A 71,720-nucleotide genomic window follows, 5' to 3' on the forward strand; every position below is an offset into this window, starting at 1 on the left:
TTCTGCAAACTGCTGGTAAATAAAGCTTTTTTAGTAGTAGCTGATGTTTATAATGATTTCGAGAGCAAATCACCCAAATGTTCTGCTTTATAAATAGTGCAGCTGTGAAAGTTATAGGGATACATGGAAAATGGAAAATACAGTGTTACTTCTGACCAGCAAAATGTTCAGCCTTCCAAAGGCAGGCAAAATATTAGTTTTTTCAGGCATGCAGGTTATTTAGGTCTGTTTGCATTTAGATTCAGAACCTGAAAAATTAGTTTCCTCCCCTCCTAAAACTAAAATACCAGCTCATAATAATAACAGATACATGCTCAGAGCATGACCATGCAATGAGGAAAAAAGCTTAAATATTCCATTTTTATTCTAGATTAAAATAATTTTACTTTTGGTCACTTAAAATAATTTTTCAAATCCACTGTGTTCTTCCTCTAACTTTTTTGATTACTTGGACACTGAAATCACTTTTTGAAATATGGTAAGAGGAAACATCTCTTTAGCATTAGAGTGGGAGGTGTAATCTGTTGCCTTATTGTTCTTATTTTAAAACTGAATTAACATTTTTTTATTATAGTGGAATAGAAAAGTGTAGAAATCAATAAATAGTGTTTCAGTATGAGCTAGCAGAATTGGGGAAGTGCAGTTGGGGATAGAAAATGGCTAGAGGCTGCTTTGTAGTTTTTTACTAACCTACAGTGTGAAATCTTCACCTATGTACTTTTCCTTTCTTCTTTTCTTCTTTCTTTCTTAGGAATAACTTCAGTCAGTTTATTGATTTGTTTTACCCCAGATTTTTAAATTGTAGAGTTGTTGTGACTCCTGGTTTCAGCAGATACCTGTCACCCTGGCAGCACCTGTGGGCTGGAATCACAGCTGCCTTGTGGGTCTGGAAAAATCCTCAGTTTATGGAGCCCTGCCAGGTCATGGGAACATCAGAAACCAAGGCTCTCACTGCAGCCCTTTGCAACACAAAATTGGTGTTTTATCTAAGATTTAATGAGAGCTTCTTCTTTAAGCACTTGTGTTTTTAAGCCAAAAACATAATAATATGACAAACAGGAGACAGGGCGTGCACTTGACTAATCAATGCATACTCATCCTCTGTTTGATCTGCATTACAGAATTTAATCCTGTGCTTTGGGGATGCAGATGGCCCCTTTGCACTGCAGCCAGCCTTGGCTTTTCCACATGGAGACAGGAAACAGTGGATGGCCACATGGGAGTACATGGCTGATGGACTGCACAAAGCTAAATTTCTTCACTTGCTCACATGGCAGTAAAACAATGGAAGTAAATAGATGAAAGAGTAATAATTCTAGACTAGAGAAAAATTTAATACTACACATAGAAAAAGCAGCCAGTAAATGTAAATGTGCTGACATATCATAGCAGGAAATGAGGTTTCTCTGCCTCAGCTTCCCCATATAAGTGGAGCTGGTCCACAAAGTTTCTTGACATCCATAAAATGTAAACCCAGTCATAGATTAGGCAATTTTTCCTACAGGAGACTACTCCTAGTTAAAAATGGTTTCTAGTCAAGACACTTTTCTTTATTCTCATCTGTTTGAGTAATTATTTCTAATTTCTGTATTGCATTATTGTCTCAGCCCACTCTCTGAAGCTCCTCTCCCAGCACAGTTCCAGTTACTTTGCCACCCTTGGTCAATGTTCAGCTACAGTACATGATTCTCAGAGATGTTCCCCATCAGTCAAATTGTTCTGTGTTTAACATTAGCATTGCTTCTTGAGCTTTTTTCCCTAAGCTCAATGTCTCCCCATCTATATTTGCCCTTCTTTTATAGCTTGTCAGCCAATTTGAAATCCATTGGCAGGGCTCATTTCTAACCCAACTGGGTTTAATTTTTCAAGTACCATTTCTGAGGCATTGCATCTGCTGTCTACTGATACTGGATACAAGATCCAAAATTGCTCAGGGTTGCAAATTTGTGACCCCCCACTGCAGTCAGCCTGTGCTCCAACACGTATGTGTGGGATCATAATTTCACTCATTGCTGTTTATTGCTCATGTTTCTGCTGTCAGCTGCTTATTTCCCTTTAAAAAAACCCCCAAAACCTCACTTCTGTTATTTTCCTAGGGAATGTAATGTGGTTTACCAGATGATCATTTCCACGATTACTCTTTATTAATCTTCTAAAGTTCAGTGCCATGCAGCCATCTGGTGTTTCATTAGTTCTGCAAAAGCCCTAACCTACAAAGAAAAAAAAAATACTCACATGGCTAATTTTAAGTGTGTGAATCCTAATGATGCAGAGAAGACTGCTCATATTTTTTGACAGAGGCATATATGCTCAAAAGATTTCTGTGGTTAATCATATAAAGTAATTAGCATGAACACTGCAATACAGTTACACAGAAGTGCTAATGGGCCTGTATTAAGATTTTCCATGCATTTCTTTAAAGCTCTTAATCAATCACCTGGGCATCAGACTTGTGCCAGTGTGAAGTATTCACCTGAAGCATGTTGATGGATGTATGTTTTCAGGACATTTGCAATCAGATGCAGACTGTTCATCATTTCTTAATTAGGCATTTTGCTTTCTCTCTTCCTCATTGGTGCTAGATATCCACATACAAGTACATTCACTTTAGAATCAGCATGATCTTTTTTTGGTCTTCTTCCTTAAATAGGATCTTTTATCTCTTAAACTACTCATCCTCACTAATATATGTGTAAAACCCCATCTTATTTCTTTTGTATTCTGCAATTCATTTCTTTCTGCCTAGAGAGGTGTTACTGCAAAGGAGCAGTTTTTTTCATACCCCTTTTCCTGACTGTATCTGAGAAACACCTTTCAATTTGTTAATGCATTGCTTAGTTAAAAAACATCTGCACCAGTTTTTAGAGTGCCATTATTTAGGTGTGAACCATTTTGTGAAAGGCAGCTTGTTACTGCTTTATATCATAAATATCCTTTAAGCACCTACTCTTTGAACTTCTGACTCATCAGTCTGGCATCTGAAATTCCCTTCTGTTAATTACAAAATACTGATCTTGCTCATTACCACCATAACAATAACACCTAGTTAGGCACAGAATGCTTCTCCTGGCAAACTGCAATGTCTCATGTTTCAGTGCTTCCTGTCACTTAGCTTATTAAATCAGTTTGCACATAGCCAGCTTTGCACATGCCTCTGCAAAATCCTGAATGTTCTTTTGTAGGCTTCTGAATTCAGATTGGGTGATGTGGAATATGCAGGATGAATGTCACTTGTTACCATTAACATATAGAGGCTCCCCCAGCTCAAAAATGCATTGTTGTGCATTTTGCTGAGCAGCAGAGGAGATTATCTTTTTGAGTATGGATCAGTAAAACAAGGAGAAATCAGGAATGTTCTCCCAGGACTTATAGTAACTCTGCAATTGAATTTGCAGAAAGCCAGTAAATGGCTTAACTGCAACACTGCTCCTTCTGAAAAGGTAAGGCCTCCAAGCCAGTCCTTATCTGCTGAAAAATATTAATCAGACAAGATAAAGGCAAATTCACCTACCTACCTCTAATTGATTTGTGTCAGCAGGGACTATTCAGTATTATGTTATCTGCTTTTATATCATTTATTTTTTATGTGCATTTTCACATAAAAACAGCCTGGGAGAAAGGAACCTACTGAAGATAACTGGGAGAAACAGATAGACTGGCCAAATTCTGAATTTGGACTATGCAGAGATGTAAATAATCAACAAATACATCTTCCCCTAAAACAAAACACAATATCCCAGTAGGATCTTTCAGATTAAAAAAATTAAATTCCCACTATATACTTATGTAATCAGAGTCCAGATGAGAAATTATTTATGCTAATGATAAGCATTTGGTTGGCATACCAGTATTAAACTCTCAGCTGGAAAGTTACATAGGTTGTTAGTAAGTTTGAAATAAACACTACCTGACCTGACCTTCACAGGTCAGGGAAAAACTGTATTTGTAAACTTCCTGATACTGAAAGAAAGTCACTTTTAGAAAACCTTTAGATTAAAAGCATTGTGAATTCATTTCAGGCTTAGCATTAGAGTCCTGATGGACCAGGATGTTCTCTGGGATAAGCAAACATGGCATCTCCAGAAAGAAGAAACTTCAGCAGAGCTGACTCAGTTCAGGATCATTTAATGCAAAATCTCCATGCAATTTCCTTTTATTTAAACCATTATTAAGAAATATCCTTCAGCTTATCACATGTGAAGCATAAGCTTCCTTTGGTATTAACTTTGACACATGGGGGATTATATTAATATAGGTGATGGTACCTGTTAGTGAGCATTTGATTGCCCTCAATGCAGAAGGATTTACTCTTGTTATTGATTTGTTGGCTAATATATTGGTTGGAAATCCCCTGGTATTGCTGGGAGCTGGGTATTCTAAATTTTATTGGATTTGTGGGCAATTTTCCTCTGTCTTTAAACTTATGATGACTTTATAAAAAGAAGAGCCCAGGAGTAAGCTGAAAAACAATCTGTGTTTTTATTTTGCTGAAAAGGAAAGCTGTCCTGTTTTGCTTTGTTTCTGGTTGTTGATTGCCTTTGTCTGGCTTTTGTCATGGTTGCTCTTGAGACAGGCAACAAACTGAGAATACATTGCTAGAGGAGCCAGCAAGGAGCCATTACCTCTGATGGGCAAAGGGCAAATTTTGTGTCATGCAGAGGAGAGAAATCAAACCCACACACCCTTCAGCTGCCACGAGTGTATGGGCTGTTATGTATAGCACTACCTTCCTCCTAATCATTTCCCTCAGTCCCCTAGGCAGGGGTTGGTGGATGCTGAGGATAAGCCAGCCTGACCCCTGAGTGCAGAGTCCTGGGCAAGCAGGCAGGTGTAAATCTGCATCCCAATGGCACAGCCCAGGTGGGACAGGGCCAGGGAGCAGCTCCTGCATCCCAAAGATGTGCAGGGCTCAGCAGCTCCTGCATCTCCAAGGTGTGCAGGGCTCTGTCCCTTCCCTGCAGGCAGGACACATCCAGGAGCAGCTCCTGCATCTCCAAGGTGTGCAGGGCTCTGTCCCTTCCCTGCAGACAGGACACATCCAGGAGCAGCTCCTGCATCCCAAAGGTGTGCAGGGCTCTGTTCCCTGGCCTCCATCCCAAAGATGTACAGGGCTCTGTTCCCTGGCTTCCATCCCCAGGAGTGCAGGGCTCTGTCCCCTCCCTGCAGACAGGACACATCCAGGAGCAGCTCCTGCATCCCAAGGTGTGCAGGGCTCTGTCCCCTCCCTGCAGGCAGGACACATCCAGGAGCAACTCCTGCATCCCAAAGATGTGCAGGGCTCAGCAGCTCCTCCATCCCAAGGTGTGCAGGGCTCTGTCCCCTCCCTGCAGGCAGGACACATCCAGGAGCAGCTCCTGTTCCTGGAAGCCTCTGGTGGTGACAGCAGTGTCTGCCTTCCCCATTCCCTGAGCCCTGCTCTGTGCTCCAGTAATCAATATATTCTCAGTCCTTGTTATTTGGTCCCCAGGAGAGGTAAATTGATTTGTCTTTATCTTTTCTTTGCCGAGTTGTAATTCCTCTGTCCTCACACACTAAAATTTCTGGTAGGACACCATAGAAGTGTCACAAATAATAAATGCAGAATTGGGCCTCTAGGACACAAAATGTCTCCTCTTTAGTTTCCTTCAAGATTGATTCCTAAAACTTGATCAGAATTAACAACAACAACAAAAAAGGGAGCTTAATTAAACCCATACTGGGAAATGTCTAAAAAGTGTTTCATTATGTTCTTTTAATATATCCTACAATATTCATCCAATTAAGGTTGGCACTCAAGTTGTTTTTAAGATGTGGCATGAGTAAGATAACCTAAGATATCATATGATTTCTCCAGCTGAGACATAATAGTTGAAAGCAATTTTTTCCAGTAAAAATAAGTGAACAGTGCTATTAATTCATTGTAATGATGCCACTGGGACAAGTGTATGACTTCCACTGCTGAATAATCAACAAAAGTAAATTAGATTTAAGCAACAAAATGTGAGTGCATGTGTGTGTCTGAGAGTGTAAATGACCTTGAGAATGAAGAATTGAGAAAAGCAAGTTAAATACAGTTTTAACCATCATAAGAGATTTTTAACTATGTATTTTGAAATATAGTCCATGTAAATTCAATACTCTGCAGGGTAAAATTCATTGTCAGTCTTTTCCTACCTATTATAACTAAAATTCACAGACATGTACTTGTACCTGAAACATTTCCAAATTTCAGATTTATCCTGTGAAAAAATATGGTCCCTAGTGCATTTCATTTTTGCTTCTAATCAAGAAATTCAGGAGCAAAACATTAAATTTAATAAATCTGCAGTTTCTTACCCTTAGTGTGTCAGTCCTCACTTTCTCTTTCAAGTGGGCTGTATTTAAAGAGAAAGCATTGTAGGTATTTTTGATCAGCCTTTTCAAGCTAGTTTAAAACATTCAGCTTCTTAACATAGGAAATTCATTTTTAGTTGTATTTATCTATTAATTTTTCCTTCCTTCCTTCTGAAGACTACATGTTTTTTAGTTTGGAGTGCTTCATAGCTGGAATATTAGAAATACTGGATTAGATGTTGATTATTCAGTTTAATAATATCCCCCCAACAGCTCTTTCTTATTTGTTTGTTTTGAGATGGTTGTTTTCCTATGAAAACGTAGAGATATAAAAAGCAGAGTCAAACACTTAATGAAATATTGATTTCTATCTTGTCTCAAAAGGAACCAGTACTTCCACAGTTTCTCTGCTGCAAGTGTTCTGTGCACAGATATATATAAACAGAGCATTTTTGAACATAACCTCAGAGTGGCCACTGTGAAATTATTATATTGGTTTGGTGTACAACTCCTACCAACAACTATTTTCAAGCAGAATTTAGCATAGCTTTTTAGCAGAAATGCACATCAAGGGACATGTGAATTCTGTAGTATTTTTACAGCCTAAAAGTGCACCTTGAATGATGATAAATGTATGAGATAGAAGCAAATTAGAGATGGATTAGCATGGTCATTCTAACCACAACAGATTTTAAGATATTTAAGTCTACCAGTACTAATGTACTCCAGCCCATCAAAATTTCAGGCAAATATTCATGTGCCCTTGTGCTGCTCTAGAGTCAAGAATCAAGTCTCAGTAATCAGTAAGAAGATTCAAACTCCTTTTGATGATAAATCACCTGAAATAAATACTGTGATGTTCACATGTATTTGTATTATTGACTAAAATATGTGAATGGTTTTTAATAGGTATGATATATATAATGAATATATTTGTGCTGAGTGACAATGGCTAAGCAGACAAATCATGCCTTTCATTGATTAGAATTGATTAGAATGTATGCCTTAGATTTTTGTGGTCTGGAATCATCTAAAACTACAAATCTGCTATTAAGCCTGTTCCAGTGCCTGACTAAACTCTCAGGAAAGAAATGGTTCCTGGAGCCCAGACTAAACTTTGCTGGATTCACATCTAGTTCACAGGCTTGGTCAGTGTCTCAAGACCTTTCCACTGACCTGCTAAGGCTCTGGTGAGAGGAAACATTCCCCCAGCTGCCTGTGCTAGGCAGAAACACAAATTCTGGATTCTCTGGCTGGGAGAGGCAGGAAAGACAATCATTATTCAGTGTGGTCTGTGTCTTCCAGAGCCTCTTGCTTCATGCAGAGTGTGTGTGCACAGAGGGACTGCTGGGGCTTTCCCATCTTTATGTGTAGGTGATGTTTCTATTCAGATATTTGAAGCCTCATCAATGTTTGGAATTTTTTTTAATGCACTGTCAGTCTGAGAGGAAGTGGTAATGCACTTGGGCTATGCTTTGCTTTTTATGGCACCTTGTGAAATAAAATGCTTGATTAAATTTTATAAAGGCTCTAAGGTTCCTGAAAGGTTGGTTGAAAAAACATCCTTTATGAGATTTTATCCCAAGTCTATTGGTGTTGCATAGTAACAATGAGGAATTGCACTGTGTTTTAGCTGTGTCCCAGGAAGACTCCTGGCTGAAAAAGTGACTCAGAGATTCTGCATGGACTACTGGTGTGATGAGAAAATGTGTCAAAGTGTAAGTCACACATCAGAGCCCTAAAGACCTACACAGCTGAAAATAAAATATTGTTGTCCCTGAATTCAAGCCACCATGAGCTTTTAACAGTGGTTTGCAGATTGCTAGATAATAGATGTAAAAACACAGATTTGGTGGATCAGTTTTGGCACCCAAACTGATACTGGGCATCCTAGATTTGCCTGAAGCCATAGGAACTAAGATGCAAGAAAAATTCTAAATGGGAAAGCAAAAGCTTTTTTTAAATTGCCTCTTTAACCTATGAAATAGCACATAGAGTAAAAAACTCATTCACAGAAATTTTTTTAATGTGAAAAGCTGTAGAACCTTTAAAACAAGTGACCCTTCCATCCTTATCTAACACGGGGAGTTTTAACATAAACTGACTTTAGTGATTTGCACTTTGGCCTTGCCTATTAAAATAAAAGTGTCCTAAAGAGAAAACGAGAAGAAACAGTAATAAATAATGGATGCTTTCATTATTATGAGCCATTTCAATTGCATTTTTGTTGGGAAAGGCCTTACAGAGGAATGAAAGAACATCTATAATTTGTTATGCCTGCTCATTTTGAGTTCTAACAAAGTTTTGAGGACCTGAGCAGAGAAAGTCTTCCTAAGCAAATAAACTATAATAGTGATCTAACATATGCCTTCAACCATCTGTGCTTTGCTGGCTTATAAAATTTCTATGAGAGTTTGTTTTGATGATGCAAGCAGCATTTTCTCATGCTTTCTATGCATGAGAAAACAAACAAATGCAGGGATGTTGCACTGCCATTCCATCAATTAAATATTGTCAGTATCCAGTTTTCTGTAGGAAACGTGCTACAATGGCATTCCATATCCTCTCCACAACTTATAAACCAATGGGCCCAAGCCTTAGGGAAAAAAAAATTAAAATAACCTTCTCTATAATCCTATAGACTGCCTTTTTCCACATGTTTTGTTTTCTGTTAAACAAATATTACTAATGAGCATTTTCTAAGATTGATTTTCTTTAGCAAAAGCTAGAAAAAACTTAAAGAGCTTATCTCTCACAGGACAGGAACAAATCAGTACTGTGATTAATGTGACATTTCAGAACTAAAACTTTCTCCTGAAGGGAGAGAACTTGTTTTTTTCACATGAAGACAACTAATTAATCTAATATTAAATCTCTTAGATGCTTTAAACATGCTAAGTATATATAAAGCTACTTGTCACAGAGTAAATATGAAGTGATGGAATTTTGATTCTATTAAACTGGGTAGTAAAACCATCCAAGCAGGTTCCTCTGATTCCATAAATTTTCCAGCTAAATCACTGAGATGGAGCTGAGAAGTGTCCATGCTCTGGAGAACCTTTCTGCTAAGTGTAAGCTTCTATTCTTCAGATTTAGAAATTCAGCTGAATACTTATAAACACAAAGGTAGCCCCAGAGAGCTCTGTCTGAATTGTCCTCTGGACTATGCATTTTGAAAATGTGCATTAAGCTCCTGGAGCTGGCATATCTTTTAGGGCTGCTCAGTGTAAGCACTGGGTGTTCAAAGAGCTGGGAAATCTGCTCACTCATTTGGCTTTTACTCTTCTGGTCAGTATTGCAGTAACATTTTGAGAAGCTAAATCTATAGTGGCATATTCCCTTCCATAAAATTAGAATATTTGCTTACTGGATCACTTTTCATGCAAAAATGTTGAAATTATAATATAACTGTCTTTGGACTTTGAAATAGATATGATGGAAATATGGCAATATCTGGTATCATCAAGTGTGCTGATGTTAATGTTTTAGCAGGACACCTGATTAACTATTTTGAAGTCTCTGGGTTTTGAAAATTCATCTCTCCTGTTGCTGGTTTCCTAGCTTTATGTGCTATCCAGAGATTGCTGAAAAATTTATCACAGCTTCCTGCTCATTATCAATTACTATTCCTCTTTCTAGCAGTTCTATATTAGTCTGATTCTGTGGGGGGAAAAACCCAAAACACTACTGTTACAAGTTTTTAAATACTCTGGAGTAGAAGGAGATAAGCTGGGGAGATATTCCAAATATATCAATGACACCAAATTTAAACCAAGAGTGATTTTAACAGGACATTGGAAGGAGATTGTTGAATTTGGAGCAGAATGCTGAATTTCCTGCTCATGTTGAATGTAGCCAGAAAAGTACATTTGACTTGTACACAGTGTTGTATTTCTTTTTCTAGGAAAACTTTCAAAAATTCAGTCACTTTTCAAAAACAAAAAACAGATTCAATTACCAGGGGAAAGGATTTAAAGGCTTGCAGAGCTTTTGCAGTCTCATAGAAAAGATGCAAAAAACATGTACAAAGAGATCTAGAGATGTAGATGAGATTTAGCCAGTTTTGCTAAAATGACTGGGGTAAACAAGAACACAGAAATATGTCCAGAAGTCTTCCTTTAGCAAACAGTATTTCAGTATATTGCCTCCTTCCATACCCTAATCTGTGTCACCTTTGGAACTCTAGATCTGTCTTGCAGCCATTATTCTAATTTTCTGCCAGAGTCTTCTGTTGGCAAGTGCCTCCTGCCACCTCTCAAACACAAAAATAAAACCTGTGCTCCTTGCCTATGTGGCAGCAGTATTGCTCTTTAATAGCAAATAAAAATGGCAGCAAAATGTTTGTTGCTGTAGTAAGGATTCTTTATCCTGAAAATATTGTGAAGGAATGATCTGGTTATATTCAAGATAGAATATAGAAGTGTAAAGGCTAGAAACCTTGGTGCTTTGTGCTTTATTTTATTAAATTTAGCAGTTACATCTAGAGAAGCTGTCCCATAATATTCCCTTACATCCTTTTCTTGCACTTTCCACAGATGCTGGTCATTTTCAAGGACAGAATATTGGACAGGGTATGTGGGGCTTGTGCTCTGGCAGATCCAGTGCTCAAATTCAAGGTGACTCGTGGCACAGCTGTTGTCCTTTGGTCCTGGAGCCTGTCCCCTGTGTCAGCCTCTCACAAGGTGTGGCAAAGTGACAAGTTACCTGCATGCATTTAATGTGAAATGAAATATGTTGCTTTTTTTTTTGCTTCTGTTTATTAATTTTTTATTTTAATGGCATGTCATCTTAAAATGTGTACTTGAAAATACTTCTGAACTCAGGAGCATATTAGCCTACAGATCACTTTATTATTTATTTATGCTTTCTTCCACACTGTCATGCTACCAAAAAATGCAGCAAAGAGATTCTGAGTTTTAGGAGAGGTAGGTAATGTCACAGTGCAGAATGAATAAAATAATTAGCAATATTAGTTATGAGTTTTGTGTGTGTGTCTTGTACTGCTTTGAAGATACACCTATGAATGTACAGTGTTTCCATATTTGCACAGGAAAATACTAAAAGTTCTGCTAAATCCTTTCCTGTCCTGACCTTCCAGATCTCCACTGCTTCAGTAAACCCTTTTGCATCCTGACCTGCAGCAGGTTTGGCTTGTTATGTAAATCCTGGCAGGATGTTTTTAAGGACAGCACCCCAAACCATTGATGCTAAAAGCTGCACAGGTGTTCTTCACCCCACTTCACTCCACACAAGCTGAGAACTCGAGTTGGAAGGCAGGTGAGAGAGCTCTTTGCCTAATCACCTATGAAGGCAGAGCCCCCATGGGATACTCAAACAGGAGAAAATTCAGTTTTTAATACTTGTGTGGAGAACTGTTTCTTTTTCTCAGGAAAGCTTGAATGATGACAGAGAGGTTACACTGAGATCAATGTGAAGTATTTCCTTCCATAAAGAGTAGATATTGATGGCTATTGAAGATAATCATGAAGCATAATCTAGGTTAAAAATCATGCCTCAGCTGTGTGTCCACAATTCTTGGATGTTCATGCAAGCAACGAGTGGAAAAGGTGGGTTCATCTGGCACTTGATATTATCTCCTTGAAAAGAATTCTGTCTGCAAGAGCGAGACTTTGCAGTTCAAGATATGAGACAGGAAAAACCTACAAATAAAGCAGGGTGAGATACTTGCTGCTGCTTATTTTGAAATTAGTTTTGTGCTATGCAATAAGTATCTCATTGTCTAATAAAGTTTTGGTTCTAAATAGTTTGGTTTAAAACATATTCTTAAGACTTGTTATTTTTGGGAAATTCTGTAAAAATTTTCCATGAGAATTTAACTCACTTCCAGTAAAAAGGGACATACTTAGGGCTAAGAACTGCATTCTTAAATTAATGTCAATAGCAGCTCTGTGTGAGCATTCAAGGACAGACAGTTTTTTTTTCAGGGTATGTTCTACTTTGATGTTCCTAGAGTCTATAACCTTTTAAAGTTAATGGGAGTTACATGCTACAATATACATCAAGGAAAAAAGATACACCCTGCAGTTAAATATAATAACATTCCTCTTCATAGACCACTACTGAGCACTGTGTTCACATTGCTGAAAAACATGCCTTGAATTAGGCTCTGTTCTAGTGATTTATGTAGTTATTTGCATCTGCCACTGCAAACAGAAATAGAAATGTTGGCCTGTCATGGCAATGGGCAGACTAACAAGTTCTTCCTACACCATGACAAATCATTAGTGTGGCAAATAGCAGCTCTGCTGCTGCACCTGCCAGCTCCCAGCAGCGCTGCCTGACACAAGCAGCAAGGGCTGGCCTGCTGAGAGCGACTCCTCCCGTGGTTCTGGAGGCATGCATGTGTCTAGGACTCCTCTGGGCCACTAGAGGAATAAGCAAGAATAGATTTTCTGGGTTTATATCATTATGTGTGTCCCTGGAATGGAATTTCTTTGTAGCTCTCCCCCATTCCTTTCAGCAGTGGAAGTTTGCATGTGTGTGTGTGTGTTCCCTGCCTTTGAGTTCCCTCTGCCTGGTGTGACCCAGCTCTCACTCCAGGCTGGGAGCTCCTCGCCTCTCCTGGGGCTGCTGCTGCAGAAACACCGTGCTGTGATTGTTTTAAGAGACAGCAATAGCTGTTTAATAACACAGCCAGGCAGAGCCTCGGAAAAGGGAATGGGATGTTTACCCTTGCATGCACAGTATCACTTTATCTGCTTGCTCTGAACACCTTTGCATGCAGCACATTTTGTATTGATGACACAATGCCACGACAGCTTCCTGCATCTGCTCTCTCTGCTGCCTCAAAGTGGCTGTAATTACTAACATGATAGCTAATCAACAAGAATATCTGCCAGACACTATTTAATGGCCCCAAATTTCTCTTCTCCAGAAGTTGAGGACATGAAAGAGAAAGCGAGTGTGCAATATGTTCATTGATTGCAATATGTTCATTCTTACCTCTGCACGTTTTTGTCGAAATACAGCTACATTGTTCCACTAGAGCCTGAGCCACAATATGGAACAGGAACCTGTTCTACAGCACTTCTTAAAAGGAAAATTAAACCCTGCAGATATCACGAATTTGTGATTATCTTCCTTGAAAATATCCATCTTACACTGTAGTTGTAAACAAGTGGTGTGTGTGATACCTGCTATAGATGCTCGTAACTGAAACTATTGTTTCAGTTGAGTAAGCTTGATATTTTAAACAGTATTGCCATCTTGTGGTAGGACAAGTTTTATCACGAGTTTGTTATTGCAACTTTTTGATCTTTATTTATTGGCAAGAATTCCTGAAATGCTGTAGCACATGCAGCAGAGTAAGTATTGCCGCAGTTATAAAAGATTCACAGAAAGAAAACAAATAAAAGCCTGTATCTGTATGTCATAATATATCTGAATGCTCATCAGTCCTTTAACAATGTACTTTTATCTTCTTCCACTGAAAGGAAGAGAGTAGGGTCATTGTGAAACACCTGATTGTAAGGGCTGCCTTATTAATTATTGCCCATTTTTGAAATTACTTTGTTCCAGACACACATCCACCAGCAAGTGTCTGGAGTCTTCATGTGTGCTGAGTAACAGCTGGTGTTACATGTTCCCACTGAGAGAAAGAGGCTGTGGCTTCTGCTGCAGCTAAGAGGCAGGCAAGGCATTTTCTGTCTCTTAAAAAAAATATCAAGCTATTTATTTTCTATTCAAATAGCAAGTCTTATATCAGAACTATCTTATATTCTTGTTATCAATCTCCTGGTGACCCCAAGAGAGTATTACCAACACATACCCAGAGCCAGGGCTGTCCATCTGTGGAGCAAGGCCCTGTAAGTGAGCAGTGGTTTTCCTGAGTCTTTGCTTTTTCACACTCATCTTGGAATTGTTCTACCTGCTATAAAATCAGTAGTTTTCAATATTCTGGGTTTGAGGTCCTGTAGAAATCTGCCAGTTACTAAACAGGTACCAGTGTGAAACACTGGCTATTGTACCTGAACTCATGAACTCTTATCTTTCAGGACACTGAGCTTATGAAGAAGAATTTTCTGGTTTGGAGGTAAAGTCCAGGGATGCCACATTTTTAGAGAGGGAATTTTACTGGCAAATAACTTTTCTTGATAAACCAATTGACAAACTTTTTTCATATTCAAGCTTATCAAAACTGTACATGTTGGTGAAGTATTCTGTTTTAACTTTCCTGGCCACTAATCAAAGTAGATGGTTTGTGGAAGTACAGTCTTCAGCCTGGAAAGTCCCAGAGTGAGTAGCCTGCTAATGGAAATATGCTAAATACAAAAAGCAGGATCTGTATTTACATAGGAGTTTCAGGACTGAGTTGTAATACTTACTGACATCCAGTGTTTTCCTTGAAAAGTGAACATTGTGTACTACATTGTTCCTGTTTTTACTACAAAGATGAATAGCCTATTTCAAAAACACTATTCTGCCTGATAAGAAACTTTCCCTCTCTAAGAAACCAGAAAGCAAACATATGAAAATAGAGACTTTAAAAATCTTTATTGCTTCTAATGGATAAACGCAAAATAAATAATTCTTTCAATGTAGTGATACCAGAAAATGTAGTGTTGTGATGGTTCAGGTTTCAGAATGCACAATACATTATGTACTGCACATCCTTTACACCTAGAACCTGATTGATATAAAAGATGAGGATTAAATTTATCTATGCATGAATGTAGTGAACATCTGCCAAAATATATCTAGTTATTTTAATTCTCCTGTTCAACAAAGCTGACCATCTGCTCTGTCATCAGCAAAGATCTTGTTCTGAGAGCTAAATCAAAAGATGACCTGTCTCATGTACCTTGTTCTCACTTAACAAAAACAACATTTTGATGGTATCCATCTGTAGGAGTGGTGGTGACCTGCAGCAGGGACACACTCATTGAGTCAAAATTAGCAGCTGGAGCTGTAGAAAGCAGAATGGCTGTTTAAATGGTAGGCTCTACCAAGGACTAAAAGGCATCAAATTAGATGTACTGCTTGAAAGAGCCATTCTGTATAGTTGTAGTACAGATTTTTGAGACACCTATAAAGCCAATGATACAGAAATGAAAATATGCACATATTTCTTAAGGAGATAGTAAAGTCTGCAATGAAATCATTGAACTTTTTGGCTCTCAATATGTGGGGGTGAGGGCATTGAGAGAAAAAGGGTGAAGAAGCAGTAACAGTTCTTGAGTAACCTAAATTCTTGCATGCAGGATATAGAAACCTTGTTAGACAGCACCATTACCCTGGTTTGGGTGGCACATGGTCATGGCTATACTTCTCCCATTTGCAGGCCCTTATCTAAACATGGGCCCTATAACTAAGGCTACTGTGTCTGTTATCCAGTTTGCTTTATGGGTTAATAAGGTGAGGAATTTATGGACTTAACTTCATTTGGAAGGTGGGTACATGGATTCAGGGCTATCACACACTAACTGTATGTTTTGAGGGTTACTTCAATAATGGTACCTACTGTGAGAGAATTACACCAGGAAAAATTTTCTTCCAGCCCTTCACCTGGTTTTTTGGGTCTAGCCCACCAGTTTTCACAGGGGATGATGCAGATGGTAATAGAATGAAGGGGGAATAATATCTCAGGTTAAACAGAACCACATCTGTCACTGCAGGAGGATGCAGCCACCATTTAAAGGGACTGCTACCAACACCCTGACTGACAGTGTGTCAGGTGTTCTGACTCTGTCAGTGTTTTTGTACTACTGCATTTTATTTTAATATTCCTATTAAATTGTGGTTCTATCTTGGAATGTCCCACTGGTTTGCTTTCAAACCAGCACAAATAAAAATGTGGAAGCTTTGCAGGGCTGTAAAGACTTCAGCCAAGTATTAAATTTTCCCAAAGAGGGAAATCTCCCAGAACCAGGGATGTTCAGGGCCTGGCTCCCCTGGCTCAGGATGCCTGAGGAGAGCTGCCCCAGCATGAAACCCCACGTGTCTGTTCCTGCAGCTCCAGCCAGCTGACCTGGGCTCCAGACCCTGCCAACACTCACCATGTTTTGCTAGAGTAGCCAAAACTCATTTTCTCTAATTGAGGCTGCATTGTTGATGCTTAGCACTTATCAAAAGCACCATTTATGCTTTGTGCTTATTTGCAGTTCAGCAGGAATCTTTTGTCTAGCATTGGAGTGGACTTGTTTCTGTGTGCTGGGTATAGTACTGTCAGCAAAAATTACATGACTTCATCATTTCCTATCAATACCAATTAGTGGTTATTTTCCAGAACAGTCCAATTTAGACGAAGCCAAGCTATTAACATTATTAGTATTTACATTACCCTGATGATCATGATTCAGCTTCTTTAATTAGGCACATCAGTATGTCTATGTAAGAGTGCACTTCTGTAGACAGTCTTTTTAATTTACTTTTTTTTTTGTTAGGGACTCATTACTGACACATCACTTTGTATTTCCAGAAACATGTAGCAATTGGGCCTTATCTTTGAATTACACATGATCTTTTTGAAATACTTTTTAATTGAAAAATCATAGGATGGCGTTCAAGGAGTAGAGGTGATTTGAAATTAAAGAGAAATATCAAGTAATGCTTCTCTTCACTACACAGCTTCACAGCAGCTGGGATTTCCCAGGCTCAGCCTGTGTGCCTCAGCCTCCTGTCACTGCAGTTTAACTGCTGGGCTGGGCAAATTGGGGGAAAAGGGCCTCTGATATTTCATATAAACTTGATGCATTTTTTCCTCCATAGAGACTGGCCTGTTTCAATATGTCAGATGTTCAGCTAGATGACATTAGCACACTATCTCTGAACAAAGCACTTTCCTCTGTGCTAAAGTTGTCCAGGTAATGGTAAGAAGTGATTCTGAAGGTTGATACTAAGTATAATTGAATGCATTCAGGTCACAACTGAAAATCTCTTGAAAATGTTATAAACTGTGCAAAGCTACTTCCTTGGTGACAGTTTGTTAAACATAAAAATGGAATCTGAAGAGCCTAAGCTATTCATTTCAATTCAGTGAAATACTCAGCAAAGCTTGCAGTTCTGATACATTCCATACAAATACAGGGTCTCTTAAACACACAGGTGATGTCAGCTATATTATAAATACAGATCCTACACTGCCTTTTTGTGTATCTCTGTGTATATGCTACATAAACACACCAGTAACTAGAGAAAGAATATATTTGCTTAGCACAATTTAAATATTTTCAAAATTAGCAACAGAATTTTGGTTTTATACACTCTATCTATCTCTGACTTACTGTTTCTCAAATAAACAGCAACATAGTTTAAAATAGCAAAATTGCTCCTATGAGTTCAGTGGCAACATAGACAATTTCTCTAAAATCTTTACATATTTGTTTCAGAAAAATTGTATATTCACAATTACTAACAATTAGGAAAGTCTTCAATTTTGCTGATAAAAGCATTTGTGGATTTGTATAGTATGGCTTCAAGCTAAAAACAGGAAAAGGATGTAGAGAGTGTAGAGAATACCTTAAAGAGTATTACATAGCTGTGAAGAAAATAGTTTTCCAATGACATGACACAAGGAATTGTGTTTTCTTGATGGTTTGGTTTTTTGAGAGCAGAATGCCTTTTATTTTTCCAAGAATGACAGCAAAATGCATGGAGCCATGGCCTGATGAGTTGTTGCCAAGGTGCTCTACAGCACTACATTCCTAAAGTCCAAAGTAATTTTAATTAGTAGCAGCACAAATGTATTTTGAGCAGCTGAACAAATAATTATTTCATTTTGTATGTGACTACCTTGAAGTGAGACACCAAACAGCTGACAACTCTCCTGCTTTTTTTATGAGACTCTTCCACATGAAAAGAGAGGAAAATCCTCTATTCTCTTTCCTTCTTCCAAATCTGGTCACCTACCACCACAGTAAATGTTCCTGTAGAAAGAGAATGTATTCCTGCAAAATAGTGAAGGGAGAAGGACAGACATCAGTTTTCCCTTTTTAAAAAAAACAATAAAGACAAGTTTGAAAAATTTTGAAAAAGAACTGCCATTTCTGAGAAGTAGAAGGAGCAGGAAGAGTTCAGACTAAAGATGTAAAGGATGTTTGGCTTCAGTAAAAAGTTCTCCACTATTACCTCATTTGTTAGGATAAGGGTGAATTAAAACTCCATCTCACAGCAAAATCATACAAGCATCTTTAAAGATGTTCTAATCTCAGTCAGAACTCAATAAAAAATAAGACTGAATATTTCCCACTTTAAAGGAAAGATGGATAAACAAAACAAGTTAACTATATCTTGTCAGTCTCAGTGTTAATTTTTTCCTATCTATTTGATCTCAATGAAAATTCTGGATGCACAAGAAATGTGAGGTTGCACCACTAATTTTCCCAGCAATAAAAACTTATTTGCTAATTCAGATTCCTAAAAAGTTATTTGCAGAAATTGAGCATAATGTGATATTTAATATTAACTTTAATTTCCAGATAAGGGCCTAAGGGATATCCTGGAAACATAAGGAATGAAAACATCCTCAACAAATAGATGTAGATGTGTGAGATGTGTGCATATGTGTGTGCATAGATATACACACTATATATATATATACACACACACACACACATATGATTATATGCTACTTGATTTTACACTAGTCAGACCACTTGTTTCCTAATATTTTCAGGGTAGACAGATGCATTGGAACAAAGTTATTTACACCTGCAATTATTATGAGTTAACTAACAAATTTTATAAGTGTATAAGTATCAGATCATCTGAGGCCAAAATTCTACAGAATTGTGTAGAACTAGAAAAACCTTGTTACTAGTTTTTTGTCTGCCTAGGTAAAAAAAAAAGGAAGGGAAAAATGAAAGTGCATTTCATTTTGTGGCAGTTGATTTAATTCTTGTTAATTAACAGTACAACTGACATGCAGCACATACTTAGTTTATTGCTATAGATAGGAAATATTGTCAGGGGAGAGAAAAGGTGTTTTGTAAGGTGATTAAAGAGTGATGAACTGTAATATGATAAAATGTAAATTTTATTTTACTGATACAAAGAAATCTGCCCATAAAGTCCATCAGGCAGTAGAGTAGCACTTCAAAAGAAGACACGGATGGATCAACAAAGTCGTGTTCAAAGTAGACCAGATAAAACATTTAAGGGGTGTGTTGAGAGGATCATCTTGTAATTATAGTGTAACTGAAATGACCCCAGTGCTCTTATCCAACCCTCTGATCTCTAAGTGTGGGATAACAGAACATGGCATTTGAGTGTGAAGATCAAATGAACAGAAGGCCACCTGTGTCTCTAGGAGATGAGTATTTTTCCCAAGTTAGCAGACATGTAAAAGGGCAATTGTATTTCACCTGTAACAAATAGGATGATAGTGACCATGGCTGAATTATGGGGTGTTTCCTTCTTTTAGAAAAAAAAACCCACAGCCTTCCATAGAGAAGTTACATCCCTTCTCTAGTTTCTCAGCTTTGTAAATATGCTGTAGACTTGTTAAGATAAACCTTGTCCAGTCTCATGTGAGGTGAAAAAATTACTTGGCTGGTTGTAAAATGACTCACACAGTGCCACAAGGAATATCAGCAGAGATAACATGTGGCTTTCCTCCTGAAGAGTTAGAGAAAGCCTTTTCCCACAATGTAAAAAAAATCAGGAAAATGGGTTTTTATTGCAGCTATTTTGGCTTCTGTTTTGGCAGTTTTTACATGTGTAGGGGCTTTTTTGGCAGATCATATTTGGCAGAACTGGAATGGCATACTTATGTAGAGACCATAACTTAATTCATGATATCAAGGCTGACAATGAATGTGGTAGCTATGTAAAAGATGGCTAACATCTGTAGGAGAGATACTGAAATGGATTCCAAAGAACAGTAGAAAACTAGATCCAAATCCATTGCTCATAATTTTCTGACACATTTCCTTCTCTCTTTGTATCATCTGAGCTCTTATCAAGAGATTTTAACATCCCATTCTTCTTTTATAGCCTACAAGCCTGGTACTAAAATATGGCAATCTATTTGTCAGCACAAGACATACTTTTATAATAAAGTAAATAGTTTGCTACAGGTTAGAGCACCATAAAGTTCTATCATTCACAGCTGCTCCAAGATATAATTTCTTTTCCCCACATTTCCCAGTTAAAGCATGCATGTCCTATTTACAAGACAAAACCATGGTGCTTGTTAAACTACTAGTTTTAGTCCTGGTTTTGCCATTTCAATCTGCAATTTCTACCCATGAATACAGCTTGGTCCTCTAGACAAGTCATCCAGGACTTTCCCTCTTTTCTGTGTTCTGTCTTGCTCTAGCTACCATTTGTGTCAATATTGGTATTCTTTCCAGCTTGCCACATATCTAATTGTTCTTCTCTGCTGTCTGTCCAACACTGCTCAGACTGCTCTGTCCTGTCCCTGTCACCACTGCACATACCAGCTAACATATTTGCTAACTGCACTGTCTAGAAAAAGGCAGATTCAAAGAGTATTTGAACAAAGGCAGAAATGTGCACAGAACCCAGACTGAAACTTCATGTTATTAGCCTTTATTGCCTTACTTTCTGTCCTAGCCCATTACCTGTCTTAACAAGGTTCAGAGGAACTTGTCTGAGCTGCAGTGATACCAGTCCATGGAAATCCACATTCACTCCATGCCAGTTCAGACATCTCAGCAGGAAGGTTCTGATATGCTGCTGATTCCAATATGATCTTGCTGCACATTTACAGTAGAATATTGTCCTGCTGTTTTCTACCAGACCAAGCAAATTACAGATGTTTAAATATATTACGAATGCTGAAGAGCTGGAGAGTGAAGGACAAGTGAAGAGAGATTCAGATGTCTGTAGAGGTGTGGATATGTGTTTGTGAAGCTTCCCTCATTTCCAAGAGACTTCCATTAGAGAAATGCTATTCTTGGACGTGTATTGCTTTGAGAGCAGTGTTAGCACGGCTGCAGACCAAGGCTGCTGCTGCAGCTATTGTGCTTTTAACAGTGGGATGTGACCCTGTGACTTCTTAACAAATGCTTGTTAACCTCAGTTTTCTTGCTAACTAGGAGTATAAAATAGACTTTTTTCATTCACTTAGGTTTTAGTACCAGAAAAGGAGATATGGGAAAAAAAACACTAAGAAAATACCTGGGGGAAAACAAAATTACCCTTTTTGCCCTGGTGTCAATCCATCCAACCAAGTGTTCCTTTCCTCTTCTTTTTACTGTTGCTAAACATTACCAACCAACTTGGTTGGTTTCTAAATGACCAAAATTCAGTCCATAGCTATTCTGCAAGGGATTTTTTTTTAATTCTGTGAGCTCACGTAGGAATTATTTGAGCTTAGTGTTGACAATTTCCAAGGCACAGATATTCTTACCAAACCTTAAATACAAAAGAGGTTGGACAATAATGGTGTAATAAATGACATATTTTTAAATACATAATAAATTCCAATACTTGAAATCTACCATGATGCCCTATATGATGTATCAACATTTTAGGGACCACTTTCCACATACATTGTAAGGGAACAGCTCAGGAATAACACCAATGAAAATTAGGCCAAAATTTGAAGGCCCATTATTAAAAAGATAAAGAGTTTCATGTATTCACCTTGCCCAAACCCTAAAGGTTAACTTTCTTCAAGGGTCTTCTGACTGATTTCATGCTCCAGAGTATTCAGTATGTTGCAGAGTATGCAGAAGATTGCAAAAATTAGCATCCACAATTATTATCATTTGTCATCTACAAACACACAGGAAATACTAAACTTCCAAAGGCTTTCTTCCAACTGAAATGAAAAGTAAAATATGATGGCATATTTACCACGACATCACACTTTCTTTTTTGGGTGGGAGGAATGGAGCCCCAAGAAAAGAACAAACAAAAAATTCCCAGTCACATAAATCGTGGAATAATAGGAAAGTTTAATGCAGTTAATTAAGCTGGCTGCTTCTCAGTTGTTGGCTGGATAATGCAGTTTAATTATTAGTCTAGGACCAAGAAATACCAAACGTTTGTCATTCTCTGACAAACATTTGCTATTTCCACTTTCAACTCAGAAGTGCCATAGCACAGCTCACACTTTACTGCTCTCCTACTTTTTTAATCCTACACTAGATGCTCTGGCTATTTATCCCCACCCTAAGTGCTTTAGTGTGCCAACTGGGTGAAAATCCAAGCACTCACTCTCACTTTGACTCCAGTGACTGGAGATAACTCACCATTATCATCTCAAGCAGTGTCACCAGCATTCATTCTTACAACCATTCTGATTTAAGGCAAAATTAAAATTGCCACAGCATGAAAACACTTGCAAAGGAAATATCTGTATACTGTTCACAATTGTGCAATGAGACTAATACACTAAGACTGTTAAAAACACAGATTGCAGATAAACACATGATCAGCAATTTAAAAGTTAGTGTTATGTGTTGAGTTTTTCATTTGTTTCCCCTTAAAAGAAAATAACTTGAATAAAAATTTTAGAGTCTCCATAAAAGAGACAATATATTGTTAGTTTCCCTTTACAGAACTCTTCTCTTACAAAAGTAACAGTGATTCAGGGAAATAATAAGCTGACATAAAGGCATGCAGAGCTGAACAAAAGTTTCTATATTTGCTGTTGCATTTAGCTGAGAAAATAAATTTCCATCAATAATTCAGTTAACAACTTTCTAGTCCACTCACAGAAAATACACTAGGAATTCATAGTTTTTCTAATCTCACTGTTTATTTTCCCTTAGCTGACAAATATACAATTTTAACTCTAGATTAAACCCTCTAGAAGGACAAATTATCAAATCATGGTTTATTTTTTCTGTTTGCATGAATGTGACAGTGTTTACTGCCTGAATGTCTCTCTCTCTCTCTCTTTATATATATATATATGTAACTTAAATATGAGCAGTGAGCAGTTCTACATGCAAGCAGCTATTCACTTTGCTTTATTGTGCATCACTTCCATTAAAACTGATAACTATTATGCTGAAAGCCCATTTAGAGACAGAACTATGGAGGGCAAAAAACCTCAAAAAGAAAAAGAGGAAGTGAAAAAGAAAACTAGAAAAAGAAGAGTTACATCTAATTCATTAAGGTAAAAACATTACTCTTCAATTTGAATGCCATTTATTATTCAATAGAGAGTCACTCATGGTCAAAAACGAGGGAACAACATTTGGGGGAAATAATAATACACAGACTAAAGAGAGGAGGACATTTCTCCCAAATTACAATTTGGCATCAACATGAATTGCAATAAATGGATCTTCAGCATCAGTGTTAATCTGGAAATTAGCCATTCCATCACCAGAAACAAACACCTGCTTTCCAGTACATTTGCCGTTCTCTTTTTGTCCAGAAATAACATCACAGTAGGTACCAGCAGGCAGTCCAGTTTGTACATAGACATTCATATTCCTATGAGAAAATAAACATTATTTATGCATTATTTTTAAAACAGGTATTTCAAATTGGGTATAAGATCTCAGAACCTGATCTTACTCCCCTATTCGAAGGGCATATTAAAACATGTTAGCTCTCCTCATTTTAGCTCTTTGGACCCAGCATGTACTCAAATGCCTTATATAGGATTGCTGATGAGAGATGTTATTGTTCTCTCTGGGGATAGTATTTCTGCCACTGACTCACCAGTCATCATTATTGAAGATGATGAAGCCTTTGTTACCACGGCCAAAAGCCACTTGGTTGCTGCCATTGTCCCACCAGTTGGAGAAAGGCTCACCATCCACCACATTACGGAAGATAACCATGTTCCTGAAAACACAAGCAATGTCTCTCACTGCACCTGCAACACCTCTAATGCCTCATGGAGCAGGAAGCAAAAGCAACTGCTTTTACTTCTTGTTCCCCCCTACTCAGTGCCCTACTTGATTTGGCGCCAGCGATGCTCACAGACCCAGCCGTTGCCACAGGTCGTGTCCTCGTTGATTGTGACAGGCTTTATGGAGCCATCCTCGTTACTTGGGGGCCCAACCCAGTCATTGATGTCCTGTCATTAAAGAGACACCTTTGTAACTTCTGGCTCAAAATGCAGACAGCCCCTCTGGAGAGCAAGGCTAGAGGCAGCATCAGAGTTTCACTGGCTACATCCAGCACGGGACAGGGAAATCACCTGACAAACTGAACAGTGCACTGAACCACTGCTCTGGCCCTGCTCTCACCCTTAATCCCCATGGATGGACCTTCAGCATTCACAGCTCACCTTTCCATTCTCAAAATATCTTGGCCAGCGAAAACTCGACATCACACGTGTGAACCCATACGGATGGGCAAGCATGAAACCAGATGCCATTTTATAGAGCCTGTTTGTTGGACAAACAAGGAATGAGACACGGAAGGAGGAACCTGCCAGAGAACACACAGACAAACCAGCAAAAGCAAGAAGCATCACTCAGACAAGAGCAATCCCCTACCTGGCATCCCAGAAGGTCAGAATAGCAGATCCACCGGCCCCGTGTCCTCTCTGGTTGTCGTGATTATCCACAAAGACCAGGGCTCTGTCGGAAGGCACAAAGCCCCAGCCTTCTCCCCAGTTCCTAAACAAAAACACAGCCTTGAAGCTACCCTGTCAACTGGTGTATCCAGTGAATCCTGGATAAGCTGCAGCACCTTCACCCTTACTTTAAGTAGGCCATCTTTTCTCCGTTCCACTTGCGGATCACTGTCCCCAGTTTGGCACCGTATTTGAATTCTGTCACTCGGCCATTTCCAAAATAGTCACTGCCTTTGATGGGCTCTCCACCCAAGTCAATTACCTGGCACGGGAAAGAAAACCTGCATCCCTTCTTTTGTCACAAAGGCCAACAATGCAATGCAGAGAACTCAACATGAGTTCTTGCTTTACATTGAGAAGAAAGTATTTATGTATTTGTGCTGTGTAGATCAACAAAAAGTCAGTATAAAACATGAGGGACACATGTAAAAACATGACTGAAGAAAGGAAATAAAGACAATCTGTTGTGGACGCATTTTTATAAATCAAAACCACCTATGTCTGTAGGGCTGCTCTAAGTAAATTGTGAGCTCCTTCTAGGGTAAATTGGATGAAGATGTATTGTTGTTCCTCTGAAGGAGGAGACAAAAGAGATACAAAAGACAAAGGCAAACATAAAGGAGAAAACGTGGGGATTACCTCCTGATAAATGAAAGGTTTAGTTCCTTTCGGAAACCACTGAATATTTAGATCATTCAGCTTGTCCAGAAATGCTCTTATGTCCCCAGGCCACATGTGCTTGGCAGCATCAAGTCGGAATCCTGCTACACCAATGTCAATGAGATGGTTCAGGTACTCTGCAACCTTTGAGCGCACGTAGTCCTTCTCCAGGGCCAGATCCAGCAGGCTGACCAAGCGGCAGTCACGGACCTGGGCAGCAGGAAAGAAAAAAATTAATGTATCTGTGTGTTACACTAAAGGAGTGGTTAATAAGGAGAGGTTGGGTGGTGGTTAATGAGGTTGTATTGGATTGGGAAGAAGGGAGTGATATCCAGAGTAAAGGCTTTTGTCTGCACAAGTCACCATGATAAAGCCTTACTGTCCTGGAGACACCTGCCTTCCAACAGGAAGTGGTAAATAAATTTTCGTTTCTCTTTGATTTTGTGTGTAGCTTTCTCTTTACCTATTAAACTGTCTTTATTTCAATCCATGAGTTTTCTCAGTTTTACTCTTCCAATTCTCTGCCCCATCCCACTGAAAGCAGGAGGCCAAGTGTTGTTTAGCTGCTGGCTGAGTTATACCTCAAGTCCTCTTTGGTGCCCAGCATGGGACTCAAAAGGTTTGAATTAACAATGGCTATGATTAATGTGCTGGATGGAATTTATAGCTGTTATTGCTGTTTGACTAATAATTGACAGGCTCCTGTGCTTGCCATGGGGCTCACTGGCCTCACTGTGCAGTAGAGTCCAGGGCTCATCAGTGGCTGCTTTGGCTGCAGATGCAGCTACAGCCTGTGCTGCTGATCCCTCACTCTGGGACATTCTGATCTCCTCACTCTGGGATGTTCTGATCCCTCACTCTGGGATGTTCTGATCCCTCACTCTGGGACATTCTGATCCCCTCACTCTGGGACGTTCTGATCCCTCACTCTGGGACATTCTGATCCCTCACTCTGGGACAGTCTGGTCTCCTCACTCTGGGACGTTCTGATCCCTCACTCTGGGACATTCTGATCCCTCACTCTGGGACATTCTGATCCCTCACTCTGGAACATTCTGATCCCCTCACTCTGGGACATTCTGATCCCTCACTCCGGGACATTCTGATCCAGCACCAGTGCTGGCCTGGGCTGGCACCTTACATGAAGCAGTGCAAGTGCAGAAACATCATGATGTATTGTTGCAAAGTGGCTGAAGGGAGAGCTTGAGAAAGAGCTGCTACATATTCCAACTACAAAAAACAGTACCTTGTGTGACCAGGGCACCACCTTGCACTGCTGCCAGTTTTCCAAGGGGGCTCCTTATCATGATCAGCTGAGTTTATAAGCTCCAAAAATGAGCTCACAGGCTGAGCTGAGCACGCTGGGCTCAGCTCAGGAGCAAACAACTGCACATAGGTTATTGATTCCTCAGCACTTAAAATACACATACCTATGGTCAGTACTTCATTCACTTGTCAAGTGACTAAGCACAGGTTTTATGAGGCACTACACCATTTGATTTTACTGTAGAGTTAACAGAACATGTCAAAACAAAAAAAAAAAAAAAAAAGGAAAAATATTTGAAAATTTTGCCAGAGGAAGTTACCTGATATATATCACCATAATTTTCAATTTCTCCACTTCCAGAGTGACATTTGCCATCATTGAAATCCCAGCCAGAGTATGGTACAGCTGGAAAGTCTCTGTTTCCAGCATTAAAGTAGCTTCCACAGGTAGAATGAGTACCTGAGCCACCAGCAGCCCCACACATATGGTTGACCACAGCATCCACATAGATATGAACCTGGAAAAGCAGCATGTGCATTTCAGTATGTTTTGTCCACAGCTTTACCACATCACTATTACATTTTAGTTTTTTTCCTTTCAGTTTCTTCTTAGTTTACACGTCCTTTGAGGAGAGCAGCACCTTCCCTCAGCTGATAGAGCACTTCTTGCTGTATCAGACACAGATTTTCAAGGCACTTACTCCAACATTGTTGCATCTGGTCACCATGTCTCTGAATTCCTCCTCATTTCCTGATCGAGTGCAGAGCTTGTAGCTAACGGGCTGGTATCTTTCCCACCAGGGTCTGTTCGGGTTAGTAATGACAATGTTTTCATTTGGAGGTGAAACCTGCAGATGAAATTATGCACTTTGATGAGAAATCAAATGGTTTTATCTCAACATTTTAAGGGCAAAACCTGCACTCAGGATCTCTGCCCTCAGAAGAAAGTTAGTACCCAACCCAGTCTCTCACAGCAGCAGTTCAGGTCTGTGAGATGTCTGTCTGGTACACTGGCAAGAAAGACATTTTGGGTTGCTCCTATGGGTTGCCTGGGTCCAGCATGGGCCTGCTATCAATGACATGTGCATGGAAGAGCTGAAACCACAGGAGTTATTTTTACCTGTAATAGTGACAGCCTTAGGAATGCCAAACCTCACTGCTTGCATGCTTCCTTTAGAACAAGTACCTTCTACTTAGCTTTCAGGGGCAGCCTTTCAGAGGGAAGCATGCCCCTTTGTAACTGATCTGCTGGAGATCCACCCTCATTCACGGGTCCTGCAGGGTTAGGAGTGCTTCTAAAAGCAGTTACTACTTCCAACCCTTCCTCCTCAGCAGCAAAGTTCCTTAGAGATGACTATCTCCAGCTCAAGCATTCTGACTTATTAACCAAATATTACAATGCCATTTTCCTACTATTCACAGAAAACAACTCACCTGAACTCCTCCAAATCCATTAGGGGCCAAGTAGCGCTCACACTCCAGAGCAATGTCCTGCCAGCGCCACTCAAAGAGATGCACAATGGAGTTTCTCTTAGGGAGGGTGTTGGGGTTGTACTGCCCCCAGCACAGCCCTGCAGCTGCCAGGAGGAGGAGGAGGACCTGCATGGTGTCTTCAGTGTAAGGCTGTGGTCTCTTCACTGGCTATTTATGTGCCTGCAAGATGACAAAGTTCCTGCAGCAGGTGTCGAAATTCTCATGGATCAATGCTCTCAGCTATTATTTAGATAGCTGGCTCAGTATCATTCCTTTGGTTTGTTTTTCTCCTGTATTACCCAACAGCTGAAGATAAAATATCTTTTCACAATGCTTATACACCATCATAAACCAAGTGGTCTGTGAGCAGTGCACCTAAATGCAGAATTGCACTCTTTTCAACCATGCAAACAAAGATACTTCATCAAAAGTATTCCAAAACATCACAGACCCTCCAAGGGGTCTCTGGAATGTAAAAGGAACAGGAGGTGACTGAAAGATTACTGGAAAGCTAACAGCATTAGGAGAATGAATGAATTTGCCAGCATTCAGAGGTGTCTTGCTCTCAGGGTTAGGCTGAATTCAGACCAGGCCATGAACAGCTGTTGTGGTTTGACACTGCCCAACACCAGGCACCCAGGAGAGTTGCTCACTCACCTTCCCTGCTACATCTGGGCAGGAGACGGAAAAAAAATTAACAAAGGGCTCATGAGTGAGATAAGGACCAGGAGAAAACACTCCAAGGGCAAAACAGGCTCAGCTTAAGGTTGCAAAGTGGGTTTATTACTAACAGAATCAGAGGAAGATAATGAGAAGTAAAATAAGCCCTTAAAACACCTTTTTATCCCCAGCCCCTTCCTCATTCCCACTGACAGTGCAGGCAGACAGAGCATGAGGGTTTGGTCAGTTCATCACTGAGATTTTCCTCTGCTGCTCAGGGAGAGGAGTCCTTCCCTGTGAGACCATGGGGTTCCTCCCATGGGAGACATTTCACTGTGAACTTCTCCAGCGTGGGTCCACTCTCAGGAGCAGCAGCCCTGCCAAAACTGCTCCAATGTGAGTCCCTCCCATGGGCACACAGCCCTGCCAAAACTGCTGCAGTGTGGGTCTCTCTTTCCATGGCTGCAGTCCTCCAAGAACAGGCTGCTCCATGCTGGAAGCAGGGCCCCTCTCTCCCACTGGATCACAGCATGCCCCATGGATCCCCATGTGGGCTGTGGGTGGATCTCTGCATCCCTGTGGATCCCCCCTGACTGCAGGGGCACAGCCTCAGCATGGTCTTACCACAGCCTGCAGAAGAATCTCAGTTCTGGCCCCTGGAGCACCTTCTGCCCTCTTTCTCCACCGACCTTGGTGTTCCCATGTTGTTTTCCTCACATGTTCTCATCTCCTCCTCTTCTCTGAAAAACCATGTGACTTTGTTTTGATTTTCTTCTTAAATATGAGGCATTAAATATAAGCACAAAGACATTATCTTTAATTGGTCTATTTAACTGGCCCAGTTTTGGCCAGCAGCATGTTCACCTTCAGAACCATCAGGGATTGGCTCTGCTGGACATGCTGGAAGCTTCCAGCAGCTTCCCACAGCAGCCACCTCTGTGGTCCCCTGGCTACCAAAAACCAGGCAGTGCAAAACCAATACAACAGCAGTGTTTAGTCAGTAACAGACTTATCACAGGAGAAGTTGTGGTTCTTCACCAAGTGACTCCCACTGGCAACTGACACCTTCTCACAGTTAATGTTTCTCTGGTGTCACTGCTCATGACTATTGAACTGTTATTGGTTTTCCTCACATGTTCCTGCAGAGCAGCTGATGGAAAGTGATCAGAGTTGCATTTGCCTCTCCAGCAGAAACTCTGCATAAGGTTTCATCTCACTTTAAGTGATCCATGATTCATCTGAGCCAAGGAACAAAACCCAAAATCAGATGCAAACTATAGTGCAGATGAGTTTTAGTTGCCTGACATACAAATTAATTTGAAAGCCAGAGCTGTTGCCCAAGTCCTTTCTTGCATTCCCTACAATTTCCTCCTTCAAAAATAAAAGACCTTTGACTTTTCTTCATTAAATGATTTCAGGTCTTCATTTGGAAGTGACTTATAAGATCAATGTCTCAGTGACAATCCTCCATGAATAAACTTAAGTCATACTAACAATAAAACAGTACTCCAAGAGAATACAAAGACTAGAAAAGCACTGGCATTTGATGAATACCTGTGAGGGAAAAAAAAGTTCCCAAAGAATGTCAGAGTTACTCCAGGAGAAGAGAAACATCAGTGCACTTCATACCTGAACTGCCTCTGGTGTGTTCTTTCTGAAACCAGCTATACCAGTGTGTCACATGCATCCTTCTCTTTCCCAGATTTGGTCTTCAAGGACAAAACACACAAGCAGGTCCCATTTTCCACCTGTTTATTTTCATATCCCAGACCTTAAGGCCTTTAAGCCTTTTAAAGCCTCTTTTTCCACTACTACAGTGAAATAGTAAATTACTACAAATGACCTTTCTACTCACTAACAGCAAGGAACCAGTGAGTGATTGCACCTTGTGATTATCAATTCAGGGAAAACAGACCCCCTCATTCCTCAATATTACCAAGAGCAACCAAATTGGCCTCAGGGTAATTTTTACATCACCCCTCCCTGTGGAGTCCCACTGAGGTGATGGAATGTCGCTGCATGACTTTCAGTTTCCAGTGGCATGTATTTTCCAGTGAAAAATACACCACTGTCAGCCAAGAACAGGACGGACCCGTCCTCAATAACCCAACACAGGGGATGGCAGTGCCACTGGCAAAGGGGACTGGGAGCCCTCCTAAGACAGGCTCTGCAGGCTGTGACTGTTCAAGCAGGTTGCAAAAAAAAGATGACTTAAAAGTCAGAACAAAGGGCTCAGAGGTGGCCTTTATTTCAGATAAGCGACTGTGGCACTTGAGTGCACCAGCTGAGAGTGTTAATTAAAAGGGTGTGAAGGCTCCTTGGTTTAGCCAGAGCAGCATAGGGAAAAGTGTCCATACAGCTCAGCTTGAAGGATTATACAAAGTTATCAACTAACAAAAGTTTTCTGAATGTAGTAATGGGCTTTAGCTGGTTTCAACTCACATATTACTTTCCTACAACTGGGAGTGCCCACCCTCCCCTACATTTCCACTTATGTACAGAGCAGCAAAATTTTACATTTAATAGTGTCAATCTTCTCCTTCCATTTTTTGTTAGTACCTTAACTGAATAAAGTGCACTTACAAATGCAGACAGATGTACAGCACCACTCCCAGATCTGCCCTGGCACCATCTCTGTAGAGCAGCTGTTCACTATTTCATTGGTATTACAGCTGACACACTTTGCTGTGTCTCGGTTCATTCTGCACATCTGCCTGCTGTTAACAAGGATACAGAGGAGAAGGAACAGCACATGCACAACACATCTGGTTACAATTTAGCATCAACATGAATTGCAATGAATGGGTCTTCATCTTCATTGTCAATCAGGAAATTAGCCATGCCATCAGCAGCAACATGAACTTGGACTGCTGTACAGAAGTCACCTTCCTTTTGCCCAGAAATGACATCGCAGTAAGTGCCAGCAGGCAGACCAGTCTGCAGAGACACATTCAAGGACCTTTGGAAGAGAATGAAGTGCAGTAAACATTATGAGGACTTGAAAATGCTCTTCAAATCATACTGGAGACCTCAGATGTAATTTGGGAGTTATCCCTAGCACTCCTCTGGACACTGCAGAATCTATTCAATCACTACATGCTTCAGATTGCTCATCACCAAAACCTACAGCTAATTATTACAGCCTTGACATACTCCTGTTCTCTTATCATCTCATTTTTGCAAAAAAAGACTCAAATACAGATTTTAAAACAGTCATATATTGCAATATTGGAACATATCCCCAGTTTAAAAGGTCCCTCACTTCCATAAATTTAGACTTTGCTGGCTAACCAGGCCCAGTGACACAGCCAGCTTCAAAACAGGGAATTAGAAAGACCACAGTACAAGGCCTAAACTGTCAAGAGTGAAGAGTGTCTATGGTAGAGTGCAAAATGCTAAGTTTAAATTGACAACCATAAATAAAGCATTCATTAGAAAGATCTAGGCAAGAAGCAACACCTCAAAAGGTTTCACTACTAACTATATAGTTTAAATATATATGTTACATAATAGTTTATTTATAGTCATAATAAATTGTAGGCTATTTCCATCTTACTCACCAGTCATCATTATTGAAGATGATGAAGCCTTTGTTACCACGGCCAAAAGCCACTTGGTTGCTGCCATTGTCCCACCAGTTGGAGAAAGGCTCACCATCCACCACATTACGGAAGATAACCATGTTCCTGAAAACACAAGCAATGTCTCTCACTGCACCTGCAACACCTCTAATGCCTCATGGAGCAGGAAGCAAAAGCAACTGCTTTTACTTCTTGTTCCCCCCTACTCAGTGCCCTACTTGATTTGGCGCCAGCGATGCTCACAGACCCAGCCGTTGCCACAGGTCGTGTCCTCGTTGATTGTGACAGGCTTTATGGAGCCATCCTCGTTACTTGGGGGCCCAACCCAGTCATTGATGTCCTGTCATTAAAGAGACACCTTTGTAACTTCTGGCTCAAAATGCAGACAGCCCCTCTGGAGAGCAAGGCTAGAGGCAGCATCAGAGTTTCACTGGCTACATCCAGCACGGGACAGGGAAATCACCTGACAAACTGAACCGTGCACTGAACCACTGCTCTGGCCCTGCTCTCACCCTTAATCCCCATGGATGGACCTTCAGCATTCACAGCTCACCTTTCCATTCTCAAAATATCTTGGCCAGCGAAAACTCGACATCACACGTGTGAACCCATACGGATGGGCAAGCATGAAACCAGATGCCATTTTATAGAGCCTGTTTGTTGGACAAACAAGGAATGAGACACGGAAGGAGGAACCTGCCAGAGAACACACAGACAAACCAGCAAAAGCAAGAAGCATCACTCAGACAAGAGCAATCCCCTACCTGGCATCCCAGAAGGTCAGAATAGCAGATCCACCGGCCCCATGTCCTCTCTGGTTGTCGTGATTATCCACAAAGACCAGGGCTCTGTCTGAAGGCACAAAACCCCAGCCTTCTCCCCAGTTCCTAAACAAAAACACAGCCTTGAAGCCACCCTGTCAACTGGTGTATCCAGTGAATCCTGGATAAGCTGCAGCACCTTCACCCTTACTTTAAGTAGGCCATCTTTTCTCCGTTCCACTTGCGGATCACTGTCCCCAGTTTGGCACCGTATTTGAATTCTGTCACTCGGCCATTTCCAAAATAGTCACTGCCTTTGATGGGCTCTCCACCCAAATCAATTACCTGGCACAGGAAAGATAGAGCTTTTCTTTATACTCAAAAACCAAACAAATAAAAGACATTGCTTTAGACATTGCTTCAAGCAAGGGGACAGTACTTGAGCTAATTATTTTATTTGGCTTTATTGGAAAATTATATCTAAGTCTATTTTCTCCTTTTAGCTCAGCCCATCCTGTATCTCCTTACCCTGACTGATCACTTACCCTTGATTATGGCTTGGGATGTACTTTACATTTAGTATGGTCACCAATGCCTCTGCTTCCAGCAGTTGGCCTGCATCCTTTCATTGTGGAGCCAAAGAATGTTTCCATTTGTCTGGACTTTGCAGGCAAGATACTAATTTAATAAAATCTGTGCAGCAAGCTTAGCTTTTGCTGACTGAAACCAACATTTACCTGCACGTTCCAATTCGTTATTCAAACGTAAAACACAAATTCAGAACATCAAGTAATAGTTGTTATGCCATCCAAAAAAAAGTTTCAGACAATAATCAACATTTATGTCTTCTGTTGATATTTATTATCCAGAATTTCAAATTTAGGAAGTGAAATCTCTGTTTTAAACCAATAGAATTTTTACACTAACTTCAGTGTAGTACATCTCATCTCTGAAATAAAATTTCCAGATTACCGAATTCCAGAAAGTCCAAAACCAGTGGGGCATTTTGCACATTAACTATCACCTATGGTCAGATTAGATATTTGAAGATTATGGTTGAGGATGGTACTGAAGATGATTTCTGTAATGTACTAGGGCTCAGCCCATGCAAAGCAGTGCTATGTGTGACCAAGTCTGTACTGGGCATGCAAGAAATATGTTTGTGAAAGAAAATTAAAAAAAATAAAGATTACCTCCTGGTAAATGAAAGGTTTAGTCCCTGCAGGAAACCACCGAGTATCGAGATGTTTCAGCCTGTCCAAGACGGCCCTGAGGTCGGCAGGCCACAGGTGCTTGGCAGCGTCGATGCGGAAGCCGGCGGCGCCCGCGGCCAGCAGGCGGTTCAGGTAGGCGGCGACGCGGGAGCGCACCCGCTCCTCCCCCAGGGCCAGGTCCAGCAGGCTGACCAGGCGGCAGTCCCGCACCTGCAACACCCTCCATCAAACACTGCACACCTCAAAAATGCAATGCACTGCTCTACACGTTTTGGATGGTCTTTGCCTATATCACAATGCCTAATAAAACCTTCAGTAGCCTTTGTTCCCCGTGCATATCTTTCTTTTGGACAGTCATCTATACAGAAGCTGCAATAAGAAATTGTATTTACCCCTCTTTTCTGAAATTGAGACCAAGGAAAACTTCCAAATTACAATAAAAGGCAAATAAAAACTTCTACATTTTTTAAAACACTAAATAGATTTTATTAACTGTAAATTGTCTTTATTAATTACCTAAGCACATTTGTCTGAATCTGAAATTGAGTCATTGTATCAAAGACAGCTATCCCTTTAAGAAGTGGTGTTCCTGATAGCAACACTAACCTCTGTCATTAATTTGGATGGCTTTTCATGAGGTTTTTTTTATTCCTTTTAAAAAATGTCTCACTGTACATGAGAGCAAAGAAATCACAGCACAGGAACAGATGTACATGCAAACTATAGTTGTAGGTTTACCTGAGATATATCCTGATAATTCTCAATGTTTCCACTTCTGGATTTACATTTACGATCATTAAAGTCCCAGCCAGAATAGGGCACAGCTGGGAAATCTTCAGTTTTTGCATTGAAGTAGCTTCCACAAGTAGCATGGTCACCAGCCCCAGCATTAGCTCCACACATATGGTTGATCACTGCATCCACATAAATGTGCACCTAGAGAACAGCATCCACATAATTTGAAAAAGCTACTTCCCACAGCACCACTAATTAATGTTCTCTCTCTCATATCTCCTGCCCTATTCCCCTATTTCTGATTGTTTCCTTCACCCAACGTTTTATTCAATTTTTTTATTGGCATACAGCAAGGGTGATAAAACATGCAGCTCATCAGACAAGCAGGTAACACTGCATCTACTTTTTAAAATGGCACAATCACTGCTGGCTATATCCTTGCATTGTAAACACCAGAAGTTTTTAAAAGTACTTACTCCAACATTGTTGCACCTGGTCACCATGTCTCTAAATTCAGTTTCATTGCCAGATCTTGTGCACAGCTTGTAGCTGATAGGCTGGTATCTTTCCCACCATGGTTGTTTGGGGTCAGTAATGATAACATTTTCATTGGGAGGTGAAATCTGTGAAGAAAACAATGGCACTTAGTAACAGGATACTGATAACGCTTAATTTGTTTGCCCAATATTTTTATAGAAAAAACATAACCCACTTAGATCCTCAGTATCCTCTGCTTACACTGTAGTAGGCTGGAAATAAAAGACTTAGGCCTGGCCTTCAAAACAGAACTATAGTATTAAAATTTAGGTCCATGAACAGGGTATCCTAATTATCTTTGTGACTGCAAGCTTCAAAAAGAAGCATCTGAAGTTGAAGAACAAGGTCAACAGAGGAAGGAAGCGACTGCATAACAACTGACATAACATCATGCCTTTAAATTGATCCAACTTCCCATTCTCATAATGTTTTGGATGAATGCATTCTTGACATAATTCAAGTAAGTTTCTAGGTGAGTTATACCTCTTCCTCTTACAGACTTTTCAGGATACTTTTTAGGCAGCAGCAAAAGCTTTTTATCTCCAAGCCTCTGGGCATAACAACCTGGTCCAACCATTTCTCAGAAAGATTCCTACAGCCTCTTTTCATCTGAAAAAAACTTCCTGGGACCCTGCCACAGGATGGATTAAAAAGACAAACAGGCACAGGCCACAGTCTGAGAAATCAGTTTAAAATCCATCTGGTCTGTGTGCCTGAAAGAAGGTTGCAAAGAAAAGATGATTATTTGAAAATTATGGGGAAGTTCTCACTGAGGCCAGCTTGCAATCTATTGGGCTACAAGAGACAGGCAGACTTCACACCAATTTTTCCTGAGCAATCTGATAGGCAAACTAAAATACTTTAATAAGTGGCTGCTGTCCATGCCACCCACCCAAGTGCCAGTACTGGCTCCACAGGAACAAGACTCATGCTCAGACAGAACTGACTCATACAGGGACACCTTCACCACAACCTGTGCTCAGTTCACTTCTACTGCTCACATCAGGTTCCTGTAAATAAGGGTCTCTAAGTGGTTACTGTGGCACTGTGGCGCAGAGAAACTTGCCAGTTTGGGTGAACAACATTAACAGCCTTTTGTACTTAATTATTTAAAACCTTCAGCACTTTTTTGTTCTCTTTGGAAGCTCTTTGCTCAGTCATAGCTTCATTTTACATTTCTCTAGCTCTTAAGAGCTTCCCTTGATTTAAGTAATATGAACCAGATAAACATAGGTTACTTTTCACAGCAGTAAAAAATTATTTAGCTAGTGATGTGCAATTCTAATTCATCTGAATGTAATAGTACAGACTGCAAAACATGCACCTTGGAGCAATGAAATAAATTCATGCTTACTTGATGATAGCTGAAGAATATATTTGTCAGCATTTACTACCTCCATTACCAATTTCTATTTTTCTTGTTCAGTACCTATGACAAACTGAACATTTTCTGTGAAAAACAAATTATCATTTATGCAGCAATTTTACTACGTTCTGATAGGAACAGACATACCTGAACTCCTCCAAATCCATTAGGGGCCAAGTAGCGCTCACACTCCAGAGCAATGTCCTGCCAGCGCCACTCAAAGAGATGCACAATGGAGGTTCTCCTAGGGAGGGTGTTGGGGTGGTACTGCCCCCAGCACAGCCCTACAATTAACAGCAGAAAATAGATCCCCATCCAGTGCTCTGTGGTCACCTGTGCTCTTCTTACTATCTGTCAATGTTCCTGCAAGAGGGTAAAGTACACATTAGAAAATACACATTTAAAGGCAAACACCCATCTCTGGCATCATATCTATTTACTTATCATTTTGTATGAGAACGGGATTTTACCTAAACTCTATCAAATTCCCATACTAACAGTAACTTTGTTTTCATGCAGTTAAAGTTCAGATGTTGCCTAATGCAGCTTTTGCCTCCAGAATGCAAAAGTTGTGGTTTTATTAGTATAAAGCAAAAAACTACCTCAAAGGGCAAAGGAATACTTACACAGACTGAAGTGGACATTTCGTTTCTCATTTTAATGTACATTATTTTATATTCCTATTTACCCTTGAGAGGCACCTTTTTTTTCAAAATGGTATTGCTACCACCAACTTGAACATATTGGGACAAGACCTTGCAGAGGCAGCATATTTCTTACCATGGTTTGTTATGAAACCCCAGATATTTTGGAGGTTTAACATATGCTGTCTGTCATTCATGATATGTATGACATGTCTCATTCAAACAACAGCCTGAAACCTGGAAGTTCTCTCAGATACAGAAATGATTAATCATAGTGACTCAAAACAGAAATGCTAAATGTCTGATCTCTGCACACCTGTTTGATTTGTGTGGAGATTCTCCTTTTAAGAACATGGGCAGCCAGATGTCAGAAGTGTTGTGAAGCTCCATAAACAAGAAATCTCCTTCTGAGTGCCCAAGTACAGAGCTCTTCAAAAGGAGCTTTCCAGAGGCTTCAAAGCAGCTACATTCCCTTCAGATGAGCTAGGCTAGGAACTGCATTTCCCAACTCATATCCTGTTTGTATTTATTGAGGGACAAACAAAGACAATGATTCTTATATTAAAATTTCCTCACCTAGAGAGGTACAACATGTAACAAACCAGAAACTAAACAACTATCCAGGGTTACTTTACTCTATTGAGACTCTTATTTTGCACTCTTCATGTTTAGAAGTTGGTTTAGAGAGTCTGAGATACACATGACTTCTACAAAACTGCCCTCATTTCTGCTCCAAGGAAAGGATGATCCATATCTCTCGGGCAGTGGAGCAGTCTTTGGAGCAAATTTAGGTACAAAATATACCAGTTTATAAAGTGTAGAACCTCCCTTCCAGAGCCTACTGCTGTCAGCTGTCACTGTTCTTTACAAGCAGGCAGAGTTATTGAGAATAAAGCATTTGGTGTATTTAGCTTGCTTTTCTGCTTGTGAACAAAATAATACAATTATTTACTTTAATTATTATTTTATTATTACTTTTTAGATATATAATTATATACTTATTTTATTATTACTATTATTATTTAATGCAATTATTTACTTGTAGGTAATTAATTATTACTATTATTATTTACTTTAATACAATTCTTTACTTGTCAGTATAGAGATTAAGTTTCAGTCACAAGGAGTTGTTTCGTGTGCTTCCATTTTCATGAAGAACACACATTAAGAGAAAATGAGCTAAGAAAATTCCATCTTCTCTGATGAGAGAAGCCATTTATCAGATTGGCAAGTTTTACTTACAGCAGTAAATACACAGAGCAGTAAATTACACAAAGTAGTAAGAATAATGTACCTTGACCCGACCGGCTCCAAAGCCGAGTGCTCAAAGATTTGATGTAGGTTTCTCTGAAACAGGTTTATGGCTGTTCTGCCTTCAATACAAGCAATTACAGGAGAATGGGGAAATCCTCACCGCACTCTGAAGGCTCTTCACAGTGCTTTTCAAACTTGGAAAAATGGTGAGAGGCCATGAGAAGAGAGCCACAGTGACGGCAGTGCAGAGAGCTCGGGAGCGGAGTGTCTGCAGAGCCGTGCTGCTGGCCTGGCCCCGGGCACTCGGTCACCCTGTCCGTGCCGGGTCAGGGCCGGAGCTGGGACGCAGCCGCACGCCCAGCAGAGCTGCAGCCGCGCTCCAGCCCGCTCAAGGCTGTCACAGGGCACACAGGGCACACAGGGCCGGGTGCCCTCCGGGCTCCCACACCGCCCCCAGCCCCGCTCCGGCCGGGCAGCGCCGCCCCTTCCGCACCCAGCGCAGCGCGGCCCCGCCCCGGGGACAGCAGCCGTCCGACACAGCGCCGCTCTGAGTCACTAGGGGTTTATCACCGCCTCGCTACTTCGGCGCTTTGAAAATTCACTCGTGAGCCTTCGGTCCTGCTCGTGTAGCCCAACATGGGTGCTAGGACATACTACTGTAGAGCCACAGAGGCACTGAAGTTGAAAAAATCCCTTTAGAATTAACAAACAATTACAGTCCCCACGGGAATGCAGCAAGCAAGCTAAGAGTAATTCCATTAAAAGCATTTTAAAGTAATCTGCTAATCCAGTTCATATTGGAAAAAAATGGCAACGATCAACTTACTTTGGTTCAGCCACCAATACTAGTGATTTAGACTGTTTGCAGATGGAATAATGACAAAATAAATATTTTATGCCAGCCAGCTCCCACACCATCAACTATGATTTATTTAGTCATTTATGGAATTATCTCTTCTTCAAGTCCACTGGACTAGAATCTCTTGTCAATCAAATGCCATTGCAATGTTTCCCACATGGTTTTAGACAGTTCCACTAACCAACCCAATATGTAGCAAATCCTACGGACCACATCTATACCAATTTTAACTGCTACTCTGGTTTTAATGACCTCAGTCTCATCAGTGACAGTTTTCAAGTTGCAGATGAACAGTGCAAGGTAATTACTGAGGAAGAAGAGTGCCCAGCTTCACAGCACAAATTCATGCACTACTCCTTCTGCTTGGTCTCCAAGGCAAGATCTGTCCCACTCAAAACCCCAAGAAAAAAAGTCAAAACAAAGAGAAGGCAGCAAAATGAAGGGAAATAATTTATTAGATTTCACAAGCAATCTAACATACATTTATGATGTAAGTCTTGTGATATTTAAAGATATGTGGAATCTTTAAGGCAGGAAAATTTTTATTCTCTGCCTTAAATACTTTAGAAATGCTACTACGCACAGTTCAAGAGTCCTGATGATTATACTGCTTCTTCTCCAGCTTGGTAATACTTGAAAGAGATGGAACACAAAAGGGACCTGGAACATCACAAAGGCATGTTAAAAGCAAGAACTATCAAAGAATAGCAGTGTTATACCCGCTTTTGACAACTAAATTAGAAGATGCTTAGTGTTTAAAGAAGTGCTTAAAGTCTGTGAAAAATACAACTGAATAAATGCAGGCTGTATTAATTATATATTATAGAAAGTTAAATAGTAATGTAGTATGAAACCCCCAGGAAATGTAAGTCACTAGCAACAATACTACCTCAGTGCAGAGAGCAAGCTAACAAAACCCAAACCACCAACAAAAAGGTTGCAGTGATTAAAAGTTGATTATTAGTCCAGCTCCAAATACTTAATTGCAAGATACTGTTAATTTTCTTCTTTACTCAAAAAAGACAAAGTAAGGAATATATAAACTAAATCAACTCCAGGTTGCTTCTCATGTACCAGGACAACAGTAATCATCAAATGATCTATAATACTGGTCAACCCCTTAATATTAAGGCTGCTCTGCAATGTATTTTAGCCAACATACTATTATATCAATATGTATTTAAAGAAAAGGGTAGCTTGGTCTGTGTGAGCTCAGCACAGCTTCACACAGATCAGCTGGTATGAGCTAGAACTGTTCCACTAAGGAACAGGACCACAAATTAGTAGTGTATCTGAGGAAGAAGGTGAAGGTCACCTTTCAAGACTAAGAACCTTCATTGTGTCTATTAACACAACACAGACAACTCATTGGTTTCTTTTTTCCCCCCTGAAAAAATTTGCTTTTTAAAATTATTAGATTAGCTCAAGCTTAAAACATGTTAACTCCTCCCCACACCTACTCTATAATGAAAACTTGAAGATGCAGTTGAGTGCTACAGGAAACATTGCACAAAAAAGGATACAACAAGAAAGGATACACTCTGCATGACAGTATTACTGCAGTATTTACGCAGGAATGTTTCTAAAGAAGAACAGCAGAATGTGGTTTAATTTTACTTGATTCTCAGTATTGCACACACAACTTTATGCTACCTAGCAAAAAAAAAAGCAAATATGCCTCTTTGATAAAAAACAGTTCTAACCCTTATGAGATTTAATGAGGGATAATGAATCCATCAACACTAAACTTCATATTCAAAAGTAAATACAGTTTTTGATAACTTGAACTATTAGGACACCAGCAGATTTTTCCATCTCCTGCAAGTCTTTGCCATTTTACACTCACTTTATTCCCATCAGGTCCACAACCCAATTATGTTTCCCTTTAATGTGAGCTTTCAAATGACTTCTTCCCTAGGAAGAAGCTGGAGACCTCTCAACATCAGTTTCTTCCATATAACTTTTCTCCCAAAAAGTTGTATTTTAGCTACAGGTAAAGTTGCTTTAGGTGAACTTTTTGTTAGTCCATCAATAAAAAGGTATTCCAGCCAGCAAGGAGTTCTGCAGTATTTTTATAAACCATATGTATTGTTTTGTCAAAAAAAGAAAAAAAAAAAAAAAAGGCCATTGTAGAAAAAAATTTAAAAAAACCCCAAAAACAAAGCAAAACAAACAAAAACCCACAAAGCAAAGCAAAAAAAAAAAAAACCAAAAAACCAAAATAACCCCCCAACAACCCTAGACTCAGGTTTTTATCATGGAATTTTGCATTATAAATGAGCATCCATCAGAATATTCCAGCAGAAACAAAAAAATATGCAGAAATAGGGTTTAGCTTAACCATTACTTGGGAAATGCAACAAATATTTTTAGTTAAACCTGATGGATCCTTAGAAACCTGGGTAATTCCATGGCATATTGTTATGACTACAACATAAACAGTACAGGTGAGAAGTTCTGCCCATGAACAGAACACCAGGGACACTTTTAAGATGGTAACTTGTGAAGACTTTCAGGTGCACAAGTAAATCTTGCCTAAGTATGGTTTCCTCACTTTAGAAAAAGCTTCTGAGTTGACCATCAACATAATAGCAAACAAGAACCTTGTTATTTCTTTATGCAACTCAAGTATTTAGCATGTTTAATGAATTCAGAATTTATGTATTTTAATTAGTTGAAAAGACATGGAATTCCTAAAAGAATAAAAGTGCTCAGACTTCATCTATCAGGCTCTCCAACAGCTAAAATGCTTCAATTTTTTTTAATATAAGAAACCTTAGTAATCTTATTAGATACTAGGTAGTACAAATAAAAGTTTTTTCTAACAAGAAAGGAGTGAGAAACAAGACTGAAATACTCTCATAAATACTTGATCCTAATAGAACACTTTAGCCAAGGCTCTCTTCTCTCTTTTCAATGACCAGTACCAAAGAAAGCCTATAAAAAAAAGTGATCTTTGACAAAATAGATTTTGCTAACCACAAACAGTAACACAAAATAGGAAGTAAGATCCCACAGCATCTCAGCTACGAGGAAAACAAGCTTAAATCTGATTTTAAAAATCCTTAGACAATAGATAGAATGAAGAACCTACAATTAGAGTAGCTGTTAAAAACAGAAATACTACCATCACAATAACCATTCTATAGGCTTTACAGCCAATTTGTAAAAATCAAAAACAACTGTTCACATCCTTTATTTCAATCAGAGTAAGAAGGACCAAACTCCAGATTAAAAGCATACCATGGGTTAAGTAATGTTTCATAGGCACTCAGGCTAAGATTTCAGTTATTTTTGTTTTAAGCAGAGGCATAACCAGAGTGATCTCAACTGGAGCCAGAAATTAAGGCCAATGCCCTTTAAATTTGAGCTAGCTCATGTATCAGAGGGTGCAGATTGAGAAATCAATGCTTTTTATTCTTGTACCATTTAATTCACATGGTCATTTGAGGGTTCACTATGCAAATGTTTGCAGGCATGAAACCACTCAGGTAAATTAGAGCTTGACTTACTCTCACATAAATTAAATACTCAGAAGAGGTAGAAGTGAAGTAAAGATACATGATAAGAAATGAAGTTAAATAATTTTCTGATACAAGTTATTTTCTCATCGTGTTTAAATAATGCCAAAAATCAGGACATATACATTCCACAACAAAGGAAGCCTTGATCAAATTAAGCAGCACTTTCCAACAGAATATCCTTCACTAATTCAGACAACTTTAAAGGATTCTGCAACTGCATTAAGAACTCATTTTCTAAAGTTAGCAAAGATCCTTTACAGATAGCAGAAGTTTATTGCTGAACCAATTCTTCAGGATCACTTTACAATGGCAGGGATGGAAAGGAAGGCATTAAGAGGCAACACTTTTCAATACTAAAACCGTGGAAAATTACTAAAAGGTAAGTGGTCCAATTCCACAAAATTATTCTCCTTATCTTTGCAGATTAAGGATTAGAGAAACTGAGAAGTGAAGTGCCTGACTATATCAGGATTAGGAAAATAGTGGTCTCTGAGTTTTTAACAAAGGAAAAAGCAAACTTTTATTTAAACTTACACCAACTATATACCTTGAACTCTGTTTTTCTGATATCAGCACACACTTAAAAAAAGAAATTTGTATGGAACATTTCCTCTCCAACATCAGTATTCCTAAAGAAGCTGTTAAAGAGAGAACAAATAAAACCAAACCAACACTAAGAAAACCTCCCAGCTGAATCCTTTACTTTTACTTTCAGGCAGAGAGTCCATACCTTGTGCAGTGTTTTATTTTTTTCTTTTCCCTTCATTGGCATCCTGTTTTGGTCTAGCTGAACGAGCAAATTGCTGAGATTCTGTTAAGGACTACAGGTGTCTGATAAACAGAAGTCAATTAATAAAGACAAAAAAGATTACTTCTGCAAATTAGTCAAGAAAGTAACCTTAATCTGTGAATCAATTCCACTACAGTATGAAGTTTATAGCAACACTGCCTATTAGTTAAAGATTAGAACCTCACTGATACACAGTACAGAAGTTATTAGAGAGCCTATAAGGAGGACCAAGTGGGAATGGGTTGGATGCAAACAGGATAACTACAGTAGGACAAAAACTTCCAAGCCAGCATGTTAATTCTTAACTTTGATGTCTCAGTATTTGGGTAGAAAAACAGAAAAAGCAGCAGATGCTGGGGTCAACGTGGGTATAAAGAAACTGAAATAAAACATGAAATATTTAAGTGAAAAATAAGAAAGGACTTTCAAACAAAAAAAAAAAGTGCTATATAACCAAAAAGTGACAGTTCCAGGTGAAAAACCAGTCTAGAGACCACTTGCTCTAACAAAACATTTCTTATGACAGACCTAACCAAGTCAAAAACCTTGCATTTAATTTATATACAGTGGTCATACAAGCTAAATTATCTTCTGTATTGCCTTTGCAATATGCAAACATGCAAAAAAATGAAAATACGAATTTTGTTCTTAAATAAAGCACTTTTACTTTCCCATTTCAGAAGAGTTGCCTCTGTGTTTTTTTCAGCTACTATAAACAGTGCACTATGTTATGCTGACTGGTTTTCTTAAGGCATTTTCTATTCTGCAGGACATGATGACAACAAAACTAGAGATTGGCAGAGATTACAATGAATCTGATGTAAATGCTTGAAGAAAAGGATACAACCACCATGGGTTTTTCAAATAAGACATAGCCATTTGCTTCCTTTAGTGCTTTAGCAGCTGCTTTCTCATTGGGCAGTCCAATGAAAGCCTGTCCCTTCATCCGGCCTTCTTTCATCAAACGGATGTCAAACCTAGGGGCACAGTGCAGAACTGGAATTACTCATGGCTAACAAACCTGGCAGATTTCACAGCACAAATGCATTCTCATGCTTCAGGTGGGAGAAACAGAACCAAAGCCTACAAGAAGGCATGATGTCCTTGGAGACCATTTTGCTTGGTGAAGCCATTTACTAAAAGGCAATATTAAACTGCAGGATGGCAAATTGATGTGCAGTATTACTAAATAGGACATATGCGAAATGATCAGATACAAACAATAACCTGCACAGCTCATTCTGTGGCACACAGTCAAGAAAAGCAAATCTAGGAATGAAAATATAAAGGCAAAATAACAGGGTCTTCAGTCGCTGTTCATAAAACAAATGTATTTCTTAATCTTCATAAATGAAGACTTTTACGTGTAACACATTTTTTGTTCATGCAGAAACACAGAAAATGTAAATATGGCTATTTTTAAAATCCTAGTTCTCAGCAGTGTCATAGAAGTTAATACAAAAGGTTTAATTTTAACAAAGTACGAAATGAACTCACATATTGCGTTCCACCTCTGACTGGAAGTCAACGTATCTTCCAAAAATGAACTTAAGATCCTGAAATTGAAGTGTAGGTGTAAGATAAATGCTAAGACAAAGCCCTTCTGATAGATACTTGATTGTTTACTTACCTTTTCTTGAACTTGTTTAGCTAAATTCTTCACATATATCCTGCAATTTGGATCACCTGGCTCATAGTTTCTGAAAACAGAATATTTTTCCATTTCTTGGAGACAAAAGAAAATAAACCATGCTTTAGTTCATTACTTTGCACATTTGCTCAGTATAAAATAATTTACTATATACAAAGTTAAGAAAAGAAACATTTAAGCTATTTGTTGCAACAAATTAAAAAGTTTTTACTGGATAATCTATTCTCACAGTTATACCTTCTCTAGAAAGTCTGTTTTTTTCTAGATCCTTTCTAGAAATAAATTCTGATGGTATTTCATCATCCTCCTCTTCAGTTTCCATTTTATCATTTGAGCTAGGAGCTGGGAAAATCCTTCCAAAGCCTGTATTATTGATTTCTTCTGTGGTTGCATAAAGGTCTGAAAAGTCAACAAATTATGTAAGTGGTTTGTACATTTTTGACACCAAGATCAAGAGCCAGCAAGAAAACCATACTCTTCCCAGCAACATTATAATAGAGCAGACTTTGTAAGGCAATTTGAATATATCCTTAAAAATTAGTCTTAATCCCTGGTTTGGCAAAAGCACCTGCTCTGTCCTATAAAACCCCATGTAGTACAAATAAAGGCCATGGCACACATTAGCTAGCATAAAACTTGCCTTGCTGTTCAATCCTGAATCCATTTCACTATTTTCCCTTAAAGAAACTGGATATTACTGTAAAGTGCCAAGAACCACAGATTGACCATAACCCTCTAAAAAGCCATCACATCTCACTGCTATCACTGCTCAGCATTTTTATGGCAGATAATCAGTGCACCAGAGAAAAGGGCTTGGCAATCACTCAGATGCTTCCCTCTATGAGCTGGAAAAGGAAAATCTGATATTAACCTGATATATTCATTTATACCATAAAATACTGAAAATGTGTCACGTTTGCATCCTAACATTTAAAAGGCAGTGCAATTCACCATAAACCTACAGAGCACATAGGAGAGAGACCTTTAAAATCCTCTGGATCCTTTCCAAAGCTTGTAACATGGGAAAAACAGCAAATACAAATACGATGCAACTTGGTGTTGAAAGCTCCAATACAATAGAGGAAAAGAAAATAATTTCCTGGTGTATATTTCAGCACCCTTTTACATACTGAAGCCACATGACTGTAACATTAAGTACATCAGAAGTACAAACTCTCTTACCAGTTTTTTCTTCTTTTTCTGAGTTTATCTGGAGAACAGCTGGGATCTCAGTACTAATATGAAACTCTATTTTTTTATGACCTACATGCTGTGGCTGCTCAAAGACATCTGAAGGTGACAGTGTAGGGTGCGAGTTACTGTTTAAAACAACAACACGTTAATGAAACATTCACTGATGAATGCATGGTCAAATACAACATTCCTTCCAGTTAGATTTTATGCTGTTGTTTACCACAAACACACATTCTCCATTTCATACATTCCACCCAACAGAGTTCCAGGTGATTACAACACTGCAGATATAGTAGGTGTGTCTGGCAGTGGGAGTAAACCAACCACGTACCATGGTACAATACACACAGGCATTTATTAAAACCTTCATCAGTAACTTAAGTATGAAAATAACTGGCCTTGCTGCTGCTCTCACATAGTCTATAAAATATACTACATTTTAAAAAAATGTAGCAAATCACCTGGAGGAAGCAGGCAGCTATAGCAAAAATCACAATCATTCATCACAACACAGAAATACTGCACTGCTGCCTACTGTGGCACAGAACTGCAGTTCCAAGACCCAAAGCAAGTCAGTTTCTATTCTTCCAGTGTCATACTTTTTTGTTTTAAGAAGCAGCCCAGACAATAAATCCCAATTGCTTCTGTCGCAGTTGTGATGTGAAACTAGTAATCTTTATGAAAAGAAATTTCTATTAGTTTGACAGGAACAGAAACAGAGCTTGAATCAGGGACACTAGGGTTGTTGAGCAGACTTTAGTTCAAAATAGAGGAAAATTTTGATTTTTAGAACAATAAAACCAAAAAGGATAAGTGCAAAAACCACAAACCTGTGGGAAGTACACACAGGAACATTCAACATGTCTTTAATTCTTTGCTTTTTTCTAACACCACGTTTCTTTGTGTTTATTGGCCTTTTAGGCTGCAGAGTTGCTAGTTCCATCAACTTGGTCATTCTATTTTAAGCAAAAATAAAACGAAACAAAAACAAAACACAGAGGTTTACAGTTTATTTGAAAATACTCATTTAAAAAACTCTCCCCCTTTCCTTAAAGCCCTTGACATAGAACTTTTCAGAATATAATTGTGAAACTAACTACCTTAAAACTGAAACTGTAACACAGAGCAAATCAGTACACACAGAGCACTTAAGGACTGACCAAAATCCTAACATGTCAGTGAAGCCCTTCCTTCCCCAAGCATGCACCTTCCTGGGACACTGAAGCTGTGAGGGAAGCTGTGATGCCCCAAGCTGAACCTGATTTCGTAACACTCAACAGGGGTACCTTTTTGCAAATGATGTTTTTTTCCAAATATAGCAGAGGGACTTTCTGATTTTCTTCTTAGTTTAGACAGCAAAGAAAAAAAGCTGCTTTTTAATTTAGTGTTAAAGATTTAAAAAAATATAGCTGTGATGTAATTCAGTCCCAAAACTGCAAGGAATCCTCAGCACAAAAATTATTAACCCTAGCAATACCCACTGATGTAAAAGAATGCTCTGGAAGTTGGTGTGCACATATGATTCAGGCTGAGGAGTCAATTTAGAAAGATGTGGAACAATGAAGACTTCAGAAAATAATCTAATTTCTGCTTCTTTACATCTGCACTCTTCATTTGCACATCAATAGGCTGCTTTTTTTTTTACTGCATTTAAACCTGTACTGCCCTTCTGCACTCTGGAGTTTCTCTAAGCATCTGGAAAGATTTCCACATACTCTCTACTAGATGCTACATCTATAAACTGCAAACATTACCATTTGCTGAACTAGAAGCTAGAAAACTAGAACCACCACTTTAAGTGAGCCCAAAACCTTGCCAATGACTGTAAAATGCATACCTCTCCTTTTCCTCATCATTATCACTTTCATATTCAGATTCATCCCCACTAGACAGTCGTTCTTCTTCCTCTTCAGGCAAAGGAGGCTCTTCAGGAGGCAGAGGTGGGATTGGGGGAGGTGGCACAGGCACTGGTAAATACTCTTCGTACTAATTATTGAGAAAAAGTTTTAAAAATTAAAATTTTAAAGGAAAAAGCTAAACGTATCTTGTCTTCTTAATATAAACAGTCAAAGCAATAAATGATAATTTAACAAGTATTTTCTCAAAGCATGCCTATAGGGATCTAGGTACCATTTTGGTAAACTATATTACTAATTAAAAACTTTCCACAAGCAAAAAATAATCTGCTTTCTGAAGCATAACAGTAAATGCATGAATCCCTTTAAGTTAAGGTGATAAAAGAATACAGCAACCATGGCCTTGGATTTTCACTTTGCACTCAGGTTCAAATACTTTCCCAAAAAGAATACAGTCAAAGCATATGGGTGCATGCTTAAGCTCCAAAGCCATCTCAGTTTCAGAAGTGAACCAACAGTTTGAAACATTCCAGTGCTGCTACCATGAGTATTTCTTTGTTTTAAGTACAGTCAAAAAATTGCTTCAGAAGACTAACATGTCTTCAGTGAAATGAAGCAGGATTTGCAACCCTCTTAAAATTTAGATCTCCTACCATGCTGCTACCATTTTGAATTGTGAATCAATTCTACAGTTCTGAAAACATGTATTTAAAATGTTACCATGGGAGGACGAGCAGTAATTGGTCCAAAAGGTGGAGGAAGATTCATTTTATTCATTAGATGAAGTACCTGAAATGAGTCAAAATAAGCAGGTTTCCTTTGAATAAGTAAGTGATAACAGCTCCTTGCTAAGTAAAACAGCCAATCACTCCTGGCAGGTGTAGATCAGCACAGTTTAATGTTCATGAACAATGTGAAACCTGCACTTGAGATCCAACACTAATAGTCAATATAAGCAACACCCTAACAAGGTTAATAAAAAAAGTACAGCATCTTCTCAGAATGAAATTCCAAGTACTTAAGTCACATCTAATTAGAAGAGCATACCTAGTTAAGTCTGCAGTGTCAATTAAGTAATCTACCTCAGGTTAATAAAATATAATTACTTCAGCATAGTAAAAAACTAAGATTGGTTAACACTATCACAGAAAAATCAAATTAGTATTTACTATGACAAAAATAATGACTTCTGTGGATAATTAAGAGGAAAAAATTAAATGTTTTTGATTTTATACTTTTTTTTTTCCTGTTTTTTTACTTACCTGGACATAAAATTTGGGCACGCTCGCCAAGGCATTTGCTATATTTGCTAGAATTGCACTTGAAGGTGGTGGATACAAATATTTGAGGCAAGAATTGATGGGAAAGGTGAGGCTGAAGAAAAAAGATTGAAAACAAGACACCTTACCATTACTGCCACTTAATCACCAGTAACAATGATTACTAGAGGCTTAACTATTGATTACATCTGAAGTAACACTCAAATATTATTATTTCCTCTAGAATAGTTTTGGGCCACTTACAATGCTTTTAACATCAAGGACTAGTTCCCAATGCATAACAGATTTACTGGGCTTAGGCTTGGGCATAATGAAAGTATCAAGCCATGCAGAAGCCTAAAGCAAATAGAAACAACCAACATGTCCAAAACCAAAAGCACAGCACAGCAACTGTACAAATATTGTAAACTTAATGCTCAAAGGGCTGCATTAGCTTCAAAAAATTTACTAATTCCTGTATGCAAAAATGAAAATTGGTGGAAAAGAAGGAAGAAACATCAGGATAAACAAGTCAGTGGTATTCTGCTGTTAACACTGGAAGAACCTCAGCCTCCAACCCCCTAAAGAAAGCAATGCATAGTGCTAGAAGGCTGCTCTGCAATCCACAACTGCACAGCTTAAAGCACAGTCACTACACAGCTGTGAGGATTCTAAACTCGAGGAACTGAAACTTCATCTTTAGGACAACTCCTACAGCTATGCCTGAGGAACAGCAGCATAGAAGGAAACAAAACTTGTTCAACAGTACATAACATGTTTCAAAATAATCTGACAGAAAAAATTCAGATAAATAAAAACCCAACACTAACCCATGGTTGGGTGCAATTCCATTCTCTATTTTAATGCAGCTGGGTTCTGTCTTCTCTTCTTCTTTCACTGGTTCTTCTAAACTGAAAATTAATTCAGTTTTAATTAAAACACAGCAAAATTTAAGTATGCTTTATGTAATAAATAAAATATGCACCGTCTGCTAATAAATATAAAAAATAAGTTAGCACAGGTATTTTTAATATCTTTTACCAAGCACTACTACAGTTTTTATCAATTCTTCACAATTAATACATGTGGATAATTATAGTAGTGACAATCTTCTAAAATAAATACTTATGTAGATTTAAGTCTGCCTATATTCAAGCACTCCTGACTTAAATCCACTCACAGGAAAAGAACTGAAATTATTTATCATGCACTCTGTTTAGAGACAATAAATTCAATGGTATTGAATTATTGATTTGTTTGCATTCAGAAAGTGGAAGAAAGAACTCGAAAACTCTACTACAGTATTTTTAATTATGCACTATCACATAGCTTTTATCACTTATTTGCACATTCCATGGGTGATGACACAGCTCTGCTGGGAAGAATGCAGTCATTCTCCCATAGATCTGAATCTGTTTGTTAAGACTTCTGACTGGTTACAATTTATCCTTTGAGTTAAAAGTACTGCCCAAGCATCATGCATCCAGAACGCCCTTTCCTTGACCATAAACATAACAAGGAAATTATTCTGCACATACCTTTTGCACTTGTCTGAGACAGAAGGCTGGCTAAGTACCTGTGAACTCTCTTGCTCCTTTGCAAATTCAACAACTAATGTGTGACCTAAAAGTTTCAGCTGGTGCAGTCTTGATAAAGCCTTCAAGGAATTACAGAGGAGAAAAGAAATAAAGGGAAGAGAACAAACATAAGAATTACTTTATAGCATAACTGTTTTTCCTTTGAGTGGTACACTGGCCATAGGATGCAGTCCCAGTTGCTTTAAGCTAAGCCTGTGCTACTGTGGACACAAGAGTCCTGCACTGTTTGTGTCTTCCCAGCCCTGCTTTTAGCAGATTTCCTGCTGGCAGGAAGGAAAAGGACCAGGCTGCACAGCCAGAACCACTGCAGAGGTTGGTCACCTGAAAGCAGCAGCAGCCTCAGCAACCAGACTTTTCACACAGCGTACTAAATTGCTGGACTTTCAAGTAACCAACCTTTTGCTCGTGAAGTACAAATATGCTAAACTCTGTCAGGAACAGCTAGGAATTTTAAAATCAAGATTCTAACAGTGGCACAAGGAAGATCCAGCATTCTTCAAGTCCAGACTGCTATCAATTAATGGCACAAGCATCTAATTCACCCCTGTTCATCTCATACAGTGTTTAACTTTTTTAGTCCTTTAAAGTGTGGCCTAAAAAAAATAGAAGCAATGGAAAAAAAACCCCCAAGGTATAAGGGGGAAGTTCTGACCCAGGAACTAATAGTTAAAAAGCATTATTAGTATTACCTTTTTGGCATCCATATCCCCTATTAATATGGTAGTTTTCTTATCAAAGTTGGGCATTCAAGGCAAACTTGGATTGTGAGTATCACTAAAGCTGACTTTTATGGCAAATACACAATTACAGAGGAGACAAAGAAACTCTGTTTGGTTTATACTCTGTATGCAAATGCACACACATCCTAAACAAGGCTCTGATCAATCTCAGTTTCTGTAAGCTTGACAGGCTCTGTGTGAAAAGGCTGGATCAGGGCTGAACCCTTTTCAATCCACCTTTCTTAGGACTCTACAGAAGTGTTCAAGAATTCCATCAAGTCCTGCAAGTAAATCCTGAAACAGAACTCTAATACTACATTGTGCTGCTTTGTCTTTTCCTAGCACTAAGTAACAGCTGATGTATAAACCACATTAGAGCACCAGCAATTCAGTGCTTTCCTAAAACATTCAATAACAAACTCAGTACAAACCTTCGCAGCTGCATTTTCACTGGGAAAGGTGGCAAAAGCAGTATGTTTCTAGAAAACAAACAAAAGTTATAACGTATTTGAATCAAAAAGATAAGGTAAAACATTGAGCATTTTGCTCAGGTTTAAATACTTGAAAGCTTCTACATGGTAATCATCTAACTCCCATTTGGGCAAACATGAAGGACTAGAAGACAGTTTTCTTATGAATTTTGGAAAAGTACCTCCTGCAGTCAAAATTAAGACATAAGCTTAGCAGTTTGAGGAATAGAGGACAAGTGTTGTTTTGTTTTTTTTCCTAGCAAGCAAAAATCATTCTAAACAAGAAAGTACATATGGATAAAGAGGTTTAATCCTCTTCCAAACCAGAAAATTCATCTGAGCACCTCACAAAACAATTTTGTCCAACTGACTCCTAAAAGTGATGGTCTTCCTGCTGCAAAAGTCGCAACTACTATGCTCTGAACATTTGCCCGTCCCGCGGGGCTCCCCGGGAGCGGGACCCCCGCTCCGCCCCGGGCCGCGCCTGCCCGGCTGCTCCCGGCTCCTCCCGGCTCCCGCCCCGGCCCTCACCAGCCGCCCGTGGTCCGACAGGACGCGCACAGACACGGCCCCGAAGTGCTGCAGCAGATCCTCCTTCTCCGCCGCCGTCAGCTCGGCGGGCAGGTGCCGCACCAGCAGCGTGCGCCCGCGGCGCCGCGACACGCCGGGGTGCGGCGGGACAGCGGGGCCCAGCGCCGGGCCCGGGCCGCCCGCCCGCAGCTCCTCAGCGCCCGGCGCCGCCATCGCCGCGCGCGCCGGAACCCGCGCCGCAAATCGCGCGAGGCCGGGGCGAGGCCGCTGCCCCAAGTCTCGCGAGACTGGCGCCCCCGGCGGAGGCGGCGGGAAGCGCCCGCTGAGGCGGGAGCGGCGCCTGCGCACTGAGCCCGCCTGGGGAGTCCCCGGTGCTGCTCCCCGTTTAACGCTTAGGAGCTTCTCTCCTGACCAAATCCTTAGCAGCGTTGCTCTCAGAAGTGCCCTCTCCTCAGTCTGTAGCTGCACACACTTGCCCCCCTCCCTCACCACACGGGCGGTACTGAGGCGTGGCCGGCACAGGCATGAGCCCGCTCCCTCGGGCAGCCCTGCCTGGCTGAGGGAAACCAGCCGTGATTACAGTGTGTGACGGGATAATCGGCGTCCAGAAAGTCCTCAGGGCCCCCTCAGCTCTCCTGAGCTGTGGCGGACCTGGCGCTGTGTTCACAGTGCACCTGAAGGGCTCGGCCGTGCATTTTTGGTGACTGAGCGCTGACAGTTTGGGCAAAGGCCTGGCCAGTGTGGGTGCTCACCGCAGTCTCGTTGGGTCGATCAGATGGCAATCCGAATTTGTCCAAACGAGTTTGGGAAGAAGTTGGGTAAAAGAGGATTTTCTAAAGGGATCTGTGAGAAAATGTAAGAGCAATTTCTTGCAGGATTTGTTCCTGCATTTTTCTTGCTGCCATAAGTATAAGATAGGAAATACCTCTGAACTGGGAAACAGGTGGAATGACTGACAGAGTGTGCAAATAGAGCAGTGTATTTTCTCTCTTGATAACACCAGCAGTGCTGGGTTTTTTCTGAGGCTGTTGAAACTTTAAAAGCAACACTGGCCAGTCTAACCAGTTCTGTGTGTGGCTTGTGGTTTGTATAAGGTCCAGAAGATTTTCTGGGATATGCTGGTCAACATGCAATTGTAGCAGATGGGAAGATAACAATTGTAAAAGCAAGCCTGTGGTGGCTGTACTGCTGCATCCTGTTTAAATTGGCCTGGCTTGTAGTTCACTCCTGGGTAATTACTTAAGAGAACTTTTTATGTAGCAGATCTGTGAAACTTGTAGGCAAAGCAAACCTTCCTGTTTCCCTTTTAGTGCTCTAGTACATTCCAGTTATTAATCTACACATCATTCACCAGATGGTGAAATAATGATATAACCTCAAATATGTTTTCCCCTCAGAACTAAGGAACACTGTTTCCACTTCTGCTCAGAGAAGGCTGAGGAAAATATGTACTCCTCAGTTACACTGAACAATTGACAAGAACTGTTTCACTTGAAATAACATATCTCTTGACTCTTCAACCCACCTGTTCCTCCTAGCACAAAATCCCCCTCAAAGAAAAACTCTTGAAGTCTCTTTACCCTGTTAGACCAGGCTGCTGAAGCTGAATATCTCTAGAGCAGCAGTTTAACATAGCAACATGCAAGTCAAGCTGATAAAAATGTGCATGTGTTTTTCCTAAGATACAGAAAGTAAAAACAAAAATAAATTTCCTTTCTTTCGCCATCATGTGTACAGTCAGAATATATGAATGCTACCTTTTTAATTTTCTAAGATGTTTAATTTGTAGATTTTTTAACAATAGAGTTCCTCAACACCAATGCATTATGTTTTTGTGTTGAAATCCATGGCTTAGAAGTTCTTTGCTTATTCAGAGATTGAATGCAAGTGGTTTAGCAGTACCAGTATGAGTCAGAACTAGAGACTCATTTGTGGAAGAGGAGGGAGATCCTTTTGCAGCCTTAGGGTCAGTGCTGAAATCCAACCACATCATTCAAGACTTTCTCCAGCTTGGTGTCAAAAGGCCCTTAGGGTGAAGATTCCACAGCCTGCATAGACAGGCTTTTCCATGCCTTCATCAACCTCCTAGAGATTTTGTTCTCCCTTCTTTATCCATTTGAACATGACTATATTTGTATAAATGTGTGGTAACTTCATGAAGACAAAAATTCAAATTCCAGATAAAACTTACTGAGTTGTTAAAAACAACAATCTGATCTGTAACTATACAAACAGTGACTTGCAAAACTGTAGATTTTGCAGCCAAGGGTGATTGAGTGGTTATCCAAGTGGAGTCTACTTTTACTTTTCCTTAACAGAATCGAAATGTGGGTTCCAAATGCGGTGTAGTGCTCCAGTTTCTGCAAAGCTTCTCAGCTGCTCTTGCATGTGTGTCTCCATATATATCATTGATTCCAAATAGCCTCTGCTGTTGTGCTAGGCCTGTATTTCTGCATTAGTGATAAATATTTCCTGTTCCACAGAATGATTACTTGTTACTGCAGCTTAGATCAAATCTGGTTTTCAGTGCAGAGGTAAAGTAAATGAAATTTGGCATAGCTACCTCATAGGAAAAATTGATGCTACATCTAAACAAGTTAAGACAGAGCTTCAGACAAGCCTATGTGAGTTCAAGCAAAACAGATCTGACATCCCTCAGTCCTGAGAGCCCTGTGGCTCTTTATTAATAATGGCAATACTGTATTTACTGGCCTGCAGGCCAACCTCCTATATTACCAGGTCATTGCTGCAATAACCTATCTGTAGATCAAAAATACTGGAGTTATAGGCAGTATTAGATGTTATTCAAACTGAGTTCCCAAAGGATATTTTTCCTGCCTAATTTCTTGTGAGCTACACAAGCCTAGCAAGGTGGTTTTTTGTTAAGAGTTTTGGAAGCCTCAGGCCAAAATGTTTTGATTACTAAGGTAAAAAAGAAAACCAGAGCAGCTTTGAGGTACAAATGACTACACTACTGGCTACAATTTGATTTTCATGGTGGCAGTTCAGTGCCTTCATATTCATATGGTGTAAGAAAGCAGCTTTAGAAGGAGGGCAGCAGAAGGACCCCGGTGGGGCTGGCAGGATCCTGCTGTTACTGCTGGAATGGTGTCCGTGCTGCAGAGGCTCCAGGCGTGGGTGAGCTGCATTTTGTCAGGTCCTATTGCACAGCACTTGTGTGGCAGGGTTTTGGTAGCAGGGAGGTTCAGGGGTGGCTTCTATGAGAAACTGCTGGAATTTTCCCCTTCCAGGAAAGCTGGTGCTTCCCTGAGCATAAGCAGCCATTTTCTTTATGCTTTTAATTTTTCTGTCTGAATAAAATACAAAAACAATGGATAACCCACTAAGAATTGTTCTTTTCATATTTGACCACTAGATGATGCTGTGACTCTTAATTGCAAATGATACTGTACTGTTAACATTTTAGTTTATTTTATAGAATTCTGAAGCATTTTTATATATGAAAAGTTTTTTTATTTTTCTTACATTCATTGTAGCTGTAAGCATATATAGGCCCAAATCCATATATATCAGACATCTTAGCAATAGCTCTTTCTGACAATACAAGGAATTTCGCATGATTTTTGAAGCTGTTCTTATGTTCTTCTCCCTACATGCAAATGTGGACTGTTTTGAGTAAAGACTTTTGCAAAAAGGGGAAAGTATACTGAGAAGAGATTTGAGATATCTAATTCAGTTTATATTTATATTTCTTTCTGTTTATCTGTGCTACATAGTTAGAATGGTAGATTTAGCTTCAGTTTTGGAATTTATTTTTCTGTGCTATAAGAGCATCTATAATTAAGGAGGACCTTTCTATTTAGCAATTATTGCTAAAAAATAGGTGATCTTATTTATTTGCATAAGCATGATTTCTGTTTTCTGTTTCCATAAGTCATTTCCCACTTTTATATTTAGAAGTGCAATGGTTTGATCCACACTGTTGGAGGTTTTAGCCAAGAGCTCCATTAGACTTTCACACATGGCACCATTGTACTGATGTTCTTCTCAAAGTGATCTCAAGAAAACAGCATTCTTTCATGTGGCATAATTGTTTTTCACCATTTGCCATTTGTGTGAACTCCTACGAACCTTTTTTATTTTTTGCAGCAGTTCTTCCATCTTCTTATCAGAAATGTTTATACAGTAAGGCTGAATTGATTGCAGCAGACACACCGAACATACTCAACCAGATACCTTCTAAAGGCACAGCTCCATTCAGGTGATCCCCATATGTCAAAACCAGAGAAGGAATGAAAACAGGTTATACAATTCAGAATGGCTTGCAAGCTAGGTCAGTGCCAATCAGTTCCAGCAGAAAAGAGCTTTGGAACTAGCTTAATACCAGCCTTTCCCACTTTCAGACATGCATGTAGCACGCTTCTGCCAGTCAGAGATCTGGAACTTATTTTCAGTGTGTAAGCAAGGAAATTACACTCTCTGAGAGGTAAGGAGTACATAAAGCCTGTTTTTCACTCACTGAAATGGCATCTGCCACTCACACTGGGGTCTCATTGGGAAATCCTACATGACACTACAATTCCAACTTCACTGGGAAATTGTTCTGCCCACAGCAGGCTCTGAGGTGAGAATTAATTCACATTCATTTTAAAAGTAAGCTTCCTTTTTGCCAGCTCATTAACAATTATACTGAAAAACTGAGTTCCTGTCACGTAATTGTGCTAACTCTCATTTTGAGCATGTTTTCACTGATTTACTTTGAGGTAGGCTTGTATAAAATCACCAGGTTGCACCTGCCTTCCAATAAAAGACATTATGTAGGCAACAAGTACCTAAAGTTTAAAACTCCTTAAGAGAAGAACTTGCCATTAAAAGTTGCTGAAAGTGCTGTGCCACTGGGATGCCAGTGCAGGGACCCCAAGTGTCCAGCACATGCTTACACAGCTGCAGTGTCCCTGCAGTGACACATTCTAAGGGGGCAGCAGGACAGAAAATCCTCTGGCTTTCCTCAGGCTTAACCAGAGGCCAGCCTTAGCTTCCAGGAGACTCACAGCAATGGTTAAAAGCCACTTGTTTTTATTGTTCTACCCCATGACCAGGCCATTTAGACCCTTGTTTCACCAATAGTCCCACTGATATCCAGGTACTGCGTGAAGTATTTCTTCAGTATTGGTAAGATTAGCAGTAAGAATATCTACCTGGACTTATTTTGGTCTTCAAATTATTGGTATGCAACTGTAAGAACTAAAATAGATACAAGAAGTTTCATCACCATAATTTCCATTTTAAAAATCTATATATTTCCCAAACTCTGAGGAGTCTTACATTGTAACAGATTCCTGTTTGAGTGATTTTTTTAAAACTTCTTTGTGTCTCAACTCTATTTTTTAATGCTAAGAAATACATCCACTTCTCCTCTGGCAGAATTTCATTGGCGAGAATTTCATTCTTCTTGCAGAAGAAGCTGCTCTTCTGTGAAAGGGATTTTCTTTGATAACTTTAAAAGTCTTCTGGAGATTTATTGACTTGAATTACAGCAGCTCACTTATCACTAAGGCTTTGTGTAAATCATGGAAAAGGATAACGAATTTCATATGGGAATGAAGTGGACTTCCCACTTTTACTGCTAAATAAAAGAGCTCAAACAGGCATTAATACCTGATGTGTACATCTACACTTTATGTATTGTGCCAAAGTCAGCCTAGAGATTGGAATCAGGCCTTCTTTAAAAGCAGAAGTATAAGAGAATGAGAGGACATTAGCCAAACAGCAAAACATAAGGCTATTTACTAGTGGCTAAATTCTTTCCAGTGCAGAGTGTCTATAAAATTTACTTTGCAGCTCTGCTTCATTTAAGACACAACTATAAATGGCTTTATTCCCCCCTAGGACCTGCTTGTTGTACCCTAATTAGAGTTTTTATCTAGCGTGTTATTATTCTGGTTCTACTGAATACGAGCATGACTGCTTTGAAAGGCTTTCAAGTGCACACTTTCATAAGTCCACTTTTTACCCCTAGATTGTATAAAACAAATTATTTTCATGTTTATATTATAATATTTAGCTATTAATTATCCTCTCGAGACAAACATTCTTTTTGTAGATAAAAAAACTTGGTTTATGCATTTAGAAAAGTTATTTTTGTAGTGCAGTTTTAATAAAATCTATGCAGTGAAGCATGGCATTGCCTTCATCTGTGTGCTTCCAGAATGATCTGGAAGAGGTGTGTAAGTGAAAGATCATCATCTTAGTAATCCTTTTTTCCTATAAATATTTGTCAGACCAGGCTACCTTAGGCAAGGCCACTCTGTGGAGTTTCATGGTGTCCCAGTGTTACACACAGGCTGCTCCCTTTGCCAAAAGCTTCTGTGGGCCTGGGGCTGAGCACTGCCTCAAGCAGATCCCTCCAGGAGCAACTGGAAACACATCAGTCCCATTAATTACTGGCTGGATTGAAGTCTGAGCGTTCAGTGCAGTTCAGATCAGAAAGGCACCAGGAAAGCTGCAATTTAAATTTACTGCTCATCAAAGGAGAATGAGCAGATGGCATACTCTGTCTAGGGGATCACTGGAATTTCCTACTCTTAGTTCCTTAATTTAGGAGGAAGGAACACTGCCTTTTTAGTTACTGAAGTAGCCTTTGCATCTCCTATAGGGATACAGCAGTGAAATGAAATGGTGGAACAAATGGAAACGACACTGTTGAATACAGCCTTGGGAACATGGCAGTAAGGAGGCCAGAAAAAGCTTTTGACAATCAGAATGACAAAGGGATGGTTTGGAAATGCAGAAACCTTGGCTGCTGTGGTTTGATTCCTGTCATAGAAGAAGAATTTGTAATGAACCAATACCTGACACTCTCGATTGCTTCATATAGTGGGGAAAAAAAAACCTCCAATCTCATGTCCTGCAAAACACTTGGACTAGAAAGCTGCAAAAATGAATGCTGGGGAGTGGGAAATGAATGATTTTCTTCAGGAGAGAGCTGCCCCTTGCCACTGGAACAAAAGGAATAAGAGGAATCTGCTTTGGTGCTACTTTCAAGAGCTGTGCTGAGGCAGAGCCTCCCTGTCCCTGTGGCCATAGTCAGGTGCTGTTGGAGGGCTTGCTGGTTTGCAGTGTTTTTTTCCTGTTGGTGTTATGGTTTTTTTTTTCCTTTTGCCTCATTTTTTTGGTGTTGGTTTTTGGTAGTTGTTTTTTTTTCCTTTAATTTTTGTTATTTGCTTGGTTTTGTGGTTTATTTTTTCCCTTTTTCCACACCTAGCCCTTTTGTTTGTGAATCAGTTCATCAGTGTAGAAAATACCCCACAAAGCCTCCATGGGGTTCATGAAATCTCCTAGTAATATTTCTGGTTTGTACCCCCTGATGGCAGGAACCAAATATGATCCTTGTTTACACTTTGCAGAAGCTTAGTGGAAGAAACTGCTTTCTGCTCTGAAAGAAGCACATCTGTCAAACACTGCATTTACTGCAGAACATTCTTCTAACTTATTACTCATTCCAGAACTTTAGCCCAGAAATAAACCAAACCAAACCAAACCAAACCAAACCAAACCAAACCAAACCAAACCAAACCAATCCAATGTTGGCATTTTCCTTTCTGTTAATTCAGCAGTAATTTTGGCTGGAGAAACTTCACATTAATATTTTAAAGAGGAGAGCTTGGTATTTGTACACCTAAGATTCAATTAAGGGAGAGCTTGGCATTTTATTCCACACCCAACCCCCCCACTCCTCAGTCCTCTAAGTGCAGTGACCTTTCCTGGATTTCACTAAGAGTATGTAATAAATTATTACTTCTCTTATAACTCCTGAGATTTTTCTCTCCCTTTTACTTTCTGTAAAATTCTTCTGATGTATTTTGTGTGGAAGCCACCTGAGGAAGTGCTTGATTTTGGGACAGATCAAGTAATAAATCTTCATTCATCAAGGATAGGCATGAAGTAGTTCTACTGAAGACAACTGTCAGGGATTTCCTGGAGGAAGGAGACAGGGGAATTTGAAAGAGGAGTGAGATCCACAGCTAGGAGGCCTAGTGAGAACCTGAAAAGAAGGGTGTGAAAGGAAGGGCAAAATCAACTGGAAACCTGAAGAGAAAAAGGAATAGCAAATCTAGAACAGAAAGATACAAATAAAATGAAATCAATATTATTTACCACTGCATAATAACTGAAGACTAAGGACAAGCTGCACAAGAGTAAGTCTCAGTGGGCAGCATCTCTGGCCATCAGGATGGAGGTAGGAGCTGAGCAAAACAGAGCAGCCAGGGCACTGAACTGACCAGCACTCCTCCAGCCATGCCACCAAAAGCCAAAGGCTCGGATTATTAAAACAGCTCCTGGCTGTGCACAAGGGGTGTGAGTGGAGGCTCCAGCTGAGGCTGCTCAGGGCCCTTAAAGCCTCTTGGTGCCTCGAGGGCTCTGACACCAAGAGGACAGGAGCACAGTGACCTTGGCACTCTGTAAAGCCTTTAAAATGTACCATCTACCTCCAGGATATGAAAATTCACTTTACAACTAATTGTTACAGTTGGCACAAATAAGTACCTCACCAGCCAATTTAAAATGAACTTGGTGTGCAGCAACAATGCTTCAAAGCACACTAAAAAATGGAGCACATATCAAATGACACTGCCACAAAGACGACGCTAGTAACTGAAACCACATACAAGTGCAAGTTTTTGTCATCTGTTTTCTTTTGTGGCCTCTTTGTGAACATTACAAGCATACAGGCTCTGCTGTGTTCCCTGTGCCAGCCAAGTGCTCCTACTGTCCCTCCACATGGGGTTTCTGCTGGCTGGTCTGGCTGAGAGCTCACCCCACAAGAGCAGGATTGTTTCCCTTTCTTTAACATGTGCCTGAGATGCTGCTGCTTCTCCCTGCCCTAGAAGAGATTTATAGCACAGAGCACTTTTTTTAGTGGCTTTTTTTCCTGCAGTGGCTTTAGGAATCACAGAGTTTGTCTTTGTGAATAATGCCTCTAATAGATACCTATGAACATTAATATTTATTGTCATTTTGAATGGGTTTGAGAATGCCTAAGCTGGGTGTCTGCATGTTTAAAAGGCACTTAGGATATATGAAAGATTAGGTATTTTGTGTCAAATTTCTTTTACATTGAGTAGGCCTCAGGAATAGCAAACTAAAATTTTATTAATATTTTTACCAAAAAGATTGTTATTCTATAAAGCCTTTTTTCTTTTCTTCTTTTTTTTTTTTTTTTTTTTTTTTTTTTAAGTTGGGTAAGCCCTAGGAATGCCAAACTAAAAGTTCTCTGATATTTTAACCAAAAGCTTTCTATTCTAAGTATTTAAACTTTTTCTCTTGTTTTTCCTTCAACACTAATAAAGGTCATATTGCTGCATGCTGAATCAACTATAAGTATTTCCTGTGAGTTGAATTTTATTTCCGAAGTTGCTGACCTGACTTCTGTGTATGACTGGATCAGGGAACCATCTGGGAGACATCTGTTAAGCTGCAGTATATCCCAGACAGGGAACATATCCCACAGTTCCAATGCAAAAAGCTGAGGTAACCTTCACTTCTATGAAAGTGTTCTTTAATAAATAGCAAGCAGTAAATAATAAAACACTGAGCAAGTTTCTTGGATTCTTTCCATAATGGTGCATAAGATCCCCTTATTAATTTGATGACCTTATATTTGAATACAATAAACAATAGCTCAACATTTTTTTTTTGCATCTATCTCACTTTTTTGTAGTCACTGCCTTTAGCTATTCCAACATGCTTCAAGAGATTAGTATTTCAGAAAGCAAACATACAGATTTTAACATATTTATTCTAATGTTTTACTGGTTCTCCAGCTGTATTTTTAGAAGTTACAGTAGTATATCTATATCTATATCTATATCTATATCTATATATATATCTATATCTATATCTATATCTATATCTATATATAGATATAGATATAGATATAGATATAGATATAGATATATAGATATATATATAGATATACATATCTATATAGATATAGATATAGATATAGATATAGATATAGATATAGATATAGATATAGATGTATAAATCAGAGCAATGCATACACAATATGAGAAAAAAAAAATATAAACAAACCATACCAAAACTCCCTCAGTGAAAACAGTCTCCATAAGTACTGAGTTTCAAAAAAGTAGCCAGTAGGAAAAAAAGTCTCTGATAATTATATTTCTACCTTATACCACAACTCTTTGTAGACAAATTCATGCCTTTTCATTTAAATCCATTTATTTGATTTGTATTATTCCAGCATTATAGTGCTCTAGTTGGAAAACCAGAAAAAGTGCTCTACACTGTACAGTGTAAAGACAGTATAAAGTTCAGAATAAGTTACAATTTTCAAATCCCAACTCTAGCTTTCAAGTTAAAAAAATGTACTTTTTTCCTTGAGTTTTCCTTGAGTATATTGTTTATTGACATGGCCTAAAACACAGCTTTTCTGCATTTAAATCACTCACCATTGAAGAAGAAAAATTCCCAGTGAGTATCACTGAACTAGAGTAATTCTTTGGTGAATTATACTGCAAGATGAATCTGTCACTGGCACTAAGCACTGTGGTTTTAAGGAACATGAGGAATGGTACTGCCAGCTATGGATGTTACCATTAAACACGTAATTTTTGTAAGTACAATGTAACACATTTGCACGGCTATCAAGAACATATGGAAATAAGTCACAGGATCTTTTTTAGTAGTTGTACTTGTGTATGACTAAGTAAAAGTAAATCCAAAATTAAGATTTTTCAAATAGTTTGATATATAAAAGTACTTCTTTTATTACTTTGAATGTACATACTGCAAGTTTATTCAATGAAGAGAGAAATAAAAATAATTCACAGAAGCCTAATAATAGTGAAGTAAAATGGTGTAATTCTATATTTTACAGCTGGTATTACAGTAAATCAGAGTAAAGCAGGAGTCTAGAAAGCTTTATACCTTGTGTTGGTGCTAGAAAACAGGGGGACAGACAGTATTTGATTTTCACCTTATTGATAATCTCTTCTGGTTACTATTTAGCTGGAAAGTGTGAGTACAAGAGGACGTGATCAGCCTTCAGCCCCAGCCCTGCAATGTCCTGGCCACTCACTGGGCTGACCAAGCTGCAGATCTCCCAGGATTTTCTTAATTATCTTGGACAGCTGTGCTTTCCATGATCATTAGATTGTGCTAAGCCTCTCTTCTGTGCAGTGTCTAGCACAGTCTGTACTTGTAGAATTTATTTTTAAAACACTCAGAAAATGGCCTCTGCTCCTGCTATTTAGCAAAATCATGCTGCAGCTAACAAGTCACCAGAAGTTTGCAATAGGTCTTCATCTTTAATATAGGATTGTATTGCCACTGAACTTCGCTGCTTTTGCATCAAAAATCCAGTTAAACAATATATTCTAGTCCATGCAGGAAAAAAGCTGGTTTTCCCTTCCTTTGTGCTGCAGGCATCCAGAATTGACAGGATATTGGGTTTGTGGGCTTGCCTAGAGTAACGTCACATCTAAGAACCAAGGAAGGCATCAGGAAGCAGTTATCTGAGTGAAACCATACATAAAAGATATCATTTTCTAAAATGTAGCATCAGCTAAAAAGTCTGCTAAGAAAGTTGCATCTTGCTGATGATTCTCTTTTGCTGACCAGGTACATAGCAACAAAGATCAAAGATGTCTCAGCAATCTGGAAAGAGCTGCTGCAAATAAAGCCCATCCATCAAATCCAGTACAGTTTAAGGCAGCTGGCTCTGAGACAAGTGTCTGCACAAGGTACAAGACAGCAGGAAACCAGTGCCTCAGAGGGGCAGGACAAGAGCACTTAGAGCAGTGAGTTTGTGACAGGCACACTGAGTGTGAGCCAGTGCTATGCACAGGCAGCCAAGTCTGCTGCTAGCACTGTTCATCTTATTTTCAAATAAACAGGAAAGTACCTCTGTAAGGTCTATTCATACCTAGTCCTTGCATCTTTACTCCCTTTTCATTCCTTCTCTTCTCCAGCTTGCTCACCTTGGCAGGTTGTGGCAGCAGGTCTGGAATGAGGCCATGGTCCCACCATTGGAACAGCACAGGGAAGAGCCCCATTTATGGATTGGGAGACTGAAGCAGCTCAGCCTCATCCACTGTCTATTCAAGTGTAGCAAGTTCCTTCCATTAATTATAGTGAATTTTTGAAAACTTGTATGTAATTTAAATATGCTGAAGCAATACTTCCTTTTACATTGTTTTTTATAGAACCTGTCACAGACAGTTCCAATCTGCAGGAATTGCTTTGAGACAAGTGAGCAGTGTCATGTAAATGAAGCTTTGGCTCAAGGTTTCCAATATTGAATATTCACTAGAATGTCCAGTCTAATCCACAGATCAAGATAGTATGAATACATTGAGTAAAACTTCGGGGAAGTCCTACCAAAAAAGGTTTATTGTGAACACTTTTTGTATTTCTTTTTCTAATAAATTTTACCTTATCTTTAATAAGTCAGCCAGTGTGCAGTGTGGTTTCTTATCTCTTGAAAATTAGTTATGTGCTAATATTGTAAGCTCAATGGGAATGTATATATGTGCATTAACTTGTCTTTTGTTCAGACTTGAGTGTTTAATCTGTAAAGTGTTAAAGTTTTCTGCTTTAATGTTTATCCTGATGGCTTTACACCTCTTGAACCAGCAGCTGATTGTAAATGAATTTTTTCTGAGAAACTTAATTTAACTGCTAAGAAACCTGCTCTATTTAGCAGTGTTTTAATAGGTTAAATGAATCTTATTGACCCTTACTTAAACCCATTCTACCACTGAAAATGGCTTTAAAAAATTTACATGAAAGAAACAGAATATATTCTAATTTTACTATGTGCTGTTGCAAAAACTTTTTTTTTTCCATTGGGCAAACTGGCAAAGAGTAACTGATAGAACATCAAAGCATTTTTGATTAAAGACATTTCCAGTGTCACCCAGCCTGTCACCAGGTCTCTGTTGTACTCAGTGTAGAGTCCTGCATTATTTGTTTGACCTCATTTATTCCTTAAAGTTAATTAGCCACCAGTATCTGTGATATAATCTTTACCAAGGACATATACACAAGTCATGTTTACAGATGACTCATGCTCATCCAGATTCACAAAACTCAGAGCTCTGCAGTTAAAACTAAATTATAAAGTTCTGAGAGGGAAAAGCCATCTGACATTATAATGATGCATTTAAAACATCAGCCATCTCTGCAATCATCTGAGTGGGTGACATAAAAATGCTTCACTCTGTCCATTTTGTTTTGTCAAAGAAATCATTGTTATTTCCCAGCAAGAAGTCTTTCACTACATTATAAATGAGAATACAGAAATGTATGTTGTAATTTATATATTCCAACTCCCTGATATTAAGGGTCATATCACATATGTATGACAGGAGGAGATCAGTCCTGTTAGGGAAAAGTGTAATAATCTTCACGTTTTGTAATATTCAACTCAAGTCGAGTAGATCTTTGAGAAGAACAGAAAATAATATTGCTGTCAAAAGGACAAAGGAGAAATTATATTTCTTTACCTAGAGTATTCGGACTGACAAACTGTCAGAATTAGTTTTTCTGGTCCAGAATAAGAAAATAATATCTGCATTTTCTGATCTTGAATGACCTCCTTATCTGTGATTTTTGGTTATATTAAATCAGGACATAAATAACTGCATTCATTATGATGAACCAAGCTTTTTTATTTTTCATTTTAACATGTTCTAGGAAATTTATTATGTTCCTAATTTTCCTATAGCTGGCATGGTTTCAATATCTGATGATATTTAAGTGTGTAGATATATTGACATTGATAAAATATTCTTACTATTGGTAAATTATCTATCCCTTTCTTCCACATAGAAATTATGTTTAGGATTAGGAATATTTCCACTGTAATACATTGTCTTTATTTTTTTATGTCTGGATAAATTCAAGCATTAAATGGAAAAGAGGAGCAGGGACTTTGGTTATGTAAATAACAAACACCTGATTTGCATCCCAAGTCTGTGTCTTTTCATAGTTTACTTGGCAAAATTACCTCAGAAGGCAGGATAATGTAAGACTGCATTGTTGAGACTTTCTTCAAATGTTTGTCTATTTAAGGTATTATGAAAACCTAACATATAATTTGGAAACTGTAAATGCAATTTCCAGCTAGCAATTTGGCAAGCTAACTGTGGCATCTATTGGCAAAGCAAAATGTGCAAGAAGGGGCAAATAAAAGCAAAATGCAGAAGGTAAGTTGATGAGTATGTGAGGAGATCACAAGCCAGTTATGGGCCAGCACCAAGCTTTTATTTTAATTAGGGCTCTGTACAAAACAGGATTATGATGATCATAAAGGCTTCATAATTATTATATGGGGGGAAAAACAGTCCTTGTGCATATTGGGATTTGAATTCTGAGCCCTGGAATTTCCTCCATGGTTTATATCAAGTGGAAGGTAAAGGTGGAGGAGCCCATCAGGATGCCCTGTGTGCCAGGGCTTGCCCAAAGTGTGTCTGACTGGGCTGCAGCACCAGGACCTGCCCAGGAGAGCGAGGCAGCAGAGCGTGACACAACGAGCAGGCTCATTCCTACTGCTTAGTCACAGACAATTTAATAAAGCCTGCAGAGGATGTGTACAATGGAAAACAGCTGTGCCCACTGATATATTTAGACTGCTCTGCTGTTTAAAATAAGTATCTCAGACTGTGAAAATACCAGGGATTTGGGTGAAAAAAGATTCTCACTAAGGAATAGCTTGCATTGTTAGAGGCAGGCTTTCAGATCATTATCACCTGCACTTCGGTATCCATCTCAGGTACTTAACACTGGGAGCTAAAATCTCTTGGTAGGAAACAAAAATAAAAAGTCACTTTTACTGGACAGATCATTCTGTAATTTCATAGGGCAATTAGTATCTGAATTGGCATCTGAGTAAGGTGATTAAAACAAGCTGGTGTGAATATGGCTGATGTTGGGCACATTGGCCACAGACAGAAATATGCTACATTTAAATACAGGGAGGAATACAGGAGCTTCCCCAGAATTTCTGAATAGATTAATTTAGTACCTGCACACATATTGCGATACACAAAGTGAATAAGGAACATGGAATTCTTACAAAAGCAGCTCTTGAGAGAAAGGCTCAGCAAGGTACATGATATATTTTGAGTTAGGCTCCCCTACTTTTTCAAAGTAAAACCTGATTTATCAATTCCAGTATGTAGCATAGAGAAGCTAGAATCTCCTGACAAAGCTGAGCTTATAAAGAGCAGGCAACTAGAGGCTCCTGGACACAGGATAATCTTTATGTTGTTTGTGTAACAGAAAGAATGAAAATAAGCCCTATGTGTTAATATTTTACTGAATATGAACATTCAGTCAATAGAAAGTTGTAATAGAAGATACAGTAGCAGCCCCTAACTATTAACTATTGTAGTAAAGAAAGATATTACATTTATCATATACAAATCTCCCTCTTTCTGATTGTTTTTTGACTGTGGATTACATTAGATCCCTGGCCAGGCCCAGTGCATGAGGATTGAGACATTGAGATGTCCAGATGCTGTCAGCAAGCAGTGCTGATTCACTGAACTCTTATCCCTGGATGGTACCTTGCAAAAGTCACTAAAATCCATGCAAATCACCCCATGAGAAAATGTCCCTCCCAAAAACACAGTGAAAGTCCCACTCATTCTCCTAAGTGCCCAACATCAAAGATAATCCATTTTTATCAGCTGAAAAAGTCCTGCAGCTGTCACCAAGAGCTGGATCAGACTCAGTGCCCAGCTAAGGAAGTTGATGCAGAGATTAGTAAGGGATATTCTTTAGCCTCTACCATATTTGTAGCTGTTAACATCATCGTATTTTCTGACCCCAAACCCTTGGGTGGAATTTCAGCAGTGCCAGAGCAAAGCTGTGCCCCAGCTCTCCTGCTTTGCCCAGCTGGCATCACACTTGAGCAGTGGGCAGAGCTCCAGCCACAGCAGCTCTGAAGGATTGCCACACATGACACTCATTTAATGCATACCCATGTTACTGCCTGCATCAGAAGTGGGAGCAAGGAAATTCTTGTTTCTGCAGTTCCCTTCATGCTCAATTTGGGTTGAACAACAGCAAGGGCCACAGCACTGCTCCATTCCTGACAGGATTTAATCTGGCAGGGAGGACACCAGCACCTCATTAAAACAATGGCATTTTTTAAAGTTCTCTTCACAAAATTATCCATTTATTATGAAGCAGCTCACACTCCACAACATGTATCACTTTGGAAGTGTGAATACAACAAAGCCTCTTTATTTTAGATATTCTCTGAGTTGACATCTTCATCAGACAACTAAGACATATTCATAGAAGCAAATGTGTGATTTTGTAATAGATGAGTTCTGTAAGATTTCACTGCTTACTTAACACTAATGCTCTACTCTATACAACCATTGTATTACATTCTCTGTATTTTTGCTTCAGAATGATCTTTGAGATTTTTAAAAACACTTCTCTTTGTTTTCTTCTAATCTTTGGGGCAGTTCCTCTGCTTGAAGAGAGGCAAATGTTTTCTATTTAGGTGGCTGAAGAGGTGCACAGCCACCCCCTGTGTTTCCACATGTCCAAAGGGCAAAGCTGCAGCCTTCTCTGTGCTCAGAATGTCATTCTGCCTTTGGGACTGCAGCTTCAGTAATAATGTTATGAAATCAAAGAAACAGTTTTGAGGAGCAATTAATAAAATTGTTTGTATTTTCCATGACTACCAAGATTGATTTATGCCTCATTTCCACTAATACATTTATTAATAAAAAATAAGTAGTAATTTGAAGCACTCATAAGAATTCCATTGCATTTTAAAACAGGCAATTCCCCAATGCTTCCTTCACTCCATTTACATACTTTTCCAATGGCCAAAGACTGCAAGAAATGTCTAACAAGAGGAGACTGACTGTTCCATCTTGTTCACCACTTTGTACCCTGCTAATGACAGGTTTTGAAGGAAAAGTAGCAAGCAATAGATGACATAATGCTGTAATAAACACTCCTGTCTCTGTGCAAGGGAAGAAATAGATTCCTCAAAGCCTCAGGACTGACAGATCTTATTATAAGTTTTGTCCTAGCTGCTGCTACTGCAAGTGTTATTCCTGTGGAGTGTGATTTTTAATCTGCTTTTGCATCTGTCAGAATAGTAGCCCATGCCGAGCAGTCTTATAGGTTAATTATATGTTGGGCACAAGGATTTATTAGCCTTTCCAATATTTAAAAACCAAAGGCCAGATTCCCATTCTAGGCTGTTAACTCCAGGGATTGTAAGCAGATATATAGCAAAGGCAACTTTATTTCTTCAGAGACAGAAACAGCTGCAGTAATTCATCATTAGCCAAACTGATGTTAAGGGAGCCCCACTAACTCATGCACTCCAGATCACACTCACAAACTCACCTTTAGATTTCATTTACTGATTTTTCCAGTCTACAGGATGGACTGGAGGGTTAATCCTACTTTTCTTCAGTTGACTGCTGAATGGGATGTACATCTGCAAGAGCAAATATTACATACAGTTATTTTTGAATTTCTGAATGTGTTTGCACTGGGGACTGACAACTCTGACATTTCCTGTGGCTTAAAGAAGTAGAATGTATTTATAGCTCTGTGAGTTTGCATGAGATATATTGCTTCTGTCACAATTTCTTGCATAAATATGTACTCTGTGTGAGACTGTAGTAGCACTATTGTTAATGTTTGCTTTTGGCCTTCCCATGTCTATTGAATACGTGTTTTTAGCAGCCTCAGGTGATCTGTATTTTCCAAAACTGCAAACTGGAATTGTTTCAGGTTTGGATTCGTTTGTTTGTTTTTTATTTTTAAAGGACATATTTTTCAGTATTTCAGGTTCATTCTAGCAGTTCCATTCTGTTTTGAGTCTTCAGAAAAAAATATGCAAAGACAGTCCTAATGGAGGATGAAAGATAAAAATAAGGTTCCATTTTTGAGCAGCTTGGGAGAGTCATGTGAACTCAGGGGTGTACAAAGACTGTTCCTCTTGGCTTTCCTGGCACTGCACTTACAGAGGTGGAAGGTGCTGTAGCCATGTGAGGCTCTTGCAGTGCAATAATGGTATTTTTGAGAAGTGAACTGAAATCAATATTCATATGCCAGTTTCACAGCCTTCCTGTAAGCTTAGTAAACAATACTTCCTCATTTGACCTCTTTGGGCACAGGAGCTTAAGGAGTCTAGGATATGAAAACTAAGGGTATTGTTTATAAATTATTTATCATGCTGCTAACAACATTTACTTCACCATTCTAAATTGTGTCCTCTTGCACTGAGGTTGGCAGCTCATGGGAGGCTTGATCTCATTCGGGCAGGTTGTTCTAGCAGAACTCATGGTTAATATCTGCTCAA

The 71,720-nt window shown here is 39.2% G+C and overlaps 3 protein-coding genes across 5 annotated transcripts; all 3 read right to left on the reverse strand.

The window, feature by feature from the left end:
• Positions 1-23,380: 23,380 nt before the first annotated feature.
• Positions 23,381-29,578, reverse strand: LOC130256024 (pancreatic alpha-amylase). Its single transcript, XM_056497210.1, has 11 exons — positions 29,468-29,578; positions 28,145-28,363; positions 27,412-27,558; positions 27,031-27,228; positions 25,424-25,654; positions 24,913-25,046; positions 24,705-24,827; positions 24,494-24,593; positions 24,159-24,280; positions 23,920-24,045; positions 23,381-23,688 (listed from the first exon to the last, which is right to left on the reverse strand). Exons 2-11 carry the CDS (start codon positions 28,313-28,315, stop codon positions 23,499-23,501), a joined length of 1,542 nt encoding a protein of 513 aa, XP_056353185.1. The 5' UTR covers positions 28,316-28,363; positions 29,468-29,578; the 3' UTR covers positions 23,381-23,498.
• Positions 29,579-31,061: 1,483 nt separating this feature from the next.
• Positions 31,062-39,430, reverse strand: LOC130256025 (pancreatic alpha-amylase-like). 2 transcript variants are annotated; one of them, XM_056497211.1, is made up of 11 exons: positions 38,976-39,430; positions 37,185-37,400; positions 35,611-35,757; positions 35,138-35,335; positions 34,379-34,609; positions 33,397-33,530; positions 33,189-33,311; positions 32,978-33,077; positions 32,643-32,764; positions 32,404-32,529; positions 31,062-31,802 (listed from the first exon to the last, which is right to left on the reverse strand). In XM_056497211.1, exons 2-11 carry the CDS (start codon positions 37,350-37,352, stop codon positions 31,613-31,615), a joined length of 1,539 nt encoding a protein of 512 aa, XP_056353186.1. In that variant the 5' UTR covers positions 37,353-37,400; positions 38,976-39,430; the 3' UTR covers positions 31,062-31,612. The 2 variants fall into 2 exon arrangements, with proteins under 2 accessions (XP_056353186.1, XP_056353187.1); XM_056497212.1 differs by lacking the exon at positions 38,976-39,430 and adding an exon at positions 38,486-38,601.
• An 801-nt stretch (positions 39,431-40,231) lies between these two features.
• On the reverse strand, positions 40,232-53,611 carry RNPC3 (RNA binding region (RNP1, RRM) containing 3). Of its 2 annotated transcripts, none has more exons than XM_056497816.1 (15): positions 53,387-53,611; positions 52,817-52,864; positions 51,607-51,725; positions 50,899-50,979; positions 50,072-50,183; positions 49,530-49,598; positions 48,791-48,939; positions 47,784-47,909; positions 46,942-47,078; positions 45,997-46,158; positions 45,739-45,833; positions 45,606-45,664; positions 44,953-45,085; positions 44,049-44,121; positions 40,232-40,454 (listed from the first exon to the last, which is right to left on the reverse strand). In XM_056497816.1, the coding sequence occupies exons 1-14, from the start codon at positions 53,597-53,599 to the stop codon at positions 44,062-44,064; spliced, it is 1,563 nt and encodes a 520-aa protein (XP_056353791.1). In that variant the 5' UTR covers positions 53,600-53,611; the 3' UTR covers positions 40,232-40,454; positions 44,049-44,061. The 2 variants fall into 2 exon arrangements, with proteins under 2 accessions (XP_056353791.1, XP_056353792.1); XM_056497817.1 differs by having other exon boundaries at positions 40,232-41,376.
• Between the last annotated feature and the right edge of the window lie 18,109 nt (positions 53,612-71,720).

Source organism: Oenanthe melanoleuca, chromosome 8, assembly GCF_029582105.1.
Source record: "Oenanthe melanoleuca isolate GR-GAL-2019-014 chromosome 8, OMel1.0, whole genome shotgun sequence".
NCBI classification, from domain to species: Eukaryota; Metazoa; Chordata; class Aves; order Passeriformes; family Muscicapidae; genus Oenanthe; species Oenanthe melanoleuca.

Coding starts and splice junctions, on each gene's coding strand:
- LOC130256024 (XM_056497210.1), bottom strand. CDS start 28,315: ATGCAGGTCCTCCTCCTCCTCCTGGCAGCTGCAGGGCTGTGCTGGGGG. Junction 27,559..28,144: donor ATGGATTTGGAGGAGTTCAG/GTGAGTTGTTTT, acceptor TTTCATCTGCAG/GTTTCACCTCCAAATGAAAA. Junction 24,281..24,493: donor GATATTTTGAGAATGGAAAG/GTGAGCTGTGAA, acceptor CTTTAATGACAG/GACATCAATGACTGGGTTGG.
- LOC130256025 (XM_056497211.1), bottom strand. CDS start 37,352: ATGGGGATCTATTTTCTGCTGTTAATTGTAGGGCTGTGCTGGGGGCAG. Junction 35,758..37,184: donor ATGGATTTGGAGGAGTTCAG/GTATGTCTGTTC, acceptor TTTTCTTCACAG/ATTTCACCTCCCAATGAAAA. Junction 31,803..32,403: donor ATCTTCAATAATGATGACTG/GTGAGTAAGATG, acceptor TCTCTTCCAAAG/GTCCTTGAATGTGTCTCTGC.
- RNPC3 (XM_056497816.1), bottom strand. CDS start 53,599: ATGGCGGCGCCGGGCGCTGAGGAGCTGCGGGCGGGCGGCCCGGGCCCG. Junction 45,834..45,996: donor AAACAGACTTTCTAGAGAAG/GTATAACTGTGA, acceptor TTTGTCTCCAAG/AAATGGAAAAATATTCTGTT. Junction 45,665..45,738: donor CTAAACAAGTTCAAGAAAAG/GTAAGTAAACAA, acceptor CTTCAATTTCAG/GATCTTAAGTTCATTTTTGG.